We start from the raw sequence: 72,089 nt of genomic DNA on the forward strand, positions 1-72,089 counted from the left end.
ACTCAGGGAGATACAAAAGAACACAGATAATGTATACAAATAAAAAACAGGAAAACAATTCATGAGCTGAATGACAAATTCAACAGAGATAGACAGCATAACAAAGAACCAAACACAAATCCTGGAAGAGAATAAATCATTGAAATAAATACAAAAGATAATTGACAGCTTTAACGATAGACTAGATCAAGCAAAACAAAGAATTTCTGAACCTGAAGACTACTCTTTTAGAATAATCCAGTCAGACAAAAAGAAAGAAAAAAGAATGAAGCAAGGCTACATGACATATGGGACACATATGTGACCAAAAACTGAAATTCTGGGAGTTCTGGATGGAGATGCGATGGGTAAAGGCATAGAAAACCTATTTAATGAAATAATAACTGAAAACTTCCTGAATGCTTCCAAATGCAGGAAGCTCAAAGATTACCAAGTAAATACAACTCAAAAAGGTCTTCTCCAAGGCACATTATGGTAAAATTGTCAAAAGACAAAGAGAAAATGCTAAAAACAGCAAGAGAAAGGCATCAAGTCACTTATAAGAGAATCTCCATCAGGCTAACAGGGAATTTCTCAGCAGAAACCTTACAGGCTAGGAGAAAAGGGGATGTATATTACAAGTAAAAAAAAAAAATAAAAAATGTAAGCCAAAAATACTATACCCAGCAAAGCTATCCTTCGCAAATGAAGGAGACTGGCATAGTGGCTCACATCTGCAATTCCAGAGACTCAGAAGGCTGAGGCAGGAGGACCACTTGATCCCAGGAGTTCAAGGCTGCAGTGAGCTATGATCATGCCACTGTACTCCAGCCTGGGTGACAGAGTGAGACTCCATTGCTAAAAAAAAAATAGTAATAATAAAAGAGAAAAAAGTATTTCCCAGATAAGCAAAAGACTGTTTTTTTGTGTCTTGTTTGTTGTGGTCCTACAAGAAATGTTTAAGGGAGTCCTACATTGGGAAGCAAAAGAACAATATCTACCATCATGAAAATACATGAAAGTATAAAACTCACTGGTAGTTCAGACACACAAAGAAGAAAGGATTCAAACATCACTACTAAAGAAAACCACCAAACTGCAACCATAAATAATGAGAGAAAAAAGGAACAAAGGTGTGTTAGTCTGTTTTCACACTGCTGATAAAGACATACCTGACTGAGACTGGGCAATTTACAAAAGAAAGAGGTTTAATGGACTTATACTTCCACATAGCTGAGGAAGCCTAAGAATCACGTTGGAAGGCAAGAAGAAGCAAGTCATGTCTCACACGGATGGCAGCAATCAAAGATAGAGCTTCTGCAGAGAAACTACCTTTTTCAAAACCATCAGACCTTGTGAGACGTATTCACTATCATGAGAACAGCATGGGAAAGACCTGCCCCCATGACTCAATTACATCCCACCAGGTCCCTCCCACAGCATGTGGGAATTCAAGATGAGACTTGGGTGGGGACACAACCAAACCATATCATTCTGCCCCTGGCCCTTCCCAAATCTCATATCCTCACATTTCAAAACCAATCATGCCTTCCCAACAGTCCCCCAAAGTCTTAACTAAGTTCAGCATTAACTCAAAAGTCCACAGTCCAAAGTCTCATTTGAGACAAGGCAAATCCCTTCTGCCTATGAGCATGTAAAATCAAAAACAAGTTAGTTACTTCCTAGATACAATGGGGGTATAGGCATTGGGTAAATACAGTCATTCCAAATGGCAGAAAATTGCCAAAACAAAGGGGCTACAGGACCCATGCAAACCCAAAACCCAGTGGGGCAGTGAAATCTCAAAGCTCCAAAATGATCTCCTTTGACTCCATGTCTCACATGCAGGTCATGCTGATGTAAGAGGTGGGCTCCCATGGCCTTGGGAGATAAAAGGCCACAGCTCCACTCCTGTGGCTTTGTATGGTTTAAACCCCCTCCTGGCTCCTTTCACGGGTTGGCATTGAGTGTCTGCAGCTTTTCCAGGCACACAGTGCAAGCTGTCAGTGAATCTACCATTCTGGGGTCTGGAGGATGGTGGCCCTCTTCTCAAAGTTCCACTAGGTGGCGCTGCAGTAGGGACTCTATGTGGGGGCTCCGACCCCACATTTCCCTTCTGCACTGCCCTAGTAGAGTTTCTCCATGAGTGCCCTGCCCCTGCAGCAAACTCCTGCCTGGATATGCAGGCATTTCCATACACCTTCTGAAATCTAGGCAGCAGTTCCCAAACCTCAATTTTTGACTTCTGTGTACCCACAGGCTCAACACTATGTGGAAGCTGCTAAGGCTTGGGGCTTGCACTCTCTGAAGCCACAGCCCACGTTGTACCTTGGCTCCTTTTAGCTGCAGCTGGAGTGGCTAGGACTCAGGCACCCTAGGCTGCTCACAACAGGGGTCCCTGGGTCCAGCCCACAAAACCATCTTTTCTTCCTAGGCCTCTGGTCCTTTGATGGGAGGGGCTGCCATGAAGACCTGTGACATGCCCTGGAAACATTTTCCCCATTGTCTTGGGGATTCACATTTGACTCCTCGTTACTTAAACAAACTTCTGCAGCCAGATCAAATTTTTCTTGAGAAAATGGGATTTTCTTTTCTATTGCATTGTCAGGCTGCAGATTTTCCAAACTTTCATGCTCTGCTTCCCTTATAAAACTGAAGGCCTTTAACAGCACCCAAGTCATCTCTTGAATGCTTTGCTGCTTAGAAATTTCTTCTATCAGATACCCTAAATCTCAAGTTCAAATACCCTATCAGATACCCTAAATCTCTCAAGTTCAAAATTCCACAAATCTCTACAGCAGGGGCAGAAAGCCAGTCTCTTTGCTAAAACATAACAGGAGTCACCATTGTGCCAGTTCCCAACAAGTTCCTCATTTCCATTTGAGACAACCTAAGCCTAGACTTTATTGTCCGTATAACAATCAGCATTTTGGGCAAGTCTCTAGGAAATCTCTTCCAAATTTTCCCACATTTTCCTCTCTCCTTCTGAGCCCTCCAAACTGTTCCAACCTCTGCCTGTTTCCCAGTTCCAAAGTCACTTCCACATATTCAGGTATCTTTTAGCAACACCCCACTTCTGGTACTAATTTACTGTATTAGTCCATTTTCACACAGCTGATAAAGACACATTCAAGACTGCGAAATTTACAAAAGAAAGAGGCTTAATGGACTTACAGTTCTACATTGCTGGGGAGGCTTCAAAATCATTGCAAAAGTCAAGGAGAGGCAAGTCACATCTTACAGGGATGGCAGCAGGCAAAGAGAGAGCTTGAGCAGGGAAACTCCTCCTTTTAAAACCATCAGATCTCATGAGACTTATTCACTATTAAAAGAATAGCATGGGAAATACCTGCCTCCATGATTCAACTACTTCCCACTGGGTCCCTCCCACAACACATGAGAATTCAAGATGAGATCTGAGTGGGGACACAGCCAAACCATATCAAAGCGATATACAAAATAACCAGAAAACAATGAACAAAATGACAGGAATAAGTCCTCACCTATCAATAATAATTTAGAATATGGGTTAAATTACCTACCTAAAAGATACAGACAGGCTTAATGGACAAAAAATGACTCAACAACGTCTACAAGAAACTCACTTCACTTGTAAAGACACACACAGACTGAAAGTGAAGAGATGGAAAAAGATATACCACACAAACAGAAATCAAAAATAATCAGGAGTAGCTAAACTTACATCAGATAAAACAGACTTTAAGTCAAAAACTGTAAAAAGGACAAAGAAGGTCATTATATGGTAATAAAGGGATCAATTCAGCAACAAAGTATAACAATTCCAAATATGCATGCAACCAACACAAGCGCATCCAGAGACATATAGCAAATATTATTAAATCTACATGGAGAGATAGAGTCCAATACAATGATAGTTGAGAACTTCAATATCCTACTCTCTGCATTGGACAGTTCATCTAGACATAAAATCAACAAAGAAACATTAGATTTCAGCTGCACTTTAGACCAAATGGACCTAACAGATATTTTCAGAATATTTCATCCAGCAGCAGCAGAATATACAATCATCTCATCAACACATGGAACATTCTCCAAGATAGACCATATGTTAGGGCACAGAACAAGGCTCAATAAAATTTTAAAAATTAAAATCATATCAAGTATCTTCTCAGACCACAATGGAATAAAACTTGAAATCAATAAGAAGAAGAAATTTGGAAACTGTACAAATACATGGACATTAAGCATGCTATTGAATAATCATTGGGCCAATGAAGAAATTAAGATGGACATCAAAAATTTTTTTAAACAGAAAATGGAAACACATCATGCAAAACCTATGGGATACAGCAAAAGCAGTACTAGGAGGAAAGTTTATAGCAATAAATGCCTACACCAAAAAAGTAGAAAGATTTCAAATAAACAACCTAATGATGCACCTCAAAGAACTCAAAAAGCAAGAACAAATCAAACACACAATTAGTAGAAAGAAAAAATATAAATAACATAGCAGAACCAAATGCAACAGAGACAAAAAAATGCAAAGAATCAACAAGATAAAAGTTGGTTTTTTGAAAAGTTAAACAAAATTGATAAACCACTAGTGAGTCTAACCAAAAAAAAAAAAAAAAATAGGGACCCAAATAAATACAATCAGAAATGAAAAAGGAGACATTACAACTGTTACCAAAGAAATAAAAAGGATCATTAGAGGCTATTATGAACAATCATATGCTAACAAATTGGAAAACCTAGAGGAAAGGGATAAATTCCCAGACATACACAGCCTACCAAGATTGAACTAGGAAGAAACAGAAAACGTGAACTGACCCAAAATGAATAGCAGGTTTGAATCAGTAACAAAAAGTCTCCCAAAAGAGAAAAGCCCTAGACTAGGCTTTTATGCTGATTTCTACCCAATTTATAAAGAAAAACAAACACCAATTCTTCTCAAACTATTCCCAAAAATTGAAGAGGAAGGAATTCTTCCTAACTCATTGCATAAAGCCAGCATTACCCTGATATCCAATCAAGACAAGGACACAACAAAAGGAGAAAACTACAGGCCAATATTCCTAATGAACACAGATGGTAAAATTCTCAGCATAATACTACCAAGCCAAATCTAATGATGAATGAAAAAGATAATATACCATGATCAAGTGGGATTTATCCCAGGAATGCAAAGATGGCTCAACATACACAAATCAATACATGTAATACATCACATCAACAAGATGAAAGGCAAAAACTATCTGATCATCTCAGCAGATGCAGAAAAATCACTCAGTAAAACTTACCATTCCTTCATGATGAAAAGTCTCAACAAATTATGCATAGAAGGAACACTTCAACCTAAGAAAAGGCATATATGACAAATCTACAGCTAACATCCTACTCACTGGGAAAAATTGAAAAGCCTTTCCTCTAAGAACTGGAACAAGAGAAGGATGCCCACTTTCACCACTCTTATTCAACACAGTATGGCACATCCAAGCCAGAATGATCAGACAAGATAAAGAAATAAAAGGCATCCAAATGGACCAAAGGAAGTCAAATTGTCTCACTTTGCAAATGACATAATCTTATACCTGTAAACAGAAAAACCTAAAGACTCTACCAAAAACCTCTTAAAATAAATTAGGCTGGGCATGGTAGCTCATGCCTGTAATCCCAGCATTTTGGGAGGCCAAGGTGGATGGATCACCTGAGGTTGGGGGTTTGAGACCAGCCTGGCCAACATGGTGAAACCCTGTCTCTACCAAAAATACAATTAGCCAGGCATGGTGGTAGGTGCCTGTAATCCCAGCTACTTGGGAGGCTGAAGCAGGAGAATCGCTTGAACCTTAGAGGTGGAGGTTACAGTGAGCCAAGATTGCACCACTGCACTCCAGCCTGGAAAACAGAGTGAGACTCTCTCAAAAAATAAAAAGTAAAAAACATTTTTAAAAACAGATGTATAATTCAGTAAAGCTTCAGGACACAAAATCAACATACAAAAATCAGTAATGTTTCTATATACCAGTAACAAACTAGCTAAAATAGAAATCAAGGAAGAAATTCTATTTACAATAGCTACAAAAATAAAATACCTAGGAATAAACTTAACCAAGGATGAGGAAAAAAAAAACCCAAAAAACCTCTACAATGAAAACCACAAAACACTGATAAAATAAATTGAGAAAGACACAAACAAATGGAAAGGCATCTTATGCTCGTGGGTTGGAATAACTAATACTGTTAAAATGACCATACTACCCGAAGCAATCTAGAGATTCAGTATAATCCCTATCAATTATATTCTTCACAGAAACAGGAAAAAAAAAAAACCCTGAAATTCATATGGAACCACAAAAGACCCCAAATAGCCAGAGCAATACTGAGCAAAAAGAACAAAGCTAGAAGTCTCACACTACCTGATTTAAAAATATACTGCAAAGAGGCCGGGCGAGGTGGCTCAAGCCTATATCCCAGCACTTTGGGAGGCCAAGGCGGGTGGATCACAAGGTCAGGAGATCGAGACCATCCTGGCTAACACGGTGAAACCCCGTCTCTAATAAAAAACAAACAAACAATAAATTAGCCAGGCGTGGTGGCGGGCATCTGTAGTCCCAGCAGCTACTCGGGAGGCTGAGGCAGGAGAATGGCATGAACCCGGGAGGAAGAGCTTGCAGTGAGCAGAGATCACGCCACTGCACTCCAGCCTGGGTGACAGAGCAAGACTCCATCTCAAAAAGAAAAAAAAAAAAATATATATATGTGTATGTATATATACGTATATATGTATGTTATACGTATATATGTATGTATATACGTATATATGTATGTTATACGTGTATATGTATGTATATACGTATATATGTATGTTATACGTGTATATGTATGTATATACGTGTATATGTATGTATATACGTGTATATGTATACGTGTATATGCATGTATACACGTGTATATGTATGTTATACGTGTATATGTATGTTATACGTGTATATGTATGTATATACGTGTATATGTATGTTATACGTGTATATGCATGTATATACGTGTATATGTATGTTATACGTATATATGCATGTATATACGTGTATATGTATGTTATACGTATATATGTACGTATATACGTATATATGTATGTATACATGTATATATGTATGTATACACGTATATATGTATATATGTATATATACACGTATGTATGTATATATACGTATATATATATGTGTGTGTATATATATACATACATATATATATATATATTACAAAGCTATAGTAAGCAAAACAGCGTGTATTGGTATTAAAACAGACACAAAAACAAAGGAAACAGACTAAAGAATCCAGAAATGAATCCACATATTTACAGCTAACTGATTTTCAAGAAAGCTGTCAAGAACATGCATTGAATAAAGGGCACCCTCTTCATTAAATGGTGCCAGGAAAACTAGATATCCAAACACAGAGGAATAAAACTAGAACCTTATCTCTCATCACTTACAAAAATAAACTCAAAATCAATTAAAGACTTAAATGTAACAGCCACAACTATAAAACTACTAGAAATAAACACAGGAGAAACGCTTGAGAACAAAGATTGTATGGCTAACACTTAAAAAGTACAAGCAACAAAAACAGACAAATGGGATTATATTAAACTAAATACCTTCTGCATATCAAATAAAACAATCAGCAGAGTGAAAAGACAACACCCCTCCCTTACACCATACACAAATATTAACTCAAGATGGCCTACAGACTTAAATGTAAAACCCATAACTATAAAAACGCTGAAGACAACCTAGGCAATACCATCTGGTACATAGTGATGGGCAAAGAGTTCATGGTGAAGATGCCAAACGCAAGTGCCACAAAAGCAAAAATTGACAAATGGGATGTAATTAAATGAAAGAGCTTTTGCACAGCAAAAGAAACTATGAAAAAATAAACAGACATTTCTCAAAAGAAAATATACAAATCACCAAGTTTATGAAAAAATATTCAACATCACTAATCATCACGGAAATGCAAATCAAAACCACAATGAGATATCATCTCACACTTGTTAGAATGGGTATTAAAAAGACAAAGCACAACAAATGCTGGCAAGCATGTGAAGAAAAGAAAATTATTGTATGTTGTTGGTGGGAATGCAAATTGGTACAGCCATTATGAAAAAAGGTACAGAGATTTCTCAAAAAACTAAGAACAGATCTACCATATGATCCAGCAATCCCACTTCCGGGTACATATCCAAAAAAAGATATCAGTGTATCAACGGGATACCTGTACCCCCATATTTACTGCAGCACTATTTACAATAGCCAAGATATGGAATCAATCTAAATGTGAATCAATGGATGAATGGATAAAGAAAATGGGAATATATGCACAATAGAATAGTATTCAGCCATAAAAAAGAATGAAATGCTGTCATTTTCAGCTAAATGGATGGAACTAAAGGTCATAATGTCAGGTGAACTAGGCCATGCACAGAAAGAAAACTATTGCATGTTCTCACTTATATGAGCAGCTTATGCTCCTGGAAATCAAAGCGGGGCCATATTTCAGGTCAGTAGGGTCAGGGATAGAGACCACAGTTATGGACTTGTGTGCCCTGGAGCTATATAAAATTGATATCATGGAGATAAAGAGTAGAATGATAGTTACCAGAGGCTGGGAATAGGAGGGGTTTGAAAAGAGGTTGATTAATGGGTATAAAATATATAATAGAAGGAATGAGATCTAGTGTTTATTATCACAGAAAGTGACTACAACAATTTATTGTATATTTCTTTTTTTTTAATTTCAATAGTTTTTAGGGAACAGGTGGTATTTTGTTACATGGATAAGTCCCTTAGGGGTGATCTCTGAAATTTTGGCATACCCATTAGCAAAGCAGTTTACCCAATGTATAGTCTTTTATCTCTCACCCCCTCCCACCTTCCCCCTGAGCCCCCAAAGTCCACTGTTTCATTCTTGTGCCTTCGCATCATCATAGCTTAGCTCCCACTTACGAGTGAGAACATGCAATGTTTGGTTTTCCATTCCTGAGTTACTTCATTTGAAATAATGGTCTCCAACTCCATCCAGGTTGTTATGAATGCCATTATTTTATTCCTTTTTAAGGCTAAGTAGTATTCAATGGTATACATATATATAACACATTTTCTTTATTCACAAATTGATTGATGGGCATTTGGGCTGGTTCTAGAGTTTTGCAACTGTGAATTCTGCTGCTGTAAATATGTGTGCAAAAGTATCTTTTTCATATAATGACTTCTTTTCCTCTGGGTAGATACCTAACAGTGGGATTGCTGGATCAAATGGTAGATGTACTTCTAGTTCTTTAAGGAATCTCCATACTGTTTTCCATAGTGCTGGTACTAGCTTACATTCCCACCATCAGTGTAAAAGCGTTGTCTTTCACCACATCCATGCCAACATCAATTTTTGTTTTTTTTGTTTTGTTTTGTCTTCTGTTTTTTGTTTTTTTGAGATGGAGTCTCACTCTATCACCCAGGCTGGAGTACAATGGTGCCATATCAGCTCACTGCAACCTCTGCCTCCCGGGTTCAAGCAATTCTCCTGCCTCAGCCTCCTGAGTAGCTGGGATTACAGGCATCTGCCACCACACCCGGCTAATTTTTGTATTTTCAGTAGAGACTGGGTTTCACCATGTTGGTCAGGCTGGTCTCAAACTCCTGACCTCGTGATCAGCCCACCTTGGCCTCCCAAAGTGCTAGGATTACAGGCGTGAGCCACTGCGCCCGGCCCTCTTTTTGTTTATTTTACACGTGGTATTGCATTGTGGTTTTGATTTGCATTTCCCTGGTAATTAGTGATGTTGAGCATTTTTTCATATGTTTGTTGGCCATTTGTATATCTTCTTTTGAGAATTGTCTATTCATGTCCTTGGCACATTTTTTGATGAGATTATGTTTTTCTTGCTGATTAGAGTTCCCTGTAGATTCTGGACATTAGTCCTTTGTCAAATGCAGTTTGTGAAAATTTTCTCCCACTCTGTGGGTGATCTGTTTACTCTGCTGATTATTTCCTATGCTGTGCAGGAGGCTTTTAGTTTAATTAAGTCCCATCTATTTATCTTTGTTTCTGTTGCATTTGCTTTTGGGTTCTTGGTCATAAACTCTTTGCCTAAGCCAATGTGTAGAAGCATTTTCCAATGTTATCTTCTAGAATTTTTATGGTTTCAGACCTTAGATTTAAGTCTTTGATCCATCTTGTGTTGATTTTTATATAAGGTGAGAGATAAGGATCCAGTTTTATTCTTCTACATGTGGCTTGCCAATTATCCCAGCACTATTTGTTGTATAGGGTGTACTTTTCTTACTTTGTTTTTGTTTACTTTGTCAAAGATCAGTTGGCTGTTAAGTATTTGGCTTTATTTCTAGGTTCTCTACTCTGTCCCATTGGTCATGTGCCTATTTTTATACCAGCACCATGCTGTTTTGGTGACTATAGCTTTGTAATATAGTTTGAAGTTGGGTAATGTGATGCCTCTAGATTGGTTCTTTTTGCTTAGTTTTGCTTTGGCTTTGCAGACCTTTTTAGTTCCAAATGAATTTTGGCATTTTTTTTCTAGTTCTATAAAGAATGATGATGGTACATTGATAGGAACTGCACTGAATTTGTAGACTGCTTTTGGCAGTATGGTCATTTTCACAATATTGAGTCTACCCATTCATGAGCATGGAATGTGTTTCCATTTGTTTGTGTCATCTATGATATCTTTCAACAGTGTTTTGTAGTTTTCCTTGTAGGGGTCTTTCACCTCCTTGGTTAGGTATATTCCTAAGTATTTTATTTTTACAGCTATTATAAAAGGGTTTGATTTGATTCTCAGCCTGGTAGATGTTGGTGTATAGCACCGCTACTGATATGTGTACATAGATTTTGTATCCTGATAAATAGATTTATTGTGTATTTCTAAATAGCAATAAGATTTGAAATATTCCCAACACAAAGAAATGATCAATGTTTGAGGTGATTAATATCCTAAAGACCCTGATTTGATCATTACACATTGCATGCATGTACCAGAATCTCACATGGACCCCATAAATGTGTACAATTATTCTCTATCAAAAACTTTTTTTCAAGAAACATGCAGAAATACACTATACCTCTTCCTTGCTGTGTCTGGATATTGTCACATGAGGACTTGACATGCGGATTGTGGCAGCCTCTGTGACCAAGAGCAGAAGACAACAGCAGCATAGAAACCTCAAATGAAAAACCTAACATCTCAAGCTACTAATTTAGCCAACCTTGGCATCAGCTATCTCTGGTCTTAGTACATGAGGTGATAAGCCCCCACTGTTCAAGTTGGGTGTCCATCAATTGCTGCAGAATAGAAGTTAATGAGGCTTCCTCCTCCTGGATCCCCTACTAGACCCTGACATGCCCATTCAGTCACAGGCAGAAAGGGAAGCACAGGGTAAGGAGACCTGGCTGACTGTGCCAGACGCAGATCTTACCTGTCCTGCTTAGAACACTCAAAGCTCAATTGGTTAAACAAAAAAAGGAAAAAGACAATAAGGAGTATAGCACTTCCCAGATGCAACTTAATCTAACACTCTATACTTTAGATTTTCTAGACATACACAGAAACCAGACCACTACTTCTGCAGAACATTTTACTGGTAAAAAAAAAATAGCCCACATGAGGAAAACTGATTTGGTGGAAAGACAACAAAAACAAAACATGGGAAATAGGTAAGATGATAACATGGGGGAGAGGTTTTGCTTGTGTTTCACCCGGAGAAAATCAGCTTCCTGTTCGGATACCCACTAGACATTTGAAGTTCTACAATGAACCCATCAGAGATGCAAATGAAAGTGCCTCTGCAGAGAGAGAAAACCCGCAATCGAACATCATCGACTCGCAGGGTGAACAAAATGGTGATATCAGAAGAACAGATGAAGTTACAGTCCACCAGGGAAACGGCACATGTGGAGAGCCAGGGAGAGGAAGAGAAAGAAAAAGAGACAGAGATCAGAGAGAGACACAGAAAGTGAGACTGGGGAGAGAGATAGTGTAAAAGAGAGAGAGAGAGACCGTAAGAGAAGGGAGACAAAGAGATAAAAGGTGCGAGTGAGCAGGTGAGGAGAAAGACTGAAAACTATGAGAAACAGCAACTAAGACACAAAGGAGGTGGGAGACTGTCTGGGTGCCGCAGCACCCACACCGTCCTCTTGCCCCCGTCACTTGGGTTAAAACCACAGGAAATTCCACTGTTGCAACTTTTGTATTAATCTTGTATGTCTGTCCTTTCTATTTTTAGTCTACAGGTGTATCCAGCAGCTCCAGAGAGACAGCGACGAGCGAGAAAGGGCCATGATAATGGCGGTGGTTTTGTCAAAACGAAAATGGGGATATGTAGGGAAAAGAAAGAGAGATCAGACTGTTACTGTGTCTACATAGAAAGGGAAGACATAAGAGACTCCATTTTGAAAAAGACCTGTACTTTCAACAATTGCTTTGCTGAGATGTTGTTCATTTGTAGCTTCGCCCCAGCCACATTGCCCCAACCACTTTGACCCAGTCTGGAGCTCACAAAAACACGTGTTGTATGAAATCAAGGTTTAAGGCATGTAGGGCTCTGCAGGACGTGCCTTGTTAACCAAATGTTTGCAAGCAGTGTACTTGGTAAAAGTCATCACCATTCTCTCGTCTCAATAAACCAGGGGCACAATGCACTGTGGAAAGCCGCAGGGACCTCTGCCTTTGAAAGCTGGGTATTGTCCAAAGTTTCTCCCCATGTGATAGTCTGAAATATGGCCTCGTGGGATGAGAAAGACCTGACGGTCCCCCAGCGCGACACCCATAAAAGGTCTCTGTTGAGGTGGATTAGTCAAAGAGGAAAGACTCTTGCAGTTGAGATAGAGGAAGGCCACTGTCTCCTGACTGCCCCTGGGAACTGAATGTCTCGGTGTAAAGCCCGATCGTACATTTGTTCAATTCTGAGATGGGAGAAAAACCACCCTATGGTGGGAGGCGAGACTTGTTTACAGCAATGCTGCCTTGTTATTCTTTACTCCACTGAGATGTCTGGGTGGAGAGAAACATAAATCTGGCTTACATGCACGTCCAGGCATAGTACCTTCCCTTGAACTTCATTATGACATAGATTCTATTGCTCACATGTTTGTTGCTGACCTTCTCCTTATTATCACCCTGCCCTCCTACTACATTCCTTTTTGCTGAAATAATGAAGATAACAATCAATAAAAACTGAGGGAACTCAGAGACCGGTGCCAGTTCAGGTCCTTAGTATGCTAAGCGCCTGGGCCCACTGTTGTTTCTCTATACTTTGTCTCTGTGTCTGATTTCTTTTCTGTCTCTCATCCCACCCGACAAGAAATACCCACAGGTGTGCAGGGGCAGGCCACCCCTTCAGTATGAGATTACAGGCATGAATAACCCCACCTGGCCACCTAACTCACTCTTGAGAGGCCAGAAGTGATGCTGGAAATTTCTTCCTCTGTGGGTTAAAAAGGGAAAATTAGGGAGAACACAAGGCATGAGAGATGCAGTGATGGATATGTCTATATGGAGCTTCTGTCTGCATCCAGTAGAAAATGCATCTCTAGACACCAGGTTTAAGAGCGAAAACCTGGAGTCTTGTCTGTTAGCATTCTCCTTCCCCACAAACCAGAGAGGGAATACATTTGCTCCAACACACCCGGATGTAGGAAATGTCACATTCCTGTTTTTGTAACTTCAGTTAAATCTGCTCTGAGTCCCTGGATGCCTGGCAGGTGGAGAATTCAATCTTGTCGTTACCAGCATTCCTTTCCATTCTCCATGGGCTTATGTAAGAATTCTGGGCTTACACACTGTTGGAAAGCCAGGTAGGAACTACATCCCCTGAACTCTCCATTCTTCCAGCTGCTCATGATCCATCAACCTTCTTTGGGCCACCTGCTATAGCAAGACCCTCCTCACAGCATCATTCCACTGACCCACAGGCTCAGCCCCAGGGACCCTCACTAGAACAGGTCTCCACTATGCATAGGAACTCACAAAATCCTTCTCTTCATCTTGGCTTCCTCTGATATCCAGCCACTCCCCCACTTCTCATCTTAAACACTGATGGCAGCTCCTTCCCATCATTCCAAAACTGGGGGATTGTCCAGCCAAATTCTCTGCAGACACCAAAGCTTCACCCGTCCTCTTCAGAGAGGTGATGCAAGGGCATCTGAGATCTTTGGAAACCCAATTCTGGCCTCTCTTTGGGGTGGGCTGAGAGTGGGAACTAGACTCTCTTTTCCACATGTCATGTTTATCTTGTTCATCATTATATTATCTCCAATGCCTGGCACACAGTAGGCACTACAGACTGACACACAGTAGGTGTTATTAGTGTCTGTAGAATGGGACTCTTGAGGTTGAAGCTATTAGCAGAAACCTGCCAAGCAAAAGGATGGAAAACCAACCACCAAAAAAAAAAAAAAAAAAGAAAAAAGAAAACAATCGTGGCTTTGAGCTCTAAACACACAAGGCACCAGCCCAAGTTTGGGCAATTTTAATACAACAGCCATTTTGCCTCCAAACAAACTGGCACTGGAAACCTCCCTCTGCCTCTTAAAGAGAACCAGTTTCCCTTTCTCTAAGTGGGCAGCATTTCTCCCCGGTGGCAGTACGCAGCCCACTGCCACCAGCAAAGGACTGCAGCCAGGAGCCAAGAGCTTGAGAGTTTAAAGAATAGATCTTATAGGGAAAAACAAAGTAATATCCACATAAATCTGGAACTACCACCACTTTCCAGAGGCCGAATCCCATTTGTAAATTCTCTTGCGTGTCAAGCACCTTGCAGTCAGCTCAACTACACACTTTTGGGATTCGTTGCAGAGAAGAGTGAAGGTTATCTGCAAAATAAAGGAACCACGGCTCAGAATTCCCAGAGCAATCCATGACAGAGGAGGTGAGTAGAAAAGGGAAGGGTGAAGTCAAAGGAGAGAAGTCAATGAGTTGGCCAACACCAAGCAAGGATCATGGGACCCTCTCCACGGCCCCACATCTCAAATGAAGTCAACAAAACCCATCAATGCTTGGTGTAAGTGTTGTATGCTCCTGGAAATGAAACAGGGGCCACATTTCAGGTCAGTAGGGTTGGGGGTAGAGGCAGCGGTCATGGACTTGTGGGCCCTGGAGGATGGGATGATTCTGAGACATTGAATCCCTACACTGATCTCAGTAGAAATCTCAGGTAGGGCTTCAACATCCGTGGACAAAGGACTCTGTGGGCCTGAGAGCAACAGCCTTGGTGCATGTCCAAGCTCCATCAATCCCAACTGGGGCTTTGAACAAGTTACTTATTTTTTTAACTAACGTTATTTTAATTGACAAATCATAATTGTACCCATGCATGTGATGTTTTGATATGTGTATACAATGTGGGATGATTAGATCAAACTAATGAACACGTCCATCCCCTAATTTACTGACAATTTTCATGATGCGACATTTGAAATGTACCCACTTAGTTATTTTGAAAGATACATTATTATTGGCTATAGTCACGCTGCTGTGCTATAGATTTCAAAACCTATAATCCAGCAACCCAACTTCTGGATATAGACCAAAAAAAAATCAAAATCAATATGTCGAAGGGATCCCTACATTCCTATGTTCACTGCAGCTCTATTCACAATACCCAACATATAGAATCAACCTAAGTGTCCATCAGTGGATGAAAGGATAAAGCAAATGTACTATATACACACAACAGAATACTATTAACCCTTAAAAAAGAAAGAAATCCTGTCATTTTCAACAACATAGATGAACTTGAAAGACATTGTGTTAAGTGAAATAAGCCAGGTGCAGAAAGACAAATACTGCTTGATTTTATTATATGTGGAATCTAAAGAAGTTGAACTCACAGAAATAGAGAGTAGGACAGTGGTTATCAGGGGCTGGGGTGAAGGAAAGGGAGGGGATGGGAGACACTGGTCAAAGGGTACAAAGTTTCCAATAGGAAGAATAAGTTTTAAACAAGCTAAACTCCTATGAAAGCTCAGTTCCTCATCTGTAGAGCACGGACACATCATTAACCTTCTAAGGATGTTGCTGTGAGAGTAAGAGATGATGTTCAGCACAATACCTAACGCACAGTCAGGTCTCCTTAAGCTTGAACCTGCATCACCATGACCTCTACATCTCAGGACAAAAAGGCTCACAGCCAGTGTCTCAGTTCCCATTGAAAAGTGGATCCCAGACCAGGCTGAACAGCAGGATCCCTAGGGGATACCCCACCCTACTGAGTCAGAATCACCAGAGGTAGAACCTGGGTATGTATGTATGTATGTATGTATGTATGTGTGTGTGTGTGTGTGTGTGTGTGTGTGTGTGTGTGTGTATGTATGTACAAGAGACAAAGTCCTGCTCTGCAGTCCAGGCTGGAGTGCAGTGTCACAATCATAGTTCACTGCAGCCTCAAATTACTCCTGGCCTCAATCCATCCTCCCATCTCAGCCTTCAGAGTAGCTGAGACTACAGGCGCATGCCACCAGCCCGGATACTTTTTTTTTTCTTCCTTTTGGAGAGAGTCTCGCTCTGTTGCCCAGGCTGGAGTGCAATGGTGCAATCTTGGCTCACTGCAACCTCTGTCTCCTGGGTTCAAGTGATGCTCATGCCTCAGCCTCCTGAGTAGCTAGGATTACAGGCAGGCACCACCACACCAACCTAATTTTGCTCTTTCATTGTTGTTTCTTGTTTGTTTTTCACAAATAGGACTTCTTATTTGCTACTGTTTTAAGTCTGAACTTTAAACAGATTCTTGGACTGGTGGTTCATATCCATCAGCTCATTCAACCTTAGCATGTGTCTCATTCCTAGTGGGTTTTCCAGAACTACTACCTTCACCACGAAGCTCCATGCCTTTCAAATCCAGGGTTGTCCAGCATTTTTACTTTTCTAATGAAGACATCATGGAGAGGATAAATTGGCAAACCTTTTCTATATCTTTTCCAATGTTGTCTGGAATCAATTTATTGACCACTTCTTTCAAGTCATTTGTCTGCACCTCTCAGGTCATGATTTCCATCATCTTCTTCTGGATTTGGCAGACTGTTGGTGCTGAGCATAAGAGGTCTTCAGTATCTGATTGTTGTGTTTTTTAGTAAAACCAACACAAAGCAGATGAAAGAAGTAACCATCGGTAGTCTTGACATCAACAGGAGCTTCAGTCATTGTTGAACATTTTTCAACCATGGAACATATTTTGTCACAGGTAAGACCCATGCCATAGAAGTTAGTCAGGCAGTTTTTGTCCTGAACATCTTCAGTAATCAGCTTGAATTTTCTAAATGCAACTTCATCATTCTGCAAATCAGCAAGACTCACTTTAAACAGAAGACCCTTGAGACCATCAGATGCAATTTGGGTTCCTTGGGTCCTGGCGACCAAGTCTTTCCAGTAGTTCTTATATTGAACATAGCAGGTGCTTTCATATCATACTGATCTTTCTTAGAGAATGGACCAACTACTTTCTTCTCAACTCCCTTTTTGCCACCTTTCATAAGGCACTTGTTCTTAACAACCGCCATGGTGCTGCTCGGAGTACCAAAACGATAAATTTTATATTTTTGGTAGAGACGGGATTTCAGGATGTTGGCCAAGCTGCTCTTGAACTCCTGATGTCAGGTGATCTGCCCGCCTCTGCCTCCCAAAGTGCTGGGATTACAGGTGTGAGCCACTGCACCCAGCTGTTATTTATTTTTTCTTTTTTTTGTACAGACAGGGTCTTGCCATGTTGCCAAGGCTGGCCTGGAACTCCTGGCCTCAAGCAATCCTCCCACCACAGCCTCCCAAAGCACTGAGATTTCAGGTGTCAGCCACTATGCCCAGCCTGGAATCTATTTTTAAAGCCAATCAAGTGTTGAATAAAATTGCAACTTGGGCTGTTTTTTCTTTGTATTTTTTACATTTCAATGGTTTTCAATATATTCAGAGATATACACAAACATTACCAGTCAATTTTAGAACATTTCATGACCTCAAAAAGAAACCTCATACCCTTTAGCTAACACCCCCATCCTCCCATGCCCCTACCAGCCCTAAGCAACCACTAATCGACTTCCTATTTCTATAGATTTCCATCTGAATGAAATCATGTAGAATGTGACCTTTCATCTGTTTTGAAGGTTCATCCACGCTGTAGCGTATGTACTTTCCTCCTTTTTGTGATCAAATAATATTCCACCATGTGGGTAGACAACAATAGGTGTATCTCTTCATCTGGTGATGGGCATTTGGATTAATTCTCTCTTTGGGTTATTAGGAGTGATGCTACTGTAATTATTCATGTACAAAATTTTGTGTGGACCTGTGCTTTCATTTTTGAATATGAAAATGTTGCACATCTCCAGGGAAGACATACAAGTGGCCAATAAGCACATGAAAAGATGCTCAATGAAATTCATCATCAGGGAAACAGAAATCAAAACCACAATTAGATACCACTTCATACCCATAAGCATGGCTAGAATCGAAGATAGAGAAAATTGGCCTGGTGCGGTGGCTCATGCCTGTAATCCCAGCACTTTGGGAGACCGAGGCAGGTGGATCACCTGAGGCCAGGAGTTTGAGACCAGCCTGGCCAACATGGTGAAACCCTCTCTGTACTAAAAACATACAAAAATTAGCCAGCCATGGTGGCAGGTTCCTATAATCCCAGCTACTCGGGAGGCTGAGGCAGGAGAGTAACTTGAATCTGGAGGCAGAGGTTGCAGTGAGCTGAGATTGTGCCACTGCACTCCAGCCTGGGCAACAGAGCAAGACTTTGTCTCAAAAAAAAAAAAAAAAAAAAAAAAAAAAAACAGAAAATAACAAGTTTTGGTGAGGATGCAGAGAAATTAGAACCTTCATACACAGCTGGTAGGAATTAAAATGGTGCAGCCGCTGTGAGAAACAGTTTAACAACTTCCCAAACAATTCTACATAGAGTTACCAAATGACCCAGCAATTGTACTCCTAGATATAGGCCCAACTTGGGCTCTTTCAATCTATGGAAAATGAACTGTGGGTACTTGGCAAGAACAAAGAGGGAGAGAGGCAGAAATGCTGCCATGAGGGCACATTGATTGGTCTCTAGCACACGTGGCTTCTACTGCAAATGGTCTCTAAATGACTTCATCAGTTGCTCAGAAAAAAAATCACCCTCTGCTCCAGTTGTGGAGGAAGAAGTATGGTTTGGACCTGGTGAGCCACGGTAAGACTGACTGCTAAACTTTATGAATGATGAGGGGATTTGCACGTATAATCTTGACTGTACGTCAAATCTTGATTTTTTATTTTATCCACTGTCTTTGAAAACCTAACTCTTGACTAAGAACTGACTTTCCTGCACTTGTTGTTGACTCTAAGTAAATTTCCAATTCCACACAGTCCAAAGATGATGTGCTGAGAAATCTCTCAAAGGAAAAATGCTAAAAATACAGGCAGAGTTATGCGACAAATTTTGCAGAATTAACACAAATTGCACTTGTGGGTATGAAGCACAAAACATTTTCATGGGTAAAGAAAAAAGTGTTCTTCATTCTAGTAGACGCTGCAGGATGAGGCCAATCAAGGTGCCTGCCCAGCCAGACCTTGGGCTCTTACCTAATTTGTGTTAGAGTCAACTCTGAGGGAGTCTGTATTTCAGTCATCTTTTTTTTTGACATGGAATCTTGCTCTGTCTCCCAGGCTGGAATGCAGCGGTGTAATCTAAGCTCACTGAAACATCTGCCTCCTGGGTTCAAGCGATTCTCCTGCCTCAGCTTCCGAAGTAGATGGGAGTACATGTGCATGCCACCATGCCTGGCTAACTTTTGTATTTTTAGTAGAGACGTTTCATCATGTTGGCTAGGCTGTGCTCAAATTCCTGCCCTCAAGTGATCCACCTGCCTTGGCCTCCCAAAGTGCTGGGATTACAGGCATGAGCCACCATGCCCGATCTCAGTCATCTTTTTATCCTCCACACCTGGCAAGTTCTAGACACACTGTGGTTCCATACAAGTTTGTTGAATAAACAGGAGACAGAAAGTGGGAACTCTGGAAGTAGAGAAGATTCCAGAAATTGTGCATATTTCCCAGAGACTGTGGCCCAATTCCTCAGTCCTGCCAGAGTTTCTCTATCTCAACTCAAACCTTATGTGTGGGCCCAGGTGCAGTGGCTCACACCTGTAATCCCAACACTTTAGGAGGCTGAGGTGCGCAGATCACTTGAGGCCAGGAGTTTGAGACCAGCCTGGCCAACATGGTGAAACCCGGTCTCTACTAAAAATACAAAAATTAGCCAGGCATGGTGTTGTGCACCTGTAGTCCCAGCTACTCAGGTGGCTGAGGCAGAAGCATTGCTTGAACCCAGGAGGCGGAGGTTGCAGTGAGTCATGACTATGCCACTGTACTGTAGCCTAGGCAATAAAGCAAGACTGTCACAAAAGAAAAAAAAAAACCCTGAAGTGTGGGCCTTGTTTAATGTTTATATGGACAATATGTACATGGGTGTATGTTAAGAGCATGAGTCACCCACAAGATTTTAGCAAAGTCCATTTGGAAAGCTCAATGCTTTGGGCTTCCACTTGCTTTTCTGCCTCTGTCCTCAGAAGGAGGCTTCATCCTTCCATGTAACCAGCAAATCCTTTATGCAGAGATGTACACAACACACTCCTCTCCTTGGCTATGACACCTTGAAAGGGTCCTCTTGGTGGCCCCTGATGCTCATTTCAGAGTATTTCAAATTAAGGTGATCAGCTTTCATGCCAATCACTCTACAAATTACTCCTATTATGACCAATTTTTCTAAATGCTTTATTGAATTATTACTTAAAGAAATGTGCACATAGAAGAGGTCAACACAGTACTTTTCTTACAAACTGAACATACTGGCCAGACGCAGTGGCTCATGCCTGTCATCCCAGCACTTTGGGAGGCCGAGGTGAGCAGATTGCTTGAGCCCAGGAGCTTGAGACCAGCCTGGGCAACATAGTGAGACACTCCTCTCTACAAAAAATAGATAAATAAAAAATTAGGCAACAGTGGTGGCACATGCCTGTAGTCCCAGCTACTAGGGAGGGCTGAGGTGGGAGGACTGCTGGAGCCCAGGAGGCAGAGGCTGCACATCTCCATATTACTGACACCCAATTCAAGAAACAAAATATTACAGCCCCTTCCAGGATATTCCTGGGGTCTCTTCCATCTCTACTAACCCCTGACTACAAACAGCCTCCACCTATTTCACCTGACATTGTACTTTATGAAAGCAACAGTTCTCAGATGGGGCTATTTTGCCCCCTGGGGACATTAGGGAATATCTGGAGACACTGGGGGTTGTGTCTACTTGGGGGGAGTTGTGTTACTGCATCCAGTGAGTCCAGGGATCCAGAGATGCCGCTCAACATCCTAAAATGCACAGGGAACCCCCACACATAGAACAGAGAAATTGCTGAGCCAAAATGTCAGCAGTGTCACAGCTGACACCTTGACATACACACTATCACACAGTATCTGCTCTTTCGTGCTCAGGATCTTTTTCATTCTAATCATCTCATAGGAAACAGAAATGTCATTTAGAGGTAGGTAGAGTCCAAAACAAAGAAGATCCAGAGTTTTTTTTTTTTTTTAATCAGCCTGGTGCCTTTAGAGCTAGGATTTAGTTTCCATTCTTTCTGTCTCATTTTCAAGTGATTTTTTCTTCAAATGGCATCTACTGGGCTCAAGAACAGGAGATCCCCACAAAGCTGAGATTCACATGGGAATTTTGTACACACCCACACAGGTATACACTGCCATTTACATGCAGACATCCACCCACAGATACACACATCCGGAGATCAAGACAGAAAGCAAACTCCACCATAAAAGTACGGTTCCCCAAAGAGGAGAAACACACCATTCACTCCAGGGAGGTACCTATTTGTTTAATTCAGCCTCTGATAGTCAGTCTGTTGCCAAGCCCAGCTCTGAAAGTCTTCCCCTCTAGGAAAGAGAGATGGATTTTTTTCTTTACTCAAGAATATAGATCTAAAAAAAACAAACACTTCTGCATCTCAAAGCAGGCTCTACCTCCTGAGCTACACGTATTGATCAGCATTTTATTGTCAATTTTCTTTTATTTGAATTGGAGAAAAATATAACTTAATTATGTTCTTACTGACAGTTTGGAATCAGTTACACTAAATCCAATTCTCTGGGTTCTCATGATTAAGGTGTTTAATTTGGGGGACGACAAAACAAAAGCATTGGTCGTGTTTTAATATAATTAGTACAGGATATATCTAAGGGGTTGCAGTATCACTGTAGCAAGAAGCTCATTCTGCAGTAAAAGGGGGGTTCGGCCACTAGGATTGTGTTAGGGTGGTTCATGGCTGCACCGTTTCATCAATGTCTCTTCAAGAGTCCATGGAATGTGGAATGGGAAAGACTGAAATAGTGCAAGTCTTGGCTAAGCTTCTATTAAGGGGTGTTAGGAGCTGATAAAATAACCTGGTCTTTATAGACATCCCACACTGTAGTTCTCTAAGCTACAGATTCTCAGATTTTTCTATTTTATAAATGAGTAAAAATATTTTTTTAATTTGAGAACCAACAAAAAGTTGCTATCTTTTATTTCTTTTGGGTAAGAAGGAACTTTTTTAAACTACCAGTTTCACACACACACACACACACACACACACACACACACACACACACACACACACACACACAAATTCCACCATGATTGGTCAGAATAGGTGAGGATTTGCTGCAATAACAAACAACTCCTAAATCTTGGTAACTTCGAATATCAGAAGTTGTTTTTCTCACTCATGCTTCATCTGCAGGGAGGTGTGGGGTGCTCTGCTTCCCATCAAACTTGCCCTAAGACTGAGGTTAATGGGGGTTGCAATACCTCGAGTATCACCAAGCAGGGAACAGAGGGAGAAGAATGTTAGAGAGTCTTGTACTAAGAATTAAATGCTCCAGGCTAGAAGTCTAACATTGCACCTCTGCCCCCAGCCTCTTGGCCAGTACTAGCCACATCCCCTCCCCCACTACAGGGCAATACATGAAGACAGGAGAATTGGATACATTATAAATTTCTACCCCACGGCATTTCATAAAAGAGAAAAAAAATGCCAATACAAAAATGTTTTAATAGAATAGAATATATACATTTTTAGAATAAAGAACAATCCCCCAAAAAGGACAGCTGGTGGTCTTTCAACAATGGGCACATTTCTGTGACATTTTCTCTGTTTTTCCATTTTATCCTTGACCTATGAACATTTTATACAGATGGTCCAAAGAACACCATTTGGGGACCACTGCTCTAATCAGGTGATGAAAACGGCCCCAAGAACAGAGCACAGTCTCTTTAGCAAAGACCCAGCAGGGCCAGGGTGACCATGTTCTCACCATCAATGTGCAGACATCCACCTGCAGCATCCTCACATCCCAACATCAAACAGTGGCTCTTTATAGCTTGATTCTAATGCCCTTTTATCTTGATAATCATTGTAAAGCTCTCTGGCCCCAAGATCTAACATCGCCACTCTAGCTACATCCTGCAACTGTTCACCTCTCCTGCCTCCTCATCCCTCTAAACTTCTCTCCACAACCTCATGTTTCCTTTTTGCTTTACCTTCCTGCTCAGCCTGGACCTTACAGTCACCTTCTTCTTGTAATGTGCTCCTAAACTCTTTCTTCCCTTCCTTCAACCACACCCACCTGGAAAATCTCCATACCCCATTGATGACTTGCCTCGCAACTGCCCAAGGGCTGCTGAATGATACTAGAAAGAATCACAACATGGATCTGGTAGTTCCACTAAATAATCTCACCATCCAACTCTAGGGTAGACTTCACTTCAGTTCAGCAATATTTTTAAGCATCACAAATAAATTCCAAACCGTATTTGCTATAACAATTGACTTTAAACCTCTTCCATATCTCAAAGCCCCCCAAACCCATCCCTAGGGGTTTCAGAGCCCAGAGTTGAGTTCTCTCAACTCACTTCCAGCTCATCCCTAGATCACTGTATCTTGATCCTCTTCCTCTGCCTTTCCCATGTTATAAGGAGAAGCATCCTTTTCCTTTCCCAAGCTACCTTCTCCACTTGTGCCTCATTTGAGACCTGCCTTTATCACCCGTTCCCTTGGAACTCCCATGACTCACCACCTTCACTTGTTATTTCACTCATAAATATTTTGCACCGTGTATGTGCCAGGTGTTTAACATATAATCATGCTTAAGTCTCCACAAGCTAACAGGAAAAACCTTGATTATCCCTGCTATGCCCTCAAGTCATTACCCTCCCCGCTCCTTTCCTGTGTCCCCAAACTTTGTTGATCTTCATCAATCCCTCTGATGCAGATGGCTCCGAAGTTTGCATCCTATTAGGTTGGTGCAAAAGTAATTGCGGATTTTGCCGTTAAAAGTGATGGCAAAAACAGCAATTCTTTTTGTAGCAGCCTAGTATCTTTTCTCCTTCTACCAAACTTTGTCCCTGAGACATCTCATCACCTATAACTACCTCCTCCATGCAGTTGATGCCCAGATCTGTATTATTCTACTGAAAGTCCATTCCCCAATTTTCTTGGCTAGAATAACAAAAGCCCAATTAGAATTCATGCTACCAGTTTCCCACCACCACCACCACCTCCACCACTACCGTCGCCCTGCCATTGTTAGCAAAACCATCTCTTGAGTGGAGCTCAAATATTTGTAATTTCCCACTCCCCAGAAAGATAATTTCAGACTCAGCCTAGAAGTAAAGATCCTCCAGATATGGCCTCAACTACCCTCCAACCCATGTCCCCAGTGCATCCCGTTGATGCCCCCTTCAGTGGAGTTAAAATGGAGTGAGTGTTTTTCTTTTCACGTACTCCTGGTGTTCTTCCACAAATAGAATTTTCACCTCTTGAATATTTTCAAGGATTTTCCATGCTACACACAGAGAAATCCAAACTCCCCATCAGGACCCCAGTCTTCCCAAACCCTCTTTGCACTTTTTTGCCTCCATGCTTTTCCTTGGGTCATCCTCTTCTCTAATATAACCTTGTGTATTATTCTAGGTTCTCCAGAGAAAGAGCAGAGAGATAGAGGTAGAGCTATACACATAGAGAGAGACAGACTGATTAGTTGTAAGGGATGGCTCACATGGTTATGGAGGCTAAGGAGTCCTGGAGTCTGCAGCCAGCAAGCTGGAGACCCAGGACAGCCAATGATATAGTTCCAACTCGAGTCCACATCTAAAGTCAGGAGAAGATTGATGTCCCAGCTCAAATATAATCAGGTAAAAAGGGCAAATTCTCTGTGACTCTACCTTTTTGTTTTGTTCAGGCCTTCAATGGATTGGATGAGGTTCACCCATATTGGGGAGGACAATCTGCTTTATTCAGTCTACCAATTAAATGTTATCCTCATCCAGAATACCTCAGAGACACACCCAGAATAATGTGTAGCCAAATATCTTTGCACCCCACAACCCAGTCAAATCGATACATAACACTAACCATCATGTCTTGCTTGTACTCTCTCGCCATTTCTGCATGGCCAAATCCTTCCCTTATTTCAAGGCTTAGTTCAAATGTTACCTCTTAACTAAGCCTTCCCTGCTAACCCCAAATATTAATAGAATTGGTGTCTCCCTTTTCTGATGTCTCAAAATACATTGTGTTTCTCTTTTACTGTGTTTATTACAAACTCCCTTATAAATCAAGACAGTGATTCCCAGACAAATTATCAAAAGAGTATAAAAGAAGTCTTTTTTGAGTGTGAAATATCTCATGGAATATAGCACATGGCCTCTTCATGAAGAAACTACTGGGAGAGAAGAAGACAAGCTGAAAGAGGCCAGGGAAAGGGGGTTAGTACAAAGCACAATGAGGCTGGGCTCATACAGTGGCTCACACCTGTAATCCCAGCACTTTGGGAGCCCAAGGCCGGTGGATCACGATGTCAGGAGATCGAGGCCATCCTGGCTAACACGGTGAAACCCCGTCTCTACTAAAAATACAAAAAAGTTAGCCAGGCATGGAGGCGGGCGCCTGTAGTCCCAGCTACTCGGGAGGCTGAGGAAGGAGAATGGTGTGAACCCGGGAGGCAGAGCTTGCAGTGAGCCGAGATTGCACCACTGCACTCAAGCATGGGTGACAGAGCAAGACTCCATCTCAAAAAAAAAAAAAAAAAAAAAGAAAGCACAATGAAATGTTAGTGGATGGGTGCCTATAATTTCTAAGGGAAATAGAGTATAATCCAAGAATTTTATAGCCAGCTAAATTATTGCCCAATCAAAATAGGCAAAAGACACATGCTGAAGAACTTTAAGAATACAGTATTTCTGAGCTCTTTAAAAAAAAAGTCTTCATAATAAAATTTAGTCAGCCAAGAAATTAAAAAATAAGCAACCTGTGAATTGAATGACCATGACAAAAGGCTAGTGATAGGACTATGATTGCAGAACAGAAAGAGAAGGTGGTCAACCTTAACAACATAAAACAACCTAGAAATAACTAGTTTCCAGAAGTAAAGGGAGGGACTGTAGGAAGTAGAAGTGCTAATGCCCTTTATTAAGTCAATTAATCAGGTCTAAAATTGAAACGTGATTTTAAATATATAACATCTTGTTTATTTTCCTCCCTAACTACCTCAGGATCAACCACCATCATGAATGACACAGTGACTACCTGGACCAGGAAGTTCATGACCAATCGACCGTTCCAGAGGAAACAAATGGTCACCAATGTCCTTCACCCCGGAAAGGCAACAAAATGTACAAGACCACAATGGATGTCATCTTCATATTAACAGTTGGATTCAGAACCCATTTTGGTGGTGGTTAAACAATCGTCACCCACATTGGAGTGCAGTGGGAGGATCTCAGCTCACCAAATCTCTGCCTCCCAAGCTTAAGCAATTCTCCTGCCTCAGCCTCACGCGTAGCCGGGATTACAAGCACGCACAACTACTGCCTGGCTAATTTTTATATTTTTAGTAGAGATGGGGTTTCACCTTGTTGGCCAGGCTGGTCTTGAACTCCTGACCTCAAATGATCCACCCGCCTTGGCTTCCCAAAGTGCTAAGATTACTGGCATGGGTCACCGCGCCCAGCCTTTTCTGTATTAAATTTTTAAAAACACAACATTTAAAATAATCAAGTCATTCTTTTTGAATCTACTTTGAATTATAGGTATCCAAATACTCACGTATTCTCTCTCACATGATGACAAACTGGTTGAAATGTCATTTCATTTTGTGGCTCCAGCCCCAGGGATTCTGACTCTGATTCTAAAGGGCCTGCATGCAGAGTGAGCAAGCCGCCTGGATGATTCTCTTACAGGTGTTTTAAGGGCAGCAGTTTGAGACACCCTGATGCAAAAGAACGAACCCTCAAGGAAGTTGGCTGTACATGTATTTTCCTTCCTAGCACAGAAACGACAGAAAGATTATCCAACCAGTACCACTCATAGCACCTGATTATATATGTATGAGGAATTCAGAAATGGTTTGATCAAGGTTGAAGACCTAAAAAGAAGCTTTTCTCTCGGACACCAAGTCCCCATCTCATGCGTGGTTGAGTTAGTAGAAATTGAGGATGATGCTTCTTCCTCCAGCATTGGTATCCTGTGGTTTTTGTTGTCCAGTAAATGAAGTACCTCCATCCCTCAACATCCCCAAGCTCAATTCCAGTTTCCTCACATACACTTTTTTTTTTTTTTTTTGTGACAGAGTCTCGCTCTGTCACCCAGGCTGGAATGCTGTGCAGTGGTGCAACCTCAGCTCACTGCAACCTCTACCTCCCAGGTTCCAGTGATTCTCCCGCCTCGGCCTCCTGAGTAGCTGGCATTACAGGCATACACCATCATGCCTGGCTAATTTTTGTATTTTTAGTAGAGATGAGGTTTCATCATGTCGTCCAGGCTTGTCTCAAACTCTCGGCCTCAAGTGATCCACCTACCTCAGCCTCCCAAGTGCTAAGATTACAGTTGTAAGCCACCGTGCCCAGCCCCCTCACTTACACTTTTACAGAAGATCTGATCATACCCACTCCGCAGAAGTCAGAATGGCCCCCACGTGGTGTTAAACGGGAGTGAAAACTTGAGTTCAATCTACTGAGGGTGACACAGAAACATTTCCCCCAAAATGCTTTTGGCAGCTCTGCTGATCCATAACCTGGCTCCATTTCAGGGCAAGACCTCCACTTAAGCTGCACTGGCTTCCACTAGAGTAAATCACATTAACTCATGGCAAACACAACTGAAGGGCAAAAAGATTCTTTTTAAAATGATTTTTGTCTCTCACTTACCAACACACGTTGGCCTCCCTACAGCCTGACTCCATTCAGCACCTGTTCCACTGAGCACCCACTGAAAGCTCAGCTCATGAGCTGAGATGACCCAGACATCAAGGAGTTTACAATCTAGGGGAAGAACAGACCTGAATACAAGTGATGACAATACAAGACGGAGTCAAAGAGCCCAACTTGAAGTATCAGCAGAATAGCACCAAAGACTAGTTCCCAACCCAGCTCCCAGAGCCAGAGCCAGAGCCAGGCTGGCTGCATAAGATCAGCTGGGAGCTTTTGCAAACCTAGGTCCTAGCTGAGCCCCTAATCATCAGACTGGCAGTCACTGGGAGTGAGCTCCAGGAAACTGGTTTATTTAATAAGCACCCACACACACATGATTCTCATGTTCTTAAGGGTTGTAGAAACATGGAACTATAGAAAGCACTAAAAAAAAAAAAGGCACTAAAAGAAACCTATAAATATTCACTACCATCCCAGGCATCATGAGGACACTCCACGTGCACTATTTACAATACTTAGAATAACCTGCAAGAGAAGCATTCATTCATGACGATGGGCTTTATTGGGATCAGAGCCAGCCCTGGGAATGTTTGAACCTGCGCTGAAAGTCACCCCCTCCTCCCCACAGGAGGGGGCTAACATTAAGGAGCAAGGGCCAGATGGGAAATGGAGTGTCCTTTTATTATGAGACCACAGTGAAAGACTTTTTTTTTTTTTTTCCAGAGTCTCATTCTTGCCACCCAGGCTGGCATCCAGTGGTGCAATCTCAGCTCACTGCAACTTCTGCCTCCCAGGTTCAAGTGATTCTCCTGCCTCAGCCTCCCAAGTAGCTGGGACTATAGTCACCCGCCATCACACCTGGCTAATTTTTGTATTTTTAATAGAGACAGGGTTTCACCATGTTGGTCAGGATGGTCTTGATCTCTTGACCTCATGATCCACTTACCTTGGCCACCCAAAGTGCTGGGATTACAGATGTGAGCCACCACGCCTAGCCTCAGACTTTCAAGTAAAGCCACATTGGACTAAAGAGCTTAGACATCAGGGCTAACATGGAATCTCTGTCATTAAATCTTGAGATCTTATTATCTTTGCTCAAAGAAAAAAATAATCACAAATGACATTTTGAGGACAAGACATTTGAATGTAAACTTGATCTTAGAGGATATTAAGGAATTACTGGTAATTTGATTAGGTATGACAATGATCATATAAACAATGCCCTCATGTTTTTAGAGGGAAAGTAAATTACGTAGGGGTGAATATCAGGATGCAATTACATAACTACTGTAAACTATTTTTTAAATACTTCAGAAAAACAAATGGAGTAAATATTGCAAATGTTAATAGTTTTTAAACCTATGTGATGGGTATATGATAGCTCATTAAACTAGTCTCTCTACTTTTATGTTTATTTAAAAGTTTTCGTAATAATAGTAAAAAAAAAAAAAAAAAACCTTGGCCAGGCACAGCAGCTCATGCCTGTAATCTCAGCACTTTGGGAGGCCGAGGTGGATGGAGGACTGCTTGAGTCCAGCAGTTTGAGACCAGCCTAGGCAACATGGTGAAACCTTATCTCTACAAAAAATAGACAAATTAGTCAGGCATGGTGGTGTGCACCTGCAGTCCCAGCTACTCAGGAGGCTGAGGTGGGAGGATCACCTAAGCCCAGAAGGTCAAGGCTGCAGTGAGCCAAGGTCACGCTACTGCACTTCAGCCTGGGCGACAGACCCTGTCTCAAACAAACAAGCAAGCAAACAAAAACCTTCTTGATCCCATTTCCAAAAAAAAAAAATGATTTTTTTGAGATCTTACCATCTCCTGGCTTGGTGCAGAGTACAGGAAATCAAGACGAAGTACAGCACACAAGGAATAAGGAGGGAGGGAAGCGTGGGGGAGGCTGACACCGTGGACTCTCCCAGCTCAGTCGACCCATGCGCCTTGCTTCATGGAAGAAAGGAATGGAAGATGAATCATGCCTTTAGCACACAATGACCTTCCTCACTAGTAAATGTGCCTCCAGAAGTGTCCAAGAACTCAGTGCCAGAGCCAGGCTGGCTGCATGAAAATCACCTGCGAGCTTTTGCAAACATAGGCCCATACTGGGTCCAAATGTATTCCTCTCTTGGAGAGGAGGAGAGAGGCAGAACAAGGAAAAGGATGGGAAGAAATCAGCCTTGTGCACAGGAGGATGCTGGGATTCCTCCTGCACGTTTAGCACAATGCAGCCTATTTTACAAGGTCACAGAAGCTCAGAGAGATAAACCTGCCCAGGTTCTCACAGCTTGTAACTGGCAAAACCTGCCCAAGTCTCTGTCTCTAGAGATATTTCCAATTGCTTCAACTCTGGAGCTGTCTTAGTTGTAAAGACGAGAGATTCCACTCCTCACTCACTTTTGTTAGCAGATATTGCCTAAGGTCCCTTGTGAATATTTAGGTCACGGTTGTTTTTTTGAGTTTTTTGTTTGTTTGTTTCGTTTTTGTTTTTACAAAGCAATCTTGTGGAAAGAACCCAAAGTGGCTCCCCCATTTAAGACCCTGTAAACAGGGAGACGAGAGTCTGGAGTCACGGTCTGGTTTCCACACCTTCCTTAGATTTCCCTGTGTGTAAAATCCAACAACAATCTTTGACAAATTGCCTCCCCTAGGGGAGAGATGGAGGAAGTGTTAACTTTGCTTTTTATTTTTATTTTTTCTGTTTTCAGACAGAGCCTCGCTCTGTCGCCCAGGCTGGAGTGCAGTGGTGCCATCTCGGCTCACTGTAACCTCTGCCTCCTGAGCTCAAATGATTCTTGTGCCTCAGCCTCCCGAGTAGCTGGGACTACAGGCAGACGCCACCACACCTGGCTAATTTTTGTATTTTTAGTAGAGATGGGGTTTCACATATTGGCCAGGCTGGTATCGAACTCCTGGCCTCAAGTGATCCACCCCCATCAGCCTCTCAAATTGCTAGGATTACAGTCATGAGCCACCATGCCCAGCCACTTTGCTATTTTTTTTTTAATAGACAGCTTCGAAGTCCAGTATGATTTCACAGATTAGGAAACATCACAGGCAAAGAAGAACACTTTGCATTCAAATAGCAGAATGTTTTCATTTTCAAAGAGCTCTCACCTGCCATCTAATCTTGTCTTCCTAGCAGTCGTGGGAGAGAAGCAGATGTGGTTTCCAATCCCACTTTCCAGAAGAGGAGACTGAGGCAGAGGTTTTGCAGATACACAGAGGACATGTGAGGACAGGTGAAGGTCATGATCATTGTCAGCCCCCTCCCCCAACTGGACATTCCCAGATCTGGTGGACTTCCAGCCAGAGGAGACAGAAGGACTGGATCACTCAACTGTGCCATGGGTGCCAGCACCCAATTTTTCCCTGGCTAACTCGGTCACCTCCTGTCTGGGATCTCCAACTACTACCCATCCAACAAGTCTCAGCTAAAACAGCAATTCAACGGGGAACTTTTTTCTGAGGCTCCAGGATTGGGCCAGGCCCTCCTCATGGCTCTCTGCCCTTCCCCTACTGCAGAACTTAGCACCTGTATGTCACTATTGGTTCAAACATGGGTCTTTCGTATGCTCTCCACGTTATCTGCAGCATCTGCCAACAATAATAATGAATGGTAAAACCTAATCTCTATTGAGTGTCGATGATGTACTTTTAATGTGACATCTTATTTAATCCTCTCTATATCTGCAAGAGTAGAAGCTATTAATGGTCAATTTTCAAATAACAAAATCAAAGCACAGTTTCTATAACTTACCCAAGCAGCTAGCTAGGAGGCAGCTCAATTTGAGCTCAGGGAATCAGATTCCAGAAACCATGTTCTCAATTACTACAGCAGATACCTCCCCAGAATCTATTAGGTGGTTAATGAGTCTTTGTGGAATAAATGAACAAAAGGACAAGCAGTGGATGGATACATAGGTGGGTGGGTGGATAGATGGGTGGATGGAAAGATGGGTGGCTGGGCAGGTGGATGAATGAATGGGTGGTTGAGTCGGTGAAGGAATGGCTGAGTGGGTGGGGAAATGTATGAGTGGTTGAGGGGGTGGAGGGATAGATAAATGGGTGGACGGGTGGGTGGATAGGTGGGTAGATGAGGGAATGGGTGGATAGATGCATGGGTGAGTGGATGGATAGATGGGTTGGTGGGTGGGTAGGTGGATGATAGCTGGGTGTATAAGAGAGTGCGTTGGATGAATAGATGGGTGGGTGGGCAGGTGGATAGATGGGTAGGTGGGTGGATGGATGTATGCATGTCTGGATGGATAGATGGATGGATGGATGGATGGATGGACAGAATGGTGGATGGATGGACGGACAGGTGAACAGATGGACTTGAGCATTTATTCAGGGTCCTCCAAAGAATTGAGTGATTTCCTAGGGTGTGTCATCACCTGCAGGTGGGTGGGCAAGGGGGCTTGCCTCTGTAATACTCATGATTATGGGTAGTGCTCAGCCTTAGTCGCCACTCTCAGAACACTTTATTGACTAGCAAAGTCAAAACTGGCATTGACAACTAATGCAAATTACAGCTATAACTAACAGAAGATGTTGAGTGATGACAGCTGGGCAACCAATAATCAATAACTTGGCTGTGTCATGTTGCTGCCATGCTGGACAGGTAGAGCCACGGGTTCCCTAATCCCTCCATCACATTGAGGATGCTTATCAAGACTTCCTCAACCATGGGGACAGGGATATTATCAAATACTTGCAGTTCACCCCAAAAGGCTCACCCTCTTCGTTCCACCTGCACATGACCTTCAGCTCAAAGACATTTCCAGTCCTCCAGGTCAGCCCTTCTTAGAGCCTTTGAATTAACCCTGATGACTGCCTGCCCATTAGGTATCTTCACATTTCATCACACAGCCTTTTCCAAGGCTTTCCTTCAATCCAGCCCTCACTAAACGCTGGAACTGTTGTTGACAAAATCCAGAACAAGCTGGCTGGGGGATACAGGTGGGAAGCAGGCTGTAGTAATGGGGAAAAATTCTAAGCAATCTTGAACACAGAAAAGAAACTGAAGAGGTAAGAGAGAAGCAGTAAAGAGAAGAAGGGTTAATTTTGCATAACTGAAGCTGAAGAAGATCGGGGGGCATGGCAGACCACAAGATAAATATGATATATACTCCTTTTTAAAAAAGTGTAAACACCCACCCTTTCCTACTGACAACTGCGCTTCAAATATTGCTAAGGTCTTTACTAAAGGTGAGTCGGAAAAACGGGGTATTTTATGCAATACAGTAAGAGGGCCCATAGGCAAGCATATTCCTGACACCACCTTCTAGGATAACCCCTGGGATTCTGATTACACCTGTCCTAAAGTTGTCTCTCACTCCTGCTGTTGGAGAGCTACCATGAGAGAAGAACCACAGTGAAGTGGTTAAGAGTGTGCACCCAGCGACCGGCCAGATGGCTACAAACCATCACCATCTAATACTGAGCAAGTTACACAATGTTCCTGAGCCTCAACTTTCTCATCTGTAAAATGGGTATGCCGTCATTCATTAGTCAAATTCTAGGTAAGCATATACTAAACACCAGAGACACAAATGAGAATCAGGAACAGGCATGGCCCTGGTCCTCACGGTGACCACAGTCTTGAAGGGGAAGGATGACACACACAGAAATAGGAAGCCGTAGCTGAGCTCATGACACCTGGTGTCATGAAAGCAGATAACAGGGGGTTACTGTGACTGAGTCAGTGTGGCCAGGTGTCCCTGAGGATGTAGTGACTCTACTGTCAGATGAGACCATGACTAGGTGAACAGGTAGGGAAAGGGAAAATCTTTCCAGGCAGAAAGAGCAGGATGTGCAAAGGCCCCGTGGCAGGAAAAGAGCAAAGGAAGTGCAACAGCCTGAAAGAGACCAGAGAGAACAAGTGAACATGTGGATAATCACAGCACCCACCTCATACAGGACTTGCAAGAAATTGAGACACTGTCTGTAACAGATTCAGCAATGACTAAATAGAAACTATCCCCTAAAAGCACAGGATGAAGCTCCTTGGTGGTATTTCCCATGTGAGGCTGCCATGGACTCAGAGGCCAAGTTCAACCTGCCTGTAGACAACCTCCAAGCCAGCTGGACACACATACACCCTCAGGCTCAGGATACCCAGGACAGAGTCCTGGATGCTTGAAGTCATGATAAGTATCCACAATGACATAGAATTCCAGCCAGGCATGGTGGCTCACACCTGTAATCCCAGCACTTTGGGAGGCCGAGGTGGATCACCTGAGGTCAGGATTTCGAGACCAGCCTGGCCAACATGGTGAAACTCCCTCTCTACTAAAAATACAAAAAAAAAAAAAAAAAATAGCCAAGTATGGTTGTGGGTGCCTGTAGTCCCAGCTACTCAGGAGGCTGAGGCAGGAGAATCGCTTGAACCTAGGAGGCAGAGACTGCAGTGAACCAAGATTGCACCATTGCACTCCAGCCTGGGCAGCAAAAGTGAAACTCCGTCTCAAAAAAAGAAAGAAAAAAAAAAACAATAACACAGAATTTGCTAAAGTGGGAGAAAGGGCTTTCTTCCAAAGCTGGGCCTGGTTTCTACAGAGAGTCTTTCAGATGAAAATTAAGCAGCTCTTTGCAAGCAGCTCTTTGCAAGCACCTCAGAGAAGAACCCCTCACCCTGATGAATCAGGCACACAGGCGGATCCAAGACCATTGGCTGAGTGCATGTGAACAAGCCTATGGTGGAAATGCAGTGCTTTATTTGTTTGGGTTGGTTTAATCACCAGGAGGGAGAAGCTTCTAAAGCAGCATTCAGAGGTGGCTGTTGCCTGGGTTTTCTGGAAGGGGGAGGCGGTGAGGATGAGGGCTTCCATTTCATCTGCAGGCCCCTTGCAGAAGGAGCTGGGGAAAGCTTTGCAGCCATCTGCACACTGTTTGCCATCTTGTCTGGCTGGGCAGCCGAGCTCCAGATGGGGACAGATGGGATAGCTCTTGCCACCATATTTGGAGAGAGATGGCAGGGAAGTCAGCCCCCATGAAGAAGACAGGAGCACACAGGTGCTAGGCAGTGCTGCCTAGGCCCCTAGGCTGAAGTGTCCAACCCCAAAGCCTCTACGTGCTACTAAAGCAGCCCGAGAGGATCTTCTCTGTCCATCTCCACCCTGGCACCTACAGATACTTGGAGACAGGCCTTCACATGGGAACTCACAAATGCACACTGATAACCCCCACACGGAACTCTCATACGTAGCAAGTGTAAAGACAGGATGCCAGTTAAACTTGAATTTCAGATAAACAACAAATCATTTTTTTAGGGTAAGCAGGTCCAAAATATTGCATGGGATATATTTGCATCAAAAAAAAGAAATGGTTAATGAGAAATTCAGGTTTAATTGGACTTCCTGTATTTTAACTGGCAAGCCTAACCCTGCGTAAACCCAACCTCGAGCTTGAAACACACAGAGAAGCCACGTCCGTGCTCACACACATGCACAAACCCATATGCCTTACAGAGTCAAGGGCTGTGATGAGGGTCCCCATCTTTGCACACTTCTCTGTCCTCTGTCTGGGCTCAGATTAAACAGAGGGTCACCTGGCATCCACGTCTAAGCTGGGCTTGGAGGTGTCCTAATGAAGCAGGATGCTGACCTGCACTTCCCCAGCTAAGCCGGGGCTGCAGCCAGGCCTAGCTTCCAGTCTCGGGCCTAGAACAAACAGCACAGCCCCAGACCTTGGCAGGAAGGCTTCATCTCAAGGGCCACTGGTCCAGGACCTATTAGAAGCCCCACTTCTTTCCTCTGTTTCTGCTGCCATTGCCCCAGTGTCTGACCCTGACACTCAATCACTCTATAAACACAGCAGGTACTAGGGGTGGCTCTGGGCTCAGCACTAAAGACAATGCTCCTGGTAAAGCCACAGTCTAGCAATGACAGTCAACCACGTATCAGCAACAGCCCTGCCCCACACGTGCTGACTGCGCACAAGGTCGGCGCTGTGAACGTGCTCTCAACAGTGATCTCACTGAACCCTCATGGCAGCTCTAGGATGCAGACAGTAGCATCACACTATCCCCATTTTACTTTTGAGGAAACTGAGGCCTGAAGAAGGCAAATGCATGCCTGGAGATTTGCAGTAACATTGCCAGGAATGTTTGAGAAAGCAAACTTCTCCAGAGTGAGGCAGTCTGCCAGAGTTCAGAAGCCTGAATACCTGTTAGCAGGGGCTGGGGGGACTGTGGGGTGAGGGCAGACAAGCAGGTAGGAGCTGGACCCCCCAGGACACCAGAGTGCAGACTGGTGTGAGTAAAAGAAAGAGAGGCGGTCATGCCATCATCTGCAGAAGATGATGTCTAAAGAGGACAGTACCATGTGAGCCCTTGGGGTGCTGGATGACTGGATGGAACTTTGCACAAGATGTAAATTAAGCACAGATCCCCCTCTGACCTAGACAGCCCACCTCCAGGAACATCTCACAGAAATGCAGGCACAGAGCACCAAGTGATGTGTGGAAGGAAATTCATCAGAACACCGTCCGTGATTGGGAAAAGGCGGAAACCATCCAAAGATGTATCGGTGCAGGGCTGGTTAAACGAAGCAAGGTGCATCCACATGTCAGAATAACTGCTAGGAGAAGAAGCTGGTACCCAGGTTCCAACATGAGACAATGTCAAAGATATGCTGCCTGAAAAGCAGGCTTTCCAAAGAATAAATATAGCATTATTCCATTTTTACTTTTTTAAAAAGATTACAATAAACACTTATGTGCAAATACATGTGCCTGGGTGCACAGAGGAATAACGTGTGGACAGAAACAGAAAACCAAACACGGTGTGTTCTCACTCATAAGTGGGAGTTGAACAATGAGAATACATGGACACAGGGAGGGGAACATCACACACCGGGGCCTGTAGGGGGTGGGGGACAAGGGGAGGGAGAGCGTTAGGTCAAATACCTAATGCACGCGGTGCTTAAAACCTAGATGATGGGTTGACAGGTGCAGCAAACCACCATGGCACATGTCTATCTATGTAACAAGCCTGCACATTCTGCACATGTATCTCAGAATGTAGAATAAAAAATACAAAGAAATCAAAGAAAAAGGTGTGGAGAGGTATACCCCAACCCTTCCCAGTGTTACCTCTGAGACGCAAAATCAAGAAAAGCAAATCAGGAGGTAGTTTTGCTTTTTGTTTTCTATATAATTTTGTTTTTTTTTTTTGTTTGTTTTTTTTTTTTTTTTTGGAGACATAGTCTTGCTCTATTGCCCAGGCTGGAGTCCAGGGACACAATCTCGGCTCACTACAACCTCCCCCTCACTGCCACCTCCTCCTCACTGCAACCTCCTCCTCACTGCAACCTCCTCCTCACTGCAACCTCCTCCTCACTGCAACCTCCTCCTCACTGCGACCTCCTCCTCACTGCAACCTCCTCCTCACTGCGACCTCCTCCTCACCGCGACCTCCTCCTCACCGTGACCTCCTCCTCGCTGCCACCTCCTCCTCACTGCCACCTCCTCCTCACTGCCACCTCCTCCTCACTGCGACCTCCTCCTCACTGCCATCTCCTCCTCGCTGCGACCTGCTCCTCGCTGCGACCTCCTCCTCACTGCAAACTCCTCCTCACTGCAACCTCCTCCTCACTGCAACCTGCTCCTCGTTGCAACCTGCTCCTCACTGCAACCTGCTGCTTCTGGGTTCAAGTGATTCTCTTGCCTCACCCTCCCAAATAACCAGGATTACAGGCGTGCACCACCAAGCCCGGCTAACTTTTGTATTTTTTGTAGAGACAGGGTTTCACTATTTTGGCCACCTGGTCTCAAACTCCTGGCCTGCCCGCCTTAGCCTCCAAAAGTCCTGGGATTACAGGTGTGAGCCACCACGCCTGGCCTGCATTGCTTGAATTCTCAGACCACATGGACCCTCTCATCTGGCCCAATTGCAAGAGTCCAAGACAGGAAAGGCAGAAGGCAGCGGCTTACCCCTCCATCAGGACAACATAGAACAGAGTCAAAGAAGAAAAACATGAATGGATCAGCCAAGAGGGCCGTGCACATGCCCTCCCAGGCACCTACACCTTGCAACTTAAGTCGACAGCCTTTCAAGCCACAGAGTCTTCCTCCCCAGAGACTAGCAAGGACACAAGCCCTGGCCAGGCCCTTCCAGAAAGATGTTCTGAGGGATAAGGTGGGGGGCACAGTCAGGGGTGGCAGGAGGAAAGGGGGACACGAAGCCAAGGAAACCAGGGCACCTCATGCTTCCTGAAGGCAACTAGAACAGGGCGCCACACAGAGCCCCTGTGTACCTGTTTCTACAACAGTCTGAACACAAGGAAAAGGAAAACAAGGAAAATACACAAAGCCCAGCCTCACCAGGAGCAGGTTAAATAAAGATGTGTGAATTTTCTTCATATCCTTTGGAATTGGAAATCCAAGCTTCCTCTTCTATGCCTTTAAGGTCCTGGCCGCTGCTACACAGCTCCCTTCTCTTCCCTCCTCCTCCTGTCCTATTTTTTTTTTTTTTTTTTTTGAGATGGAATCTTGCTCTGTTGCCCAGGCTGGAGTACAGTGGCACAATCTCAGCTCACTGCAACCCCCACCTTCCGGGTTCAAGCAATTCTCCTGTCTCAGCTTCCCAAGTAGCTGGTATTATAGGTGTCATCATGTCCAGCTAATTATTGTATTTTTAGTAGAGACAGGTTTTCGCCATGTTGGCCAGTCTGGTCTCAAACTCCTGGCCTCAGGTGATCCGCCCACCTCGGCCTTCCAAAGTGCTGGGATTACAGATGTGAGCCACCATGCCCGACCCTCTTGTCCTAACTCTGCCATCTCTTTGCAGTCTTCCCGGAGCAGCTTTTCCTGGGCCCGCCCTGCCCCCCTCCAGAGCTGCACTCTCAAACCACCCCCCAATGCCCCCTGGCCCTGGCTCCTGCCCCGGGGCTCTGATCCTCAGCTGGTGAGGTCTAGAGGGTCAGAGGGAGCCAGACTCCCTAGAGAAGCTAAGGCGGGAGCCCTGTGCTGGGCTGTGGGTAACCTGCCCCCTTCCAGCTGGGGCCGAATAGAAGGTGAAAGGCTGCCCCCAGAATACAGGGCCCTCAGAGGCCCTGGGGATCTGTGCTGGCAGTCAGGAGGACTGTCACCTCAGTGCAGTTGCCTGCAAGGAGGGCTGTGCAGGAAGCTGCATGTTGCTCAGAGAACAAAAAAAGGAAATTAAATGCACCATCTCATTATTAGCATGAGCTTTTGAGGCAGACACTTAAATATGCATGCCTAGACATTGTAAAACTTGGGGGAAATGTTAATTCCAATAACGCCACTTCTTGTGCTTGCAGAAACCATTCTTTTATCTCTCTTCCTAGTAATTTGGGGGCTCCATCCCTCAGAGTGGCAGCGCCAAGACAGCTGGCCTCACTGGGTTTTGTAAGCTGTGCAAGGTGAGATCCCAAGCCCTTGCCTGGAGACCCATCTTAGGAAAATGTTAGAACAGGGCAACAAGTTGCCATTTCCTCCCTCCTTTCTCTTCCCCATACAAAAATCAGAAAGCACCCTTGCCCAGTGCCCAGCCACAATGGGGAAGAAACCCCACACAAAATCCTGTGTTGTGCCCCTGATACCAAAGACCTGCAAAATTGGGCCTCACCTGCTGCAACCCCAGCCCAGACTTGTGTACATTTCAAGGGTGGCTGGACTCATGGCCGCCTGGGACGTCAGAGTGGTACAAAGTCCTCTTAACCTAAGACTGCCAGGGTATAAGGATCAGCATTTTTTTCCTTTCTCTCGAGGGCCAGATGGTAAATAGTTCAGCTTTGCAGGCCATAGGTCTCTGTCCCAACTATTCAACTCTCCATTGTAGCAGGAAAGCAGCCACAGACAATATGCACTGAAATGGGTGTGACTGTGTTCCAATAAAACTTTATTTGTGTGAACAGGCAGGGGTCTTGTTCTGGCCTGTGGGCTATAGCCTGCCTCCTCTGCTACAGGGTGATCTCCAAGGACCCATCCATCTTGTAGACCAGCAGCTGGCACACAGGAGCTGCTCAGATACTTGAAGGAGGAATGGAGAAGGCAAGCAGCCCCCAGTGTGCAGACGTGAGGGTCTCCCAGCAGCACCATCCTTTGCCATCTCATGCCGAGGGACAAAGCCAGAGCAGGGCTCTCCACTAAGGCTGGGTTCTCCTCCAAGGAAATGTGATAACAGGACAGAAAGCATTGTGGAAGGAGAGGGGCTTTGGAGTCCCAAAAACCACAGTTTGCAAGACCAGGAGCATCCTGCACTTCCTTGCACACATCCTGGGTGGGTGCTGGAGCATCTAGACTTAGAGTGAATCTTTTCCCCCTCCTCCCCCAACTGGCCTCCATTACACTTCTAGCAACAATGTGGTGTATGTACACAATGGAATACTATTCAGCCTTTAAAAAGAAGGAAATCCTGCCGTTTGAGACAACATGGATGAGCCTGGAGGATATTATGTTAAGTGAAATAAGTCAGTCACAGAACGACAAATACCACATGATCTCACTTATATGTGGAATCTAAAAAAGTTGAACTCGGCCAGGCATGGTGGCTCATGCCTGTAATCCCAGCACTTTGGGAGGCTGAGGCCGGCAGATTGCTTGAGCCCAGGAGTTCGAGACCAGCCTGCATAACATAGCAAGACCCCATCTCTACAAAAAAATACAAAAATTAGTGGAGCGTGGTGGTGCATGCCTGTACTCCCAGATACTCAGGAGGCCGAGGTGGGAGGATTGATTGAGCTTGGGAGGTCAAGGCTGCAGTGAGCCAAGATCATACCCCTTCACTACAGCCCGGGCAACAGAATGAGATTTTCTCAAAAAAAGAAAAGAAAAAAGATGAATTCACAGAAGCAGAGTAGAATGATGGTTGCCAGGGTGGGGAAGTGGGCAGATGCCAAAGGACACAGAATATCATTTTTAGAGAAGAAGAATAAGTTTAGGAGATGCATGGGACAACATGGTACCTATAGTTAATAACAACATATCATACACTTGGAAATCACTAAGAGAGTAGATTGTTTAAGTGTTCTCACCACAAAAAAATAAATCTGGGAGGTGATATGTTATTTAGCTTGATTTAGCCATTTCATAATGTATACATACCTCAATCACATCATGTTGTATACCCTCTTGTACATAAGTTTTGCCAATTCAATAAATTCAACAACTCCAAAAAACAAGACATTCTCTTTACAAAAATAATTAAAAATAAAATTCAGAATTCTATTTTATTTATGTGTTTATTTTTGAAACAGAGTCTCGCTCTATCACCCAGGCTGGCTGAAGTACAGTGGTGCGATCTCGGCTGACTGCAACCTCTGTCTCCCAGGTGCAAACGATTCTCCTGCCTCAGCCTCCCAAGTAGCTGGGATTACAGATGTGTGCCATCACACCTGGCTAATTTCTGTATTTTTAGTAGAGACAGTTTTGCCATGTTGACCAGGCTGGTCTCGAACCCCTGACCTTAGGTGATCCAACAGCCTCGGCCTCCCAAAGTGCTGGGATTACAGGTGTGAGCCACTGTGTCTGGACAGAATATAAAAGATTGTTTAATTCTACTAAAACATTAAAACACAGATTATTTCTATAAATGGTAATTGTTCTAACATGTTTTGGTCAAAATAGTCTCCTTACTTATCCACAATTAAATGGTTAATTGATATTTGATTAGATTTTTATAAAGTTTTCAAATCATGATTGACTTTTCCAATGTACAGTAAAATGTATTTAAAATATTGCATAAAAATTAATATTTAAAAGTGGTCAGGCATGGTGGTTCATGCCTGTAATCCCAGCACTTTGGGAGGCCAAGGTGGGCCGATCACTTGAGGTCAGGAGTTTGAGACCAGCCTGGCCAAACCTCATCTCTACTAAAAATACAAAAGTTAGTCAGGCATGGTGACACGCACCTGCATTCCCAGCTACTTGGGAGGCTGAGGCAGGAGAATTGCTTGAACCTGGGAGGTGGGCTCCCCAGGCTTAAAGCAAAACCCCCATCTTGTCTGTCTCCACACTCATCCCAGGCAATCGCGGTCATTTCCACAGCCTCAACCACTGTCTACCTGGGATGCCTCCCAAGCCCGGGTCTCCAGCCCAAACCTGCCTTCCTAGCCCCAGACCCATCTGTCCTGGCACACATTGCCCCCTGGGTCCCCAGCAACCTCAGCCAATGAGTCCAACGCCAACTTCCTGTCCTTGCCTGACACTGTCAGCCCTGAGATCAGACTTGACCATTCACCTCCAGTACCTGATAGGTCCGTCAGTCCTTTGGAACATATCCCACGAACATTCCCCAAACCAGGCACCAGACTCCACACATCAACACCGTCACGTGAGTCACCAGCATCCCTGGCAGGGACCCCTGTCCCAGCCTCCAACTCATCTCCTTCCTGTCCCTTGAGTTCTGTGTCACATTCCAGAGGCCACAAGAAGAAAAATGACCACCTTAATGAAATTAAAAGAATTCAGAAGACATTTCTCTATGGTCCAAAATCTTTCCAACTGAGAAACACATATCAAGATCCAGCCTGCTGGCCCTGCGGTTAAATGTTCCTGAAATAATTAAAGCCCAGGGCAACACAGCCCCCACTCCACAAGTACTCCCAGCACAGTAAGACTTCCTTCTCTACAGGGGCTTGAAATGTCCAGTGTGTACCCTGCCCCTCTCTGTAGTAGCTAACAGGAATGTGCTCCGTGTCTTCTTCCTGCTCAAAGGACCGTCCACCAACCTGCGCAGGCAGCACTTTCGGCAAGGGGAGGATGGCAGAACTTCCTACCATTTTCCACTTACTCACTGCATTCCTCAGGAACCTGCCTCACAAATTACAAGAGCGCCACAGCAGACACACGATGTTCCAGCGGGTGGCCATGTCTTCATGTCAGCTTGAAAGATCATCGCCAGGGAAATATCTATATCTCAGCAGAGAGAGCTTCAGCCTGTGTAGTCCAGCTCTGCTCAAATGGAAATCCAGAAACTCAGATGTTGGTCCAAACACCCTGTCTCAGGGAGCTGGCTCTGCAGGTCCCCAGCGTGGGAGTGAACTGGGTGGGCCACCTGACCTGTCTGCCCACATCCCGGCCTCCTGGAATCCTGGACCCTGAGAACCAGGGGGATGTGGTGGGGAACAGGCAAGTCTTGCGCAGAAAGCCAAGATACCACCCAAATCCACTCTGCAGTCTAGGTGGGTGATATTCTGCTCTGCACCACACCAGTACATGAGGGGATGGAGGATGGAGTCTAGACAAGCCAAATGTAAAAAGATATTGATCAAGTATTTTGTGCTTTGTCTGTGCTACAATGCTATGCCCAGCCCAGTGTGGTGGCTCACATCTGTGATCTTAACACCTTGGGACACAGACGCAGGCGGATCACCTTAGGTCAGAAATTTGAGATCAGCCTGCCCAACATGGTGAAACCCCATCTCTACTAAAAATACAAAAATTAGCCAGGTGTGGTGGTGGGCACCTGTAATCCCAGCTACTCCGGAGGCTGAGGCAGGAGAATCACTTGAGCCCAGGAGGTGGAGGTTGCAGTGAGCAGAGATCATGCCACTGCACTCCAGCCTGGGCAACAGAGTAAGACTCTGTCTTAAAAAAAAATTAAAATAAATAAATGCTATGCCCAGTATTTTCCATGTACAGTCTTATTATCTCAGTAAATCCCATATAACCTTCCTATGAAAGTGTATCTCATTTATCTCCATTTTTTACATGAGAAAACTGAGGCCCCTGGAGTAGTATTAATTTTCCAAGACCGCATTGCTCATAAAGGGTACAGCAGGGACCCAAGCTCGACACTCTCACCCTCAAACATTTCCACAAGTGTAGACCAATGGCTCTCAACTGGGGTGGTTTTGCTCACGTACCACTCCCTGGCCCCACAGCATTTGAAACCATCTGGAGACATCTGGGGTAGCCATAGCTGGCACGGTAGAATGGCACCTAGAGGATGGAGACCACAGACGATGCTAACCATCCCACAATACACAGGAGAGCCCCCCCACCACCACCACGAATGGACTCACCCCAAATGTTGTGACTGTGCCAAAGCTGAGAAACCCAGGTTTCTCCTCAGCAAGAAGGAAAATCCCTGCAATGTGGATTCACCTCTACAGGAGCCCCAGGCTGACAATATCCTTCCTGATCTGGTTTCAACCCTGGATGCTTTTACCTGGTGCGTCCATCAGGGATTTCAGGGACTCCAGTGAGTTATCACCCTCGAATGCTCGGTTCTGCCTGACAACCCAGAAATCTCTGCCGAGGTGCCTGGTCTTGCGGAAGGCTCAGCAAGTGGTTGAGGTTGATAACCAAATACCTAGGAGAGACTTTGCTCTCCCTCCAGGAGGAGCTGTGGGTCAGACACACCCTGGGATCATTCCCAAGCAGTCAATAAAGGCTTGGAGAGGGGCAGGTTTTCTAGGCCTTCTCAATGGGGTGGGTGTTTGTGGATACACAAGAAGCCTGTGAAACTTCTGATATTGGCAGGAAATCAATGCCCCCCCCTCCACCCCCCCCCCACCTCCCCACCATAAACACATGCCCTGCAGCAGGACTTGACACTCAGGGGCTCCTGGGGTCCCGATTTATCTGCTAAAACATCCTCTAGCCACCACCGAATAAAGCAACCCCTTGCCACCCAACCACAAGAGCACAGCCTGGGAGCCACTCCAAGGGACACCAAGTCACATTAAAACCTCAGCCATCCAGAGCACCAGGCCTGGTGATGGGGAAGAACATTTTATCCTTAAAAGCATCTGAATGCCCATGCTGCTTCTTGCAGAGAAAAGTCCAAAATAATCTGCTATTAAAGAACGAGGATGGCTTTGACATTTTTACCGAGCTAATGGTCTACGCAGACAAAATCTCATAAAAGGGCACTCTGTTCTTCTTGATCCACTCAGACATGGCCTGTGAGTGAAGAAACGGGCTCTCCTCCTCAAAGAAATCACTGCTGATCCTCGTACCAGCCTGACACTGCTTCATGGGTTCTTCAAAGAGAGTATTCCCATAGGAACTAAAAGGGAAGAGGAATGTGTCTGGCGGGCATTGTGGGCAGCAGTGGGCTTTGGGCCAAATTTTAAGTTTGAAAATCAAGATTCCCTCTTTTCAAGGGGCCGCCAGACTGAGCAGATACAGGCACCCTGAAAAGAGGGCGCCATGTTCAGATTCAGGAAACAAGGATGGTTTCTATTCAGTTCCTCCATCATCGTTCAGGTCATGCGATTCCCATTTCCCTCTGTGGACCAAACAATTCAGTGGGGTTTCTGCCTTTTAAACATTTCATTATCAACATATCATCCTTTTAGCCTCCAGAAAGCATTTTAACATGGAGATTCTGGCTTAAGACTCTTGTGGGTCTGTCTGTCTCTCTCTCTCTCTTTTCCTTGAAACGGTCTCACTTTGTCACCCAGGCTGGAGTGCAGTGGCATGATCACAGCTCACTGCAGCCCGACCTTCCAGGCTCTAGCAATCCTCCCACCTCAGCCTCCCAAGTACTTGGGACTGCAGGCACACACCACCATAACTGCCTTTGTTTATTTATTTTTTGGTAGATATGAGGCTTCACCATGTTGCCCAGGCTGGTCTTAAACTCCTGGGCTCAAGCGATCCTCCCCCTTCGGCCTCTCAAAGTGCTGGGATTATTGGCTTCAGCCACCATGCCCAGCCAAGGACCTTGTCTCTTGTGACGTACTCCAGAACAAAACATCACTGCAAAAACACACCAAGGCATGAGTTTTAGTCCTAAGTCCCACTTATCCACCATACACTATGTTCCAGGCACAACGCTGAGTGCTTCTATGGACGAGCTTCCCTTAATGTCAGCAGCAACAACCCCAGGCAATGGAGCCTGTTGACAGATCCATTTGCCACTGAAGACAGTAAGGCTCAGAGAGGGTAAGTGGCTTGTGCCATGTCAACCAGCTAAGGAGGGGCAGAACCGGGATGCAAACCCCAGCCGCCTGGCTCCAGACTCGCGTTCCCAAGGTCTCACTACACTTGGTCACTCCACCACATTCTGGTATCCTGGTGTTTGGCAGAGTCCACGTAAAAGAGGGAGGTAGAGAGAGTGAGAGGGACTTCATGCAATAAAGTCTCCCGGCGTTACACTGCCACCGTAATTGTGTCCCCAACCAGGACCTCTCCCTTCTCATCCTTTCCGTGATCGGCCCTGGAAAACCTTCCAAAGAACTGTCCTCCTTCTCCCGGGATCTCACAGAAAATTCACCTGAGTTCAGTGTCCAGGTGACCCAAGCTCTGAATGCGGTAACGTGGACGGGGAGATGAGGATGTCACCATGAGCAAGCCTCCCAGACAGCATCCACGAGCAACCCCAAGACTAGGCAGGGGGGGCTCTGATGCTGCCCATGGCGAGGAGGAGTGCCCATGCTGCCTAAATGGGTTAAGAATGAAGACCGCCCTCTCTCCCATGTGGGGCTCATTAACCACGAATCCAATTATTAAGACAAGCTCAGCTGAGCAAATGGTCAAACATAAAAACATGTGGAAAAAACAAAGAGGTCAACCCCATTATCCATTAAAAACCATCAAGGTGGCGGCCCTCACTGAGGGGTACAGTCCTCCAGCGGGCCCTCATCTGCCCTCCAAACCCACATGCCTCCCCAGTGGAAGGCCAGCAAAGCCACACAGGAAGAGTTGGTGTAGGAAAGCAGAAAGTGAACCCCAGGAGGCCAGCCTGGCTACGCAGCCCCATCGCACACACACTGGCCCGGTGATTCAGGGGCCAACGTTTGCAGGACACCGGGAGCTCACAGGGACAGAGCCCCGGCGGATGCAAGGAACTTTGCCTCTCTGTCCCTCTCTGTAGGGATTGAAAGAGGAGAGCGATTTCTGGGATGGAAGCCATCTGCCTCCTCTCAACTCTCGCTGCCCAACCAGAAAGGGAAGAAAAACAGGAAGATGCGGGACAGGTGAGGAGCTGGGTGAGCGCCGCCAGCCCGCAGTCCAGCGGAGCAGGGCTTGGCCAAGCCTGGCGCAAGGGACTTCCCCCCTACCCCCACCACAGGCCCCTCGCCAGGTGACAGGCAACGACAGGGTCCCAGACAGATGCCCCAGACAGGATGCCCAGCACAACACCCGCCACTTCCCCTGCTAGGGGCCCCCAGGACGCGGGGCTGCCCCTCTCCTTTTGGCCAGCCGCAGAGTCCAGCGGGTCTCCCAGCCAGCGACGTCGTGGGAGAATCAGGAAGTCAAAGCCACACAGCCGAGAAGGGGAAGCTGGCGTCTCGGAGGCCGTCACGCGCTGTCACTCCGCGCCCGCCGGAGTTGCCGCTCAAATACCAACTTCAACCTGGGGCCGGCCACGGAGCCTCCCGCTGCCCCTACCCGCGCCCCCGGGACCCCCGGACCCCGGCGCCCGCGTCACTTACTCCTCTGCCTTCGCCACCTGTCTGGGTGCCGGTCTCCTCCCTGCCTGGCCACGGCGCGTCCTCCACGTCCTCGCAGTCCTCGGGTTCTGCGATTCCCCCCTCCATCAACAGCCGCAGCCTCTTCTCTTCGGGAGGGACGTCGTCCTCCTCCCTCCTTGGCCGGTCATCCCTGCCTCGGGGCTTGCCAGTGGCTTCGGAGCTGCCGGAAGGGCTGGCTATGGCTCGGGGCTCTGCCTGCACCTGGGGAAGAGGAAGGACACGGCGCGAGCGGCCTCTCGGCGGAGCTGGGGCGTCTGAACGCGGGCTCGGTGGGTCCGCCCGGCGAGGGGCTGGGCATAGGGGCGGGCGCGGGCTCCTCAGCTGGCCGCTCCTGGCTCTCTGGCGCCCTCTGCTGGCCGCTCGCGCGCACCGCGGACAAGCCGGGCCCTGGCCTGCGCTGCGCTCACCTGCCCCCGCCCAGGCAGTCGCTGTCCCCTGCCTGTGGCCAGACCCGCTCTGGCCAGGCCCTGCACCTCCTCCCCGCCCCAGCCAGGTTGCACCCCGATGGTCTCCCTGCCCAAGGAGGAGAGAAGAGAAGGGACGCGCCGAGAGGGTGGACATCAGCCACAGCCACCTTGTCTTTGCACTTACCCTGTGTCTTGCATGATTTGGAGGTGGTGGGAAAACCAAGGCTGCTCAAAACTCGTGGAGAATTCCGCCTGCAGGATGACATGAATGCACCTTCGCATTGCCTACCAACAGATCTTTTTTGAGCATCACCATGGACCAGGCATGATGATGGGGGAGGGGATACTGTGGAGAACATGACAGGCATTGCCTTCAACCAGTGGGGCTCAGCGCTGGGTGGGAAGGCATTGAGAATGGACATTGTCAATTGGGCCAAAGGAGGCCAAGGGGAAGTGCTGGGGGCATGGGAACTGAAAAAGACAGGAGGCTCAGCAGGTCTTGGAGCTGGGAAAGTGACAGCAGCAACGGCTGTTCCAAAAGAAGCAACAGCTGAGAGAGGTCTCAGAGAGTTGTTCTCAGCCCAGTGGAGGGTGTTCAGGCAGAGGGAACAGCGTGTGCAAAAGCCCAGAGGCTGGGAAAGAAGCAGAAAGAGGACTGTGGGGCAGGAGCATGGTGGGCAAGGGGAGGAAGGTGTGGTGGGCAGACAGATTGCCTGGGACCCAGCCGTGCAGGGGCAGAGGAGATACGGGATCCTTGCAGGCCAACAGCCGGGGCTCAGGCACAGAGACAGTGAAGGTGGGCAAAGGGAGACGTGGAGAAATATTTTGGAGGCATGCCCTGATGAATGAGCCCAGGATGCACCCTTAGTGTCAGTGTGGAGATCCTTCCTTGACTGTGTGATGAGCTGAACCCGGGGGTATTTTCTAGACATTGAGGTGCTACACCAAGAGCCCAGGACAGGCTAAGTGAGCACGAACAGCTCCTGTCCTACCTCAAAAGCAGGAGAGACAGGGGAGACTGGGGAGGCCGGGGAGGAAAGGGAAGCCAGGAAGGTAGGAGAGGCCAGGGAAGCAGAGGAGTCCAGGGAGGCAATGGAGGCAGGAGAGGCTGGGGAGGCTGTGTCCTTTCCATGATTCTGCCCTGGATCCTAGGCCCCTGTACTCCCTGAGCTTCCCCACCCCAAGCGCTGGAACCATGTTGCACAATGGTCTCCCCACTAAGCTCCTGATGGCAGCCCCTACCCTGCTGTGCTCCCTATTTCAACCCTAACAGCTCTCACAGTGGGCAGCACATAGTAGGTGCTCAGGAAACACTGGTGGGAGAGCACGTGGGTCTGCTCAGCACCTTCCTCTCTCGTCCAGCTCTCCCCTGTCATGAAATAATTCTGATAACGACACATGGGCTTTGAGACCCTCTTCTATTACTTTCCATATGCTAATCCATCTATAGCTCACAGCAGCCCTGGGGGTGGGTGCAATGAGGATGCCCATTTTATAGAGGAGGAGACTGAGGTATAAAGAGGGTAAGTGACATAGGCACACTACAGGGGCTGGGGCCAAGTGATCAGAGCACTCAATCCCCAAAGGCAAGGTGGATGCAGTTATCATAAAAGACAGCAGAGTCAAAGCTGCAACCAGAAGAGCCTGACTCGCAGAGACCTATGGTGCCTGTTGATCCTGGCTTTCCTAGAAGTGAAATAGATAAGAAGTATGCCACATTTTTTCTGGATCTGTGTTTGCCGAAGAGTTCTAGGTCAAGTGAGCAGAAGTCTAATCTGATTAATAAAAACAGAGTCACAGTCCCCCGTCAATTTCCAGACATAAGCCAGTTCACAGACCCGGAGTCCCTTGTCTGAATGGGAAGCCAGGTCCCCTCCAGAAAGGACTCTGCTCCACTGCCAAAAATTTATACTGTCAATCTTTCTCCCAGCCTGCTCCCAAGGGAATACACAGCCTTTTGCCAGGATGACTGAACAGGAGAAAAGGAACTAATGGGACCTGTGCAGGATCACTGGACACAAGCTCTGAACTGGCACTAGGATGAGACTAGGGTCTACCAGTCAGAATAGGCATTTTGAAGGTCAGGTGAATGTTGGTGCAAGTTCATGTCACGGTAGGTCCATTGGGTCCCCAAATCCATCCTCTGGTTATATACGAAGCGGCAATGCTGAGATTCAAATTCAGGGCATCCAACATAGAGGCTGGGCTCTTACTCATGAAACATTCTGAGACTAGTAACCCATTTAAAAATGTAAACACCTCCTGGGGCTAGCCAGAGTCCTCCAAACAGTCATGTAAATTGGTTCTGTCAAGGATTTCCTCCCACCCCCTGCTGAGAGCCAGTTGCAAGGAGACACTAGGGAAGGGCATTGGGTAACTTTGTTGCTAAAAGCTCTTCTGGATAAAGACATTTGGGAAAAGAAGCAAATGGAGTTCAGCAGAAGAGGTAAGAAAGTAAGTTTATGTTTGGCCCGGCACGGTGGCTCGCTTCTGTAATCCCAGCACTTGGGAAGGCCGAGGCGGGCACATCACGAGGTCAAGAGATCGGACTATCCTGGCCAACATGGTGAAGCCGCGTCTCTACTAAAAATTCAAAACTTAGATGGGCATGATGGCGCACGCCTGTAGTCCCAGTTACTCGGGAGCCTGAGGCAGGAGAATCACTTGAGCCCAGGAGGTGGAGATTGCAGTGAGCGGAGATCATGCCACTGCACTCCAACCTGGGCAACAGAGTAAGACTCTGTCTTAAATAAATAAATAAATACATAAATGCCATGTCCAGCATTTTCCATGTACAGTCTTATTATCTCGGTAAATCCCATATAACCTTCCTATGAAAGTGTATCTCATTTATCTCCATTTTTTACATGAGAAAACTGAGGCCCCTGGAGTAGTATTAATTTTCCAAGACCGCATTGCTCATAAAGGGTACAGCAGGGACCCAAGCTCGACACTCTCACCCTCAAACATTTCCACAAGTGTAGACCAATGGCTCTCAACTGGGGTGGTTTTGCTCACGTACCACTCCCTGGCCCCACAGCATTTGAAACCATCTGGAGACATCTGGGGTAGCCATAGCTGGCAGGGTAGAATGGCACCTAGAGGATGGAGACCACAGATGCTGCTAACCATCCTTCAATACACAGGACAGCCCGACCCACCACCACCACGAATGGTCTCACCACAAATACTGTGACTGTGCCAAAGCTGAGAAACCCAGGTTTCTCCTCAGCAAGAAGGAAAATACCTGCAACGTGGATTCACCTCTACAGGAGCCCCAGGCTGACAATATCCTTCCTGATCTGGTTTCAACCCTGGATGCTTTTACCTGGTGCGTCCATCAGGGATTTCAGGGACTCCAGTGAGTTATCACCCTCGAATGCTCGGTTCTGCCTGACAACCCAGAAATCTCTGCCGAGGTGCCTGGTCTTGCGGAAGGCTCAGCAAGTGGTTGAGGTTGATAACCAAATACCTAGGAGAGACTTTGCTCTCCCTCCAGGAGGAGCTGTGGGTCAGACACACCCTGGGATCATTCCCAAGCAGTCAATAAAGGCTTGGGGAGGGCCGGGTTTTCTAGGCCTTCTCAATGGGGTGGGTGTTTGTGGATACACAAGAAGCCTGTGAAACTTCTGATATTGGCAGGAAATCAATGCCCCCCCCTCCACCCCCCCCCACCTCCCCACCATAAACACATGCCCTGCAGCAGGACTTGACACTCAGGGGCTCCTGGGGTCCCGATTTATCTGCTAAAACATCCTCTAGCCACCACCGAATAAAGCAACCCCTTGCCACCCAACCACAAGAGCACAGCCTGGGAGCCACTCCAAGGGACACCAAGTCACATTAAAACCTCAGCCATCCAGAGCACCAGGCCTGGTGATGGGGAAGAACATTTTATCCTTAAAAGCATCTGAATGCCCATGCTGCTTCTTGCAGAGAAAAGTCCAAAATAATCTGCTATTAAAGAACGAGGATGGCTTTGACATTTTTACCGAGCTAATGGTCTACGCAGACAAAATCTCATAAAAGGGCACTCTGTTCTTCTTGATCCACTCAGACATGGCCTGTGAGTGAAGAAACGGGCTCTCCTCCTCAAAGAAATCACTGCTGATCCTCGTACCAGCCTGACACTGCTTCATGGGTTCTTCAAAGAGAGTATTCCCATAGGAACTAAAAGGGAAGAGGAATGTGTCTGGCGGGCATTGTGGGCAGCAGTGGGCTTTGGGCCAAATTTTAAGTTTGAAAATCAAGATTCCCTCTTTTCAAGGGGCCGCCAGACTGAGCAGATACAGGCACCCTGAAAAGAGGGCGCCATGTTCAGATTCAGGAAACAAGGATGGTTTCTATTCAGTTCCTCCATCATCGTTCAGGTCATGCGATTCCCATTTCCCTCTGTGGACCAAACAATTCAGTGGGGTTTCTGCCTTTTAAACATTTCATTATCAACATATCATCCTTTTAGCCTCCAGAAAGCATTTTAACATGGAGATTCTGGCTTAAGACTCTTGTGGGTCTGTCTGTCTCTCTCTCTCTCTTTTCCTTGAAACGGTCTCACTTTGTCACCCAGGCTGGAGTGCAGTGGCATGATCACAGCTCACTGCAGCCCGACCTTCCAGGCTCTAGCAATCCTCCCACCTCAGCCTCCCAAGTACTTGGGACTGCAGGCACACACCACCATAACTGCCTTTGTTTATTTATTTTTTGGTAGATATGAGGCTTCACCATGTTGCCCAGGCTGGTCTTAAACTCCTGGGCTCAAGCGATCCTCCCCCTTCGGCCTCTCAAAGTGCTGGGATTACTGGCTTCAGCCACCATGCCCAGCCAAGGACCTTGTCTCTTGTGACGTACTCCAGAACAAAACATCACTGCAAAAACACACCAAGGCATGAGTTTTAGTCCTAAGTCCCACTTATCCACCATACACTATGTGCCAGGCACAACGCTGAGTGCTTCTATGGACGAGCTTCCCTTAATGTCAGCAGCAACAACCCCAGGCAATGTGGCCTGTTGACAGATCCATTTGCCACTGAAGACAGTAAGGCTCAGAGAGGGTAAGTGGCTTGTGCCATGTCAACCAGCTAAGGAGGGGCAGAACCGGGATGCAAACCCCAGCCGCCTGGCTCCAGACTCGCGTTCCCAAGGTCTCACTACACTTGGTCACTCCACCACATTCTGGTATCCTGGTGTTTGGCAGAGTCCACGTAAAAGAGGGAGGTAGAGAGAGTGAGAGGGACTTCATGCAATAAAGTCTCCCGGCGTTACACTGCCACCGTAATTGTGTCCCCAACCAGGACCTCTCCCTTCTCATCCTTTCCGTGATCGGCCCTGGAAAACCTTCCAAAGAACTGTCCTCCTTCTCCCGGGATCTCACAGAAAATTCACCTGAGTTCAGTGTCCAGGTGACCCAAGCTCTGAATGCGGTAACGTGGACGGGGAGATGAGGATGTCACCATGAGCAAGCCTCCCAGACAGCATCCACGAGCAACCCCAAGACTAGGCAGGGGGGGCTCTGATGCCGCCCACGGCGAGGAGGAGTGCCCATGCTGCCTAAATGGGTTCAGAATGAAGGCTGCACTCCCAACTTCAACCCGGGGTCGGCCACGGAGCCTCCCGCCGCCCCTTCGTCGCGTCCCCGGCACCCCTGCGCCCCCGGCACTCCTGGACCCCCGCGCCAGCGTCACTTACTCCTTTGCCGTCGCCACCTGTCTGGGTGCCGGTCTCCCTCCTGCCCGGCAGCGGCGGGTCCTCCCCGTCCTCGCAGTCCTCGGGCTGTGCGCTTCCCCCCTCCATCAACAGCCGCAGCCTCTTCTCTTCGGGAGGGACGTCCTCCTCCTCCTCCCTTCTGGGCCGGCCATCCCTGCCTCGGGGCTTACCAGTGGCTTCGGAGCTGCTGGAAGGGCTGGCCATGGCTCCGGGGGCTCTGCCTGAACTTGGGGAAGAGGAAGGACACGGCGCGAGCGGCCTCTCGGCGGAGCTGGGGCGTCTGAGCGCGGGCTCGGTGGGTCCGAGTGGCGCGGAGCTTGGTATCGGGGCGGGCGCGGGCTCCTCCGCCGGCGGCTCCTGGCACTCTGGAGCCCTCCTCTGGCCGCTCTCACGCACAGCGGCCACGCCGGGCCCCTGCCTGCCCAGCTGTCACCTGTCCTGGCCCAGGAGGTCGCTGTTCCTTGCCCATGGACAGGCCCGATCTGGCCAGGCCCTGCACCTCCTCCCCGCCCCAGCCAGGTTGCACCCCGATGATCTCCCTGCCCAAGGAGGAGAGAAGAGAAGGGAAGCCCCGAGAGGGTGGACATCGGCCACAGCCACCTTGTCTTTGCTCTTACCCTGTGTCTTGCATGATTTGGAGGTGGTGGGAAAACCGAGGCTGCTCAAAACTCGTGGAGAATTCCTCCTGCAGGATGACATGAATGCACCTTCGCATTGCCTACCAACAGATCGTTTTTGAGCATCACTGTGGACCAGTCGTGGAGACGGGGGAGGGGATATTGTGGTGAACATGACAGGCATTGCCTTCACCCAGTGGGGCTCAGCGCTGGGTGAGAAGGCATTGAGAATTGACATTGTCAATTGGGCCAAAGGAGGCCAAGGAGAAGAGCTGGGGGCATGGGAACTGAAAAAGACAGGAGGCTCAGCAGGTCTTGGAGCTGGGAAAGTGACAGCAGCAGCGGCTTTTCCAAAAGAAGCAACAGCTGAGAGAGGTCTCAGAGAGCTGTTCTCAGCCCAGTGGAGGGTGTTCAGGCAGAGGGAACAGCGTGTGCAAAAGCCCAGAGGCTGGGAAAGAAGCAGAAAGAGGACTGTGGGGCTGGAGCGTGGTGGGCAAGGGGAGAGAGGTGTGGTGGGGGACAGATTGCCTGGGACCCAGCCGTGCAGGGGCAGAGGAGATAGGGGATCCTTGCAGGCCTCCAGCCGGGCCTGAGGCACAGACACAATGCAGGTGGGCAAAGGGAGGAGACGTGGAGAAATATTTTGGAGGCATGCCCTGATGAATGAGCCCAGGATGCACCCTTAGTGTCAGTGTGGAGATCCTTCCTTGACTGTGTGATGAGCTGAACCCGGGGGTATTTTCTGGACATCAAAGTGCTACACCCAGAATCCAGGACAGGCTAAGTGAGCACCAGCAGCTCCTGGCCCACCTCAAAAGCAGGAGAGACAGGGGAGACTGGGGAGGCCGGGGCGGAAGGGGAAGCCAGGAAGGCAGGAGAGGCCAGGGAACAGAGGAGGCCAGGGAGGCAGGGGAGGCAGGAGAGGCTGGGGAGGCTGTGTCCTTTCCATGATTCTGCCCTGGATCCTAGGCCCCTGTACTCCCTGAGCTTCCCCACCCCAAGCGCTGGAACCATGTTGCACAATGGTCTCCCCACTAAGCTCCTGATGGCAGCCCCTACCCTGCTGTGCTCCCTATTTCAACCCTAACAGCTCTCACAGTGTGCAGCACATAGTAGGTGCTCAGGAAACACTGGTGGGAGAGCACGTGGGTCTGCTCAGCACCTTCCTCTCTCGTCCAGCTCTCCCCTGTCACGAAATAATTCTGATAACGACACATGGGCTTTGAGACCCTCTTCTATTACTTTCCATATGCTAATCCATCTATAGCTCACAGCAGCCCTGGGGGTGGGTGCAATGAGGATGCCCATTTTATAGAGGAGGAGACTGAGGTATAAAGAGGGTAAGTGACATAGGCACACTACAGGGGCTGGGGCCAAGTGATCAGAGCACTCAATCCCCAAAGGCAAGGTGGATGCAGTTACCATAAAAGACAGCAGAGTCAAAGCTGCAACCAGAATAGTCTGACTCGCAGAGACCTATGGTGCCTGCTGATCGTGGCTTTCCTAGAAGTGAAATAGATAGGAAGCCTGCCACATTTTTACTGGATCTGTGTTTGCCGAAGGGTTCTAGGTCAGGTGAGCATAAGTCTAATTTGAATCATAAAAACAGAGTCACAGTCCCCCGTCAATTCCCAGACATAAGCCAGTTCACAGACCCGGAGTCCCTTGTCTGAATGGGAAGCCAGGTCCCCTCCAGAAAGGACTCTGCTCCACTGCCAAAAATTTATACTGTCAATCTTTCTCCCAGCCTGGCCCCAAGGGAATACACAGCCTTTACCAGGATGACTGAACAGGAGAAAAGGAACTAATGGGACCTGTGCAAGATCACTGGACACAGGCTCTGAACCGGCACTAGGATGAGACTAGGGTCTACCAGTCAGAATAGGCATTTTGGATGTCAGGTGAATGTTGGTGCAAGTTCATGTCATGGTAGATCCATTGGGTCCCCAAATCCGTCCTCTGGTTATATACAAAATGGCCATGTTGAGATTTAAATTCAGGGTATCCAACTTAGAGGCTGTGCTCTTACTCATGAAACATTCTGACACTAGTAACCAATTTAAAAATGTAAACACCTCCTGGGGCTAGCGAGAGTCCTCGAAATAGTCACGTAAATTTGTTCTGTCAAGGATTTCCTCCTACCCACCGCCCCTCCACCACTGAGAGCCAGTTGCAAGGAGAGACTAGGGAAGGGCATTGGGTAACTTTGTTGCTAAAAGCTCTTCTGGATAAAGAAGAGCTTTATCCAGGGAAAAGAAGCAAAATAGAGTTCAGCAGAAGTTGCGAAAAGAAGCAAATAGAGTTCTGCAGAAGAGGTAAGAAGGTAAGTCTATGTTTGACCAGGCACGGTAGCTCACGCCTGTAATCCTAGCACTTTGGGAAGCCGAGACGGGCGGATCACGAGGTCAAGAGATCGCACCATCCTGGCCAACAAGGTGAAGCCCCGTCTGTACTAAAAATTCAAAAATTAGCTGGCCATGTTGGCACACGCCTGTAGTCCCCGCTACTCGGGAGCCTGATGCAGGAGAATCACTTGAACGCAGGAGGCAGAGGTTGCAGTGGGCCAAGCTCATGCCACTGCATTCCATCCCGGTGACAGAACTAGATTCCATCTCATAAAACAAAACAAAACAAACAAAAAAGTAAGCTTATTTTTAAGCCTGAACAAGTGTAGTGGTTTAGGGGTTCTGCAAACACGGCACCAATCAGGCTACAAGATGTTGTGGCAGCAATATTTACAGCCAGTCACTCCTGGCCGGCTGAGCCACTTTTCAAAACACCCTTGCACGGCTGTGCAGAGAGGTTGGCTCCACTGGCAGCCGGCAGAGCCATAACTCACACTGTCACCACTGCCCTCAAACCACTTCGGTAAGCACTTTTTATTTTTGAGAGGGACTCTTGCTCTGTCATCCAGGCTGGAGTGCAGTGGCACAATCTCGGCTCACTGCAAGCCCCGCCTCCTGGGTTCATGCCATTCTCCTGCCTCAGCCTCCCAAGTAGCTGGGACTACAGGCGCCCACCACCATGCCCGGCTAATTTTTTGTATTTTTAGTAGAGACGGGGTTTCACCGTGTTAGCCAGGATGGTCTCAATCTCCTGACCTTGTGATCTGCCTGCCTCGGCCTCCCAAAGTGCTGGGATTACAGGCTTTAGCCACCGCGCCCGGCCTGGTAAGCACTTTAAATCAATGCAACAGGAATAAACATTTGCTGCAGAGAGGCAATGTGCAGGGAGGAACATGCTTCCACTTAGGATCAGAAAGCAAAACCTCCTGGCTGTTTGCATCTATGCAAGAGCTCACAGGAAAAGCCCTCTGTGTGGCTGCCAGCCTCACACACTCCCCCCAATGGGTGAGTTTCTCTTTCCATGTTAATCTATGCTCTGACGTGCCATCTGTCAACCACCACACCATTCTCAGTTGACATTTCAAAGCATCTTTGCCCTGTGAATGGTCACCAGCCCTGCCCTGCAAGCCGCCAGGTGACAATGAACTTAAATGAGAGAGAAAACAGGTTTCGAGGTGGGTTTCAGTTCAGCATCTTGGAGTGTCTGTGTGGACCTGAAATCTGTCTCCCCAGCTGTGGGCTGCATCCTTGTTTGTCATCTGGTTTGGTTCTTGGGGACTTGGAAACTCGTGGGCACCTTTGCAATTTGTCAAGAAGCTGCATGGCCCTTCCAACAAAAGCAAGGAATAGGAACAGAAGCCCAAGGCTTCAGATCAAGGTGCAATTTAAAGCAGCCTCAGTGTAAAAGCAAACAAGAGCCAGAAGGATGCCTAAGGCAGAGTCTAGACCCCAGGGCAGCTATAAGGCAAAGAGAAAGAGAGAGAGAGACAGAGACAGAAAGACAGAGAGAGATGGGAGGAGACATGATGCACCCAGGCATCTGGATCAAAATCCGTACAAGAGGGGCCTCCTAAAAATGCAGGAGGCTGAGGTGGGTGCACACAGAAGTTCAAGACTAGCCTGGGCAACATAGCAAGACCATGTCTTTACAAAAAGTACAAGAATTAGCCGGGTGTGGTGGTGTATGTCTGTGGTCCCAGCTACCCAGGAGGCTGAGGTGGGAAGATTGCTTGAGCACAGGAGGTAGAGCTGCAGCGAGCTGAGATAGCACCACTGCACTACAGCCTGGGCAACAGAGTGAGACTTCATCACAAAAAAATTTAAAAAAAATTTTTAAAAAGGATCACCCCGGCTACTTGAATGGGTAATAAGAAGGTAAGAGCAGAAGCAAGGAGACCAGCAGGGACATTCTGCAGATGGGAGTCCACAGAGGCTCAGACCAGGCTGGGGCTGAAGACTGCCTGAATTCTGTATATATTTTGATGATGAAGCAACTCACCGACTCTTGAAGAGTGGGCTCCAGGAGATGGTATTTTTAACAAGCTCTCAGAGGATTCTAATGCAGGCTGAAGTTGAAGAACTGGTTTAGGTGAAGCTTCTGTTTCATCCTTGGGGAAGTACCTACTGACTTTTCTCTAAGCCACCACAAAAGAGGTGCTAGACAAGATGAGCTCCAATGTCTGAACATGTGTGCACAGCTCTAGAGCCAACCTAAGGACACTGAGTCAAAGGTTAGGAGTACAACAGTGAACAACCACTGTCCTCTTTTCAATAAGCTTTGCATTTAATGAGAGAAATAAAAAGCAAAAAAAAAATCATTTTCAACTCAGAGTGGTAAGAGTTATGGTGACAGTATGCCTGGGGCAATGGGAGCACATAGAAGGGGCACCCAATCGGCCAGGTGCAGTTGTTCATGCCTGTATTCCCAGCACTTCAGGAGGCCAAGGTGGGTGGATCACTTGAGGCCAGGAGTTCGAAAACAGCCTGGCCAATATGGTGAAATCCTGTCTTTACTAAAAATACAAAAAAAATTAGCCAGATGTGGTGGCGGGCACCTGTAATTCCAGATACTCAGAAGGCTGAGGTGGGAGAATTGCTTGAACCCGGGTGGTGGAGATTGCAGTGAGCCAAGATCGCACCACCGCATTCCAGCCTGCATGGTCAGAGCGAGACTCTTTCAAAAAAAAAAAAGAAAGAAAAAAGAAAAAGCCCGGAGGTGGATGGGCGTGCAATCTATATCAGGTGGTGAAAAATCCTTCTCCACCACAGGACTCCTCAGTTGAAGACTAGAAAATGGTAGGAACTAGCCAGGTCGATAGGAGAGGTGTGGAAGATCATTCCCAGCAGAGGGAAGAGCATGTGCAAAAATCGAGACGTGAGAGGGTGAGGAGCTGAGAGATGTTCATATAATTGTAAAAAGTGACTAATATAGAGGTAAGCTGGAGCCAAATCTTAAAGGCTCTTTGTCTTGTCTATCCTGTAGACAAAGGGAGACAGTAGATGTTTTTATGCAGGGGAGTAATGATCCACTTTGTGCTAGAAGAAGAGCAGTCTGGCTGGAGGAGAGTGGGAGGTGAGTAGACCAGGTAGGAGGCTGCAATACGCCAAGTGAGACAAGATGGTTGGCTGGACCAAGGCTGTGGCAGTGAGGATGGAGAGGAGACAGTAGACTAACTTGACTGAGAAAGAGGGAGGAATAAAAGAGGAGGCCCAGGTGATTTGGAAGCTGGGTGGATGGTGGTGTGAATCTGACGTGGTGAGCCCTGGCAGAAGAGGAAATCAGGAGAGGAAAGGTAAGATGAGGTCAATGCAAGAAAGACAGCCAAGTGGAGATAACAACTGGGCAGTTGGATTCATCAGCCTGGAGTTATACAGAGAGCTCTGGAATGGAAATAAAGAGGAAAGGACTTTGGGAATAGGTGAATCCTCCCAGAATAATGTGTAAGAAAGGAGAATAGAACACAGGGGACAGAAAAAGGGAAGAGATTTGTTATTAAAACCAACCATCCATCAGACATCTTCCAATGAAACACTTGTTAGAGGTTTCCTCAGTGTGAGTTATTCAGGACCAGAGCTAAAGACCATATTCCCAATAAAATCACTGCTGGGAAGGTCTTCATGAAAATATTTAATGCTGCTTTTAAAACAACAACAACAAAAAGGCGTTAGCTACTGCACAGACCCTGGAGCAATTTTTCGGCAAGAGTCTATCAAACACGAATCTGATCTGACTCAAGGAGGTGTCATATCAAGTGTAAAAATCAAATTCCAATGTCCATAAGAGCCTTTCTGCCAGGTACAAGACCCTAATCCAGTTGAAGTGATTTTCTATTGATTAATAGGCTGGGAATACACAGGTTGTTGGTTTTTGAGATTTCCCTCCCTGTGCCTTCATGCCAGCTGTGAAAGAGTCAAAAGGCTCCTAACTGTCAAAATAAAAATGACACTTGGTCACAGAGGAAACAGATTATAGGTCAATCACATTGATGACTTTTTAACTATGAGAAGCCATTAATGTTACTGAATAAGCAAATCTGTTTGCATGAGCAGATTTTTATAGGCTACTGGGAATAAAGGTTTTCCTAAGTGGGTGATTTGTACAACGATAGCCTTTGGGTCTCTGATGGAACAGCTCTGATGAGGAAATGTTCCTTTCATTATGTGGAAGGCCAATTACCACGTTATAGCCACATTGTTTTGCAGATTGCATATAATTTCACCATTTCCATAGCTTCAGCACTATAATTCTGGAGAAAATTCAGGCACCAAGGAGACACTTGAGGCACACTATGCTGGAGACAAAGATGTTTTAGCGAATTCAATTTAAGCTTCAACATTAAAGTTATTTTGTTGAATAAAACATAATGCAATAATGAGCTTGTGTATGTCAACTCTATAGTGCAGGTAATAATAGCTAGAGAGAGCATGTCCCGTCTCCTCTTTTTAATGCTCGTTCGAGTAATACATAATGCTATAGAGAGAACTTTTCTCTAATATGTGCTTCACCTCAGGCTAAGCGTGTTTTGGGCAACTGTGCTTCATGAAAAAAAGGTAAAGGATCTAATTTGGGAGCCACTCACAAAAGTGCTACCACTTGATTTTTTTTATACCATGAGATTTCTTATTCCCAGTGCCTACCAGGAATGGACTTTCTGGAGAAGCTCAGATTAATCACTCCTTGTGAGAGGTGACAGCGTGCTGGCAGCCCTCACAGCCCTCGTTCACTCTTGGCACCTCCTCTGCCTGGGCTCCCACTTTGGCAGCACTTGAGGAGCCCTTCAGCCCATGGCTGCATGGTGGGAGCCCCTTTCTGGGCTGGCCAAAGTCAGAGCTGGCTCCCTCAGCTTGCAGGGAGGCATGGAGGGAGAGGCATGAGCTGGAACTGGGGCTACACGTGCTGCTTGCCTGCCGGCTGGAGTTCTGGGTGGGTGCGGGCTTGGCGGCCCTGCACTAGGAGCTGCCGACTGGCCTTGCCGGCCCTGGCAGTGAGGGGCTTAGCACCTGGGCCAGCAGCTGCTGTGCTGAACTTCTCACCGGGCCTTAGCTGCCTCCCTGTGGGGCAGGGCTCGGGACCTGCAGCCCACCATTCCTTAGCCTCCCCACTCTGTGGGCTCCTGTGTGGCCCAAGCCTCCTCAATGAGCACCACCCCCTGCTCCATGGTGCCCAGTCCCATTGACCACCCAAGGGCTGAGGAGTGTGGGCGCATGGAGAGGGACTGGCAGGCAGCTCCACCTGCAGCTCCTGTGCTGGGTCCACTGGGTGAAGCCAGCTGGGCTCCTGAGTCTGGTGGGGACTTGTAGGACCTTTATGTCTAGGTAAGGGATTGTAAATACACCAATTGGCACTCTGTATCTAGCTCAAGGTTTGTAAACACACCAATCAGCACCCTGTGTCTAGCTCAGGGTTTATGAATGCACCAATTGACACTCTGTATCTAGCTACTAGGGTGGGGACTTGGAGAACCTTTGTGTGGACACTCTGTATCTAGCTAATCTAGTGGGGACGTGGGGAGCATTTGTGTCTAGCTCAGGGATTGTAAACTCACCAATCAGTGCCCTGTCAAAACAGACCACTCAGGCTCTCTGTAAAATGGACCAATCAGCAGGATGTGGGTGGGGCCAGGTAAGAGAATAAAAGCAGGCTGCCCGAGCCAGCAGTGGCAACCCGCTGGGGTCCCCTTCCACACTGTGGAAGCTTTGTTCTTTTGCTCTTTGCAATAAATCTTGTTGCTGCTCACTCTTTGGGTCCACACTGCCTTTATGAGCTGTAACACTCACCGAGAAGGTCTGCAGCTTCTCTCCTGAAGCCAGCAAGACCATGAACCCACCGGGAGAAATGAACAACTCCAGACCTGCAGCCGTAAGAGCTGTAACACTCACCGTGAAGGTCTGCAGCTTCACTCCTGAGCCAGCGAGACCACGAGCCCCACCTGAAGGAAGAAACTTCAAAAACATCTGAACATCAGAAGGAACAAACTCCAGACACACCACCTTTAAGAACTGTAACACTCACCAGGAGGGTCCACAGCTTCATTCTTGAAGTCAGCGAGACCAAGAACCCACCAATTCTGGACACACTTATACACTTGGCACTGGGAGGTCTGTATGGAGCAAGTGAAGAAATCAGCAGAGTGAAGATAGAAGGAGAACAACATGATGGGGGAAAGGCAAAGTTAGTGCCACATTGGTTTCAATTCTGCCACTCATGAGTGAGACCCATGACCTCCTCTCTCTAGGACTCTGTTGTTCTTATCTGTAGAGTGGAGGAATAGAAGGGCCTTTTAAAGTATTAGCATTTCCTGACCTATCTGTAAAACACTTTCATTCAAACTGATGGGAATCTTGACTACTTTGCCAAGAGGACATAATAATCATCAAGCTGAATGCACCAAACAACATTGCCTGAAACTATCTAAGCAAAAACTGAGAAAGTTACACAGGACAGACAAACCTCCTATGAGAGTAAGAACTCTTCAGCACATGCTTAGTGTGTCAAAGACAACGCTGTGTTCACACCATTCCTCTTCCTGGACATGCAGAAAGACTACATTTCCCAGCCTCACTTGCAGTTAGTTTGGAACCATGTGACTGCATTTCCACCAATAGGAATGTAAGAAATCACTTCTGGGCCAAGGTTATCAAAGGCAAGTGTGAGCTATGTTCCCTCTCTTCCTATCCATATGGCTACAAGTGAAAAACTCTGAGATGGCAGAATTAAAAGATGGAAACCTCCAGAATCTCTGAATCACTGTTGGACAAGGGGCCCCAAGGAGAACCCCTGCCTGGCACCAGACTATGCTATGGGTGTCAACCCACTGAGAGTTCAGGGTTTATTCATCTCAGCAGCAGTCTATTGTTACACTGACTAACATCCTGAGGTTTGAGAGATCTAGCATATTGTTAACTGAACTAGATTTCAATTACACTGGGAACCTTATCTATTTAAAAATAAAAACTCTCCAAAAAAAAAAAAAAACAAATAATCTACATTCCTTTTAACCACATGTGGCAAATTTGCAAAAAAAAAAAAAAAAAAAACTGGCCACATATTAGGCCATAAAGAAGTCTCAACAAAATCCACTATACGATTGACATTGTCCAGACCACATTTTCCTGACCATAATGCAACAAAATTAGAAGTCAACAGCAAGAAGATAGCTAAACACAAGCATACATTTGGAAAATTAAAAATATCCTTTCATGAGTTAAATGAAAAATCACAATAGAAATTACTAAACATTTACAACTGAATGAAAACACAACTTTATATATATATAATGTATATATATATATATATAAAATATATATATATATATATATATTTTGAGTCTTCCAAATTTGTTCTTCTTTTACAAGGTTATTTGGGAAATTCTGGGTCTCCTGCAATTCCTCATACAGTTTTATGCTGTGTGTCAATTTCTGTGGCTGGGTCTATGAGAACTTATCATGGTTCTCATAGACCAGGGTTTGCATGTTGCTGTCTAGAGCCCGGATCTGCTGCACCATGCCCGTCTCACTGCCCATCAGCTGGACCAGAGGGCACTCTCTAGGAAGCTTGTCTAGGTAAACTTCCGGGTCGAAGTTCACCCCGTTCAGATCAGTGGGGTCCAGGGGGTCGGTCCCCGCGGCGAGTCCCACCGCCTCCACTTCCGAGAGGCCGTTGTACAGCTAGCATTCTGTCCGCCTTCCACCGACGCTCCTTGAGCCTCCCCCTCGGGCCCTTCTGGGGAGTCCCCAGGTCCACACCCCGGGCTAGGCCCAGTGACAGCTGCCGCCGCCATAGCTCCAACTGCAGCCCACGGGCGTAACTTTTATATTTTTAAGTTGGATACATGGAGCTACTTGGCTTTTGCTTTCATCACATCGTTGAGGAAAGAGGTGGTTGCTTATGCTACCCCTGTTTTTACTGCAACTTGTAATGGATGAGAACCTCCCTGTTGCAGAGAGCAAAACACTGAACTAAATTGTGCTGTAACACAGCTCTGTATTGGGGGAGTGGGAGTGATCATGCAAACGCTTGCAAATTTGCACAGTGACAGACAATAGTTTGGGCAGCTGTTCACTATATGAAAAGGCAATTGACCAAAAGTCAGTTACTGAGCTATCTCAATACTTTAATTTTATTTTAACTTTCGGCAGCAGCGTGCAATTAAAGGAGAGAAAGAAAACAAAGTGATAAGTGTAAGACAATGTACACACATGTGTAAAAGAAAATGACAAGACAGGATGACTATTCGTCTCTTGGTTAGCTCCTTGGGCTCTATGTCTCCTTCCTCGGAGAACCTCGTTTTCCTTTGTCCAGATTTGTTAGGGTGGATAATCCAGGCGCCTGCTCCCCCATGATGGAAGCCAAAGACGTCCCTGGAGCAGCGTCCTGCTGCATCCTTTCCTGCACTGCCCACATGGACACAACTCAGCCGATTAGTCTTCCTCTCAGAACTTTAGTCTTGAGCAAAGGGATTAAAGGGTGAAGTGACTGAAGGTATGCCCTTCCAAAGTGGTACGTGAGCTAATGGCTAAAGTTTGCCAAGCCCATCCAAGCACTTTTTTTCGTAATTTTTATTTATTTACTTTTTTGAGACAGAATCTTGCTCTGTTGCCCAGGCAGGAGTGCAGTGGCGTGATCTCGATTCACTGCAACCTCTGTCTCCCGGCTTCAAAGGAGTCTCCTGTCTCAGCCTCCCCAGTAGCTGAGATTGCAGGCGTATGCCACCATGCCTGGCTAATTTTTTTGAGTTTTTTTTGTATTTTTAGTAGAAACAGGGTTTCACCATGTTGGCCAAGCTGGTCTCGAAATCTTGACCTTGTGATTCGCCTGCCTCAGCCTCCCAAAGGGCTGGGATTACACACGTGAGCCACCGCGCCCAGCTTCAAAGAGTTTTAAGCAGAGCTCAGAGGTCTTAACCACAGGCACATCGGAGGAGCATTTTTGAAACACTTTCCAGCTTCCTCAATAGGAATGGAAGCCAAACTCCGAATTGATGACTCCTTTGAGGAAGTTGAGAGCTGTAAGGAAAGCCAGGAACAGGGGCAAGTGAGAGATGCGTCCCGAATGATCCTGTGCCAATTCTTTCTGGAATCTTTGATGTGATCTCAGCTGCCCTTTCTATACATGACACAGTGATTGTGGCACCCACTGGTCTAGCTGTGGTCTACAAGGAACCCCCAAAGGGAAGGGCACAGTGAGCAGGGGCATCCGCCTGAGTGACGAGGATTTGAGAGGGCAGGTTGGTTGCAGGGAGAGAACTTGCCAAATGCCATGTGTCTGGACTTAGACTGCCTGGTTCAAATTGGACTTCACCCTTTTTGACTGCGTGATCTGGTACAAGCTACATGAAAATCCGTTGCGCTTTTTCTAGTCTGTAAAATCTTCATGAAATGTGCACTAATAACGTGGAGACTATGCAGATGAAATGAAACAAGCTGCATAGAGCACAGAGCTCAGAGCCTGGCCTTTAGGAAGGCCTCAGTAAGGGTTCATGATGCCATGGTGTCTGTCGTCATCCTCTTTATCCTCATGATCATCTTCATAATCTCTTTGTTGTTCTTAGGGAATAGTTTAGAGGGACTGATTCCCTGCTATCATGGGTGAGATGTCTATGGAAAGGACAAGCAGTGGGGGAGGAAAGCAAAATTTTGAATAAGATTTCTGAGACCCCCAGCACAACCAAGAACAGAAACTGCACAGTCTGCTGATCAGAGAGTTGCATATTGGTCTCCTCCCATCTGCCCACCGCAGTCTCCTGTTTGTCCTGAGGATGAGGAAACAAACAAGGCTCCCGACCGTCCCTCAGCACTCACTTGAAGGGGTGGCCTCCCCCTCCACAGCTGTGGGTATTTCCAGTCGGGTGGGACGAGAGACTGAGAAAAGAAATAAGACACAGAGACAAAGTATGGAGAAACAACAGTGGGCCTAGGCGACCGGCGCTCAGCATACCAAGGACCTGCACCGGCACAGGCCTCTGAGTTCCCTCAGTTTTTATTAACTATTATTTTTATTATTTTAGCAAAAAGGAATGTAGTAGGAGCGCAGGGTGATAATAAGAACAAGGTCAGCAACGAACATGTGAGAAATAGAAAGTATTTCATAAGGAAGTTCAAGGAAAGGTACTATGACTGGATGTGTACGTAAGCCAGATTTATGTTTCTCTCCACCCAAACATCTCAGTGGAGTAAAGAATAACAAGGCAGCATTGCTGCAAACATGTCTCGCCTCTCACCATAGGGCGGTTTTTCTCCCGTATCAGAATTGAACAAATGTACAATCGGGTTTTATACCGAGACATTCAGTTCCCAGGGGCAGGCAGGAGACAGCGGCCTTCCTCTCTCTCAACTGCAAGAGGCTTTCCTCTTTGACTAATCCACCTCAGCACAGACCCTTTACGGGGGGCGGGCTGGGGGACGGTCAGGTCTTTCTCACCCACGAGGCCATATTTCAGACTATCACATGGGGAGAAACCTTGGACAATACCCTGCTTTCAAGGGCAGGGCTCCCTGTGGCTTTCCACAGTTTATTGTGCCCCTGTTTTATTGAGACTAGAGAATGGCGATGACTTTTACAATGTATACTGCTTGGAAACATCTTGTTAACAAGGCACATCCTGCACAGCCCTAGATCCCTTAAACCTTGATTTCATACAACACATGTTTTTGTGAGCTTCAGGTTGGGTCAAAGTGGCTGGGGCAAAGCTGCAGATTAACAACATCTCAGCAAAGCAATTATTGAAAGTACAGGTCTTTCTCAAAATGGAGTCTCTTATGTCTTTCCTTTCTACATAGACACAGTAAGAGTCTGATCTCTCTTTCTTTTCCCTACACTCACTGAATTGCCTCCCCTCTGCTGGGACATGACCACGGAGAACAGGTCCACTGTCCTCCCTGCGTGGTGCACCATGGGCGCTCAGACTCCGTCCTCAAGGCTGGCAAGAAGACAGGGTGAGACATGAGCCTCCCGATAGAGTTGACGGCTGTGGAGCCCACAGGACTGCAACCTCACACTGCAGGGCTGGAAGCACAGACTGAGTATTTACTATTCTGTGGCCTGGGGGGCTCAGGCACAGAGCTCCTCATTAGCCAAAGTCGCCCAAGTTCCCCAACCTCTAAGGATGTCCTCATAATAATGCAAGAAGAAGAAGAGAAAAGTGAGTGTCCATAGAAGCTTTGGGGCTCCTCCCGTAATCAGAAGAAAGCTGGTGTGTATTCTTCGCTTCTTTCTTTTCTTTTTAAACATCCAACTGCTTTAATTTTCATCTTTTATAATGGGAAAATATACCACGTATAAATATTAAAAATTATAAATATATATTAGTTCATATAGAATGGCCAGTATAAACATTTACAGTTTCCACTCTTTTTCAGTTTACAGTTTAATGACACTAAGTACGTTCACATTATTTAGCAAGCATCACCGCCATCATCTCAGGAACAGTTTTATCTTTCAAAATGGAAATTCCACCCATTCACCAAGCTCTCCATTCCTCTCTCTCGCCCACCCCTGGGGGCCACCTTTCTAGTTTGCAACTCTATGAGTTTAACTACTCTAGACACTTGATAGATAAGTGGAATCATACCGTGTTTAATTTTTTTGTTTTGGAGACAGAGTCTTTCTCTCTCACCCAGTCTGGAGTGCAGTGGCATGATCTCGGCTCACTGCAACCTCCACATCGTGGGTTCAAGTGATTCTTGTTTCTCAGTCTCCCGAGTAGCTGAGATTGCAGGCTTGCACCACTACGCCCAGCTAATTTTTGTATTTTTAATAGAGACGAGTTTTCACCATATTGGCCAGGCTGGTCTCGAACTCCTGACCTGAAGTGATCCGCCTGGCTCAGCCTCCCAAAGTGCTGGTGTTACAGGTGCGAGCCACTGAGCCTGGGCCTGTTTATCCTTTTGGGATTTATTTATTTCACTGACGATAATGTCTTCAAGGTTCATCCATGTTGAGGCCTGCCTCAGAAGTGCCTGTCTTTTTTGTTTTTTGTTTGTTCGTTTGACTTTGTTTTGTTTTGTGTTTCCATGGAGTCTCACTCTGTCGCATAGGCTGGAGTACAGTGGCACAATCTGGGCTCACCTCCGCTTCCTGGGTTCCAGCGATTCTTGTGCCACATCCTCCCGAGTAGCTGGGACTATAGGCACACGCCACCATGCTCATCTCATTTTTTGCATTTTCAGTAGGGACAGGGTTTCCCCAAGATGGCCAGGCTGGTCTTGAATTCCTGACCTCAGGTGATCCGCCCACCTCGGTCTTCCAAGACGCTGCGATTACAGGCGTGAGCCACCACACCGGCCAGAAGTGCCTGCCTTTTGAAGGCTGAATAGTCTTCCATTGTATGAAGGAACTGCAGTGTGCTTTTTCATTCATCTGTCCACGAACCCTTGGGTTGCTTCCACATTTTGGCTCTTGTGAATAATGCTGCTATGAACATGGGTGTACACAAATCTGTCTTCCACTCCTGGCTTCTTTTTGGTAGGTACCCACAAATGCAACTGTGGCAACATCTGATCATCCTGTTTCTAATTTTTCCAGTAGACGCCATACTATTTTCCCCGTTCCTTCACGGTATTACATTCCCTCCGATCAGATTCGAGCATTCCTACTTCCCTCTAGTCTCTCCAATGTCTGTTTGTTTATCATATCCATCCTAATGTGTGGTGTCACATTCTTGGTTTGATTTGCTCTTCCCTATGATGAGTGATTTTGAACATCATTTTAGATGCTTATTGGCCATTGTTATATCTTCTTTAGGAACACGTCTACTTGAGTCTTCTGACCATTGTTGATGGGATGCTTTGGGTTTCTTGTTGTTTAGTTCTGCCTGTTCTTTATATATGATGGATATCAGCCTCTTTTCAGATATATGCTTTGAAAATATTTTTCCTAATCCATGGGTTATCTTTTCACTCAGTTTGCCGTGATTTTGCTGCACAAAAGTGTCTGTCATTTTGATGTAATCCAAAGAATCTAATTTTCTTTTGTTGCCTATGCTTTTGGTGTCATATCCCAGAGAACATTGCCCAATCTGATGTCATGAAAGCATGGCCAATGTTTTCCTTTAGGCGAATGATTCTTTTAGCGCTTGGGGTGAGGTCTTTGATCCAGTTTGTGTTAATTTTTGCACCTGGTGTGACATAGGGTCCACCTTCATTCTTCTGCATGTGGAAATCAAGTTTCTCCAACACCATTTCTTGAAAAGGCTGTTTTTCCACCAATGAGCTTTCTTACCACTCATGTTAAAAATCATTTGAACATACAGGTGACAAGTTATTTCTGGGCTCCAAAATAAACAAACAACAACAGACAACAGATAATGTTACAGCATGGGCCGGGCACGTCGCTCACGCCTGTAATCCCAGCACTTTGGGAGGCCGAGGTGGGCGGATCACCTGAGGTCAGGAGTTGAAGACCAGCCTGACCGACAGGGAGAAACCCCCGTCTCTAGTACAGGCGCATGCCTGTAATCCCAGCTACTCGGGAGGTGGAGGCAGGAGAATTGCTTGAACCCAGGAGGCAGAGGTTGCGGTGAGCCAAGATTGCACCATGACACTCCAGCCTGGGCAACAAGAGCGAAACTCCATCTCAAAACAAAAAACAAAAAACAAAAAACCAGCATGATTTCAAGAGCAGAAAGAGAAGAGCTGAAAAACCAGCATAATGAGAAAATTAGGAGGTTTCTTACCAAAGCATCTGGAAATATTCAAGAAATTCTTGTGAACTACAATTTTCATACTGTACTATCAAACACTAGAACTCACTTATTCCATCTTTCTGTACTTTGGGACCCAATTGTCCACTTGTCTTCATTCCCCATCCCAACCCTTTTCTTCCTAGCGTCTGCTAACCACCTTTATACTTTCCACCTTCCTGAGATTCCTTTTGTGAGTAGGTGTGTGATGGAGTCTCTTTATATTGCCCAGGTTGGAGTACACAGGCACAATCCGGGCTCACTGCAAGCTCCGCCTCCCGAGTTCAAGCGCTTCTTGGGCCTCAGCCGTCCGACTAGCTGAGACTAGAGGCACGCGTCACCACGCCCGGCTAATTGTGTGTTTTTTCCGTAGAGACGGGGTTTCACCATGTTGGCCAAGCGGGTCTCGAACTCCTGGACTCAAGTGATCCGTGCGACTCTGCCTCCCAGAGTGCTGGGATTACAGGCCTGAGCCACCACGCCTGGCCAAGGTTTCCTTTTTTCTTCCTACGTAGAAGTGAGGACATGAAATATTTGTCATTCTGTGCCTGGCTTATTTCATTTAATATACAGACCTGCAATCTCATCCATTTTGTCTGCAGCGGAGAGGATTTTCTTCCTCTTTAGGCTGAATAATACTTCATTGGGTGTGTATACCACAGTTTCTTCATTGAAACAAATTTCTAAAGAGCAAATATTTTTAAAGTCTCGGAATGTGAAACTTCAGGGATACTGTGCCCATTTCATTCTTTTCTATTTACCATCTTGTGTATATGCATGTGGAAAACAAAGCAGCAATTGATGTGTGTATAAATCTATAACTTCAACAATTGCAAAATATAAATGCTAAGTGGTGGCTGGGCACGGTCCCTCATGCGTGTAATCCCAGTACTTTGGGAGGCGGAAGCGGGCGGATCACCTGAGATCGGGAGTTCAAGACCAGCCTGACCAAAATGGAGAAACATTGTCTCTACTAACAATACAAAAACAACAACAACAAAAAGATAGCCAGGCAAGGTAGCGCATGCCTGTAATCCCAGCTACTTGGAAGGCTGAGACAGGAGAATTGCTTGAATACGGGAGGCAGAGGTTGCAGTGAGCCGAGACCGTGCCATTGAACTCCAGCCTGGGCAACAAGAGTGAAACTCTGACTCAAAAAAAAAAAAAAAAAAAAAAAAGGACAAGAAGGAAATAGAAAATGCGAAATGGTAAGAAAAAACAGCATAATAAACATTTGTATGGTGTTGATGGACAATGTATTTCAAGATAATATTTGAAGAAATCATATTACAATTAATTTCTGTTCTTACTCATTGCAGCTTGATGCCTCTAAAAACTTCATCATTGAGACCACCTCTGCTGCTTTAAAAGAAAAAAAAAAATCCATACATTCACACAGGTGCAAGGAAATCAGAATCTCCGGTATTGAGAACCAGTCCTCATCATGTGTAAGCTGCCCAGGTGATTTGACTCAAAGCCAAGATTGAGGAACGGCGACATGGATATCTACAGAGAACCTGCCTAAATAGATTCTCTAGAAGCAGTTTATAAAGAAATTCCACATGAACTGTGGAAGAGGATATGAATTTGATGTACAGTATGTCCTCACTTCACATCTTTGAAAGTCTCTTGGAAACTTCACCTTGAAGCAAAATTAGGTATAGTGAAACCACTTATTTTTCATCAACAGTATA

General features: G+C 46.0%; 2 pseudogenes; both read right to left on the reverse strand.

Moving 5' to 3' along the window:
- Positions 1-16,497: 16,497 nt before the first annotated feature.
- On the reverse strand, positions 16,498-20,653 carry LOC134759063 (small ribosomal subunit protein eS1-like; annotated as a pseudogene).
- A 27,071-nt stretch (positions 20,654-47,724) lies between these two features.
- On the reverse strand, positions 47,725-54,474 carry LOC129524375 (uncharacterized; annotated as a pseudogene).
- Between the last annotated feature and the right edge of the window lie 17,615 nt (positions 54,475-72,089).

The sequence above is a fragment of the Gorilla gorilla genome, chromosome 7 (assembly GCF_029281585.2).
Source record: "Gorilla gorilla gorilla isolate KB3781 chromosome 7, NHGRI_mGorGor1-v2.1_pri, whole genome shotgun sequence".
Taxonomy (NCBI): Eukaryota; Metazoa; Chordata; class Mammalia; order Primates; family Hominidae; genus Gorilla; species Gorilla gorilla.